Source organism: Centroberyx gerrardi, chromosome 14 (assembly GCF_048128805.1).
Source record: "Centroberyx gerrardi isolate f3 chromosome 14, fCenGer3.hap1.cur.20231027, whole genome shotgun sequence".
Classification (NCBI taxonomy): Eukaryota; Metazoa; Chordata; class Actinopteri; order Beryciformes; family Berycidae; genus Centroberyx; species Centroberyx gerrardi.
This window is the reverse complement of record NC_136010.1, coordinates 22,343,172-22,410,811: the sequence shown is the minus strand read 5'-3', so window position 1 is coordinate 22,410,811 and position 67,640 is coordinate 22,343,172. Positions and strand designations below refer to the sequence as shown.

The 67,640-nt window shown below is 40.8% G+C and overlaps 6 protein-coding genes across 8 annotated transcripts in view; 2 read left to right on the top strand and 4 right to left on the bottom strand.

Annotated features, from left to right (window-relative positions):
* Nucleotides 1–6,946: 6,946 nt before the first annotated feature.
* LOC139917517 (rhamnose-binding lectin-like) lies at nucleotides 6,947–27,781 on the top strand. The gene is made up of 17 exons (XM_078288103.1): nucleotides 6,947–7,015; nucleotides 7,402–7,434; nucleotides 7,533–7,604; nucleotides 9,276–9,411; nucleotides 13,655–13,764; nucleotides 13,860–13,904; nucleotides 14,596–14,728; nucleotides 14,921–15,113; nucleotides 23,122–23,194; nucleotides 23,541–23,573; nucleotides 23,672–23,743; nucleotides 24,472–24,607; nucleotides 25,102–25,211; nucleotides 25,307–25,351; nucleotides 26,949–27,081; nucleotides 27,274–27,377; nucleotides 27,684–27,781. Exons 1-17 carry the CDS (start codon nucleotides 6,985–6,987, stop codon nucleotides 27,713–27,715), a joined length of 1,491 nt encoding a protein of 496 aa, XP_078144229.1. The 5' UTR covers nucleotides 6,947–6,984; the 3' UTR covers nucleotides 27,716–27,781.
* A 914-nt stretch (nucleotides 27,782–28,695) lies between these two features.
* Nucleotides 28,696–35,105, bottom strand: atp6ap1a (ATPase H+ transporting accessory protein 1a). Its single transcript, XM_071926436.2, has 11 exons — nucleotides 34,976–35,105; nucleotides 34,262–34,388; nucleotides 33,634–33,708; nucleotides 33,115–33,308; nucleotides 32,646–32,686; nucleotides 32,198–32,283; nucleotides 31,878–32,027; nucleotides 31,567–31,724; nucleotides 30,951–31,001; nucleotides 30,497–30,734; nucleotides 28,696–29,999 (listed from the first exon to the last, which is right to left on the bottom strand). Exons 1-11 carry the CDS (start codon nucleotides 35,098–35,100, stop codon nucleotides 29,790–29,792), a joined length of 1,455 nt encoding a protein of 484 aa, XP_071782537.2. The 5' UTR covers nucleotides 35,101–35,105; the 3' UTR covers nucleotides 28,696–29,789.
* A 1,793-nt stretch (nucleotides 35,106–36,898) lies between these two features.
* On the bottom strand, nucleotides 36,899–49,339 carry tafazzin (tafazzin, phospholipid-lysophospholipid transacylase). The gene is made up of 11 exons (XM_078288316.1): nucleotides 49,305–49,339; nucleotides 47,807–47,953; nucleotides 47,520–47,648; nucleotides 47,392–47,437; nucleotides 47,192–47,277; nucleotides 46,879–46,959; nucleotides 38,957–38,998; nucleotides 38,518–38,580; nucleotides 37,833–37,885; nucleotides 37,418–37,495; nucleotides 36,899–37,271 (listed from the first exon to the last, which is right to left on the bottom strand). The coding sequence occupies exons 2-11, from the start codon at nucleotides 47,913–47,915 to the stop codon at nucleotides 37,170–37,172; spliced, it is 789 nt and encodes a 262-aa protein (XP_078144442.1). The 5' UTR covers nucleotides 47,916–47,953; nucleotides 49,305–49,339; the 3' UTR covers nucleotides 36,899–37,169.
* A 482-nt stretch (nucleotides 49,340–49,821) lies between these two features.
* LOC139924623 (mitochondrial carnitine/acylcarnitine carrier protein) lies at nucleotides 49,822–57,471 on the bottom strand. The gene is made up of 9 exons (XM_071915718.2): nucleotides 57,208–57,471; nucleotides 53,915–54,007; nucleotides 53,591–53,718; nucleotides 52,343–52,433; nucleotides 52,000–52,117; nucleotides 51,649–51,721; nucleotides 51,428–51,537; nucleotides 50,513–50,634; nucleotides 49,822–50,389 (listed from the first exon to the last, which is right to left on the bottom strand). Exons 1-9 carry the CDS (start codon nucleotides 57,319–57,321, stop codon nucleotides 50,327–50,329), a joined length of 912 nt encoding a protein of 303 aa, XP_071771819.1. The 5' UTR covers nucleotides 57,322–57,471; the 3' UTR covers nucleotides 49,822–50,326.
* Nucleotides 57,472–59,914: 2,443 nt separating this feature from the next.
* ndnl2 (necdin-like 2) lies at nucleotides 59,915–65,731 on the top strand. Of its 2 annotated transcripts, none has more exons than XM_071915719.2 (11): nucleotides 59,915–59,987; nucleotides 60,277–60,402; nucleotides 61,054–61,170; nucleotides 61,275–61,338; nucleotides 61,424–61,503; nucleotides 61,692–61,786; nucleotides 61,982–62,058; nucleotides 63,501–63,543; nucleotides 63,680–63,742; nucleotides 64,688–64,802; nucleotides 64,907–65,731. In XM_071915719.2, the coding sequence occupies exons 2-11, from the start codon at nucleotides 60,334–60,336 to the stop codon at nucleotides 65,009–65,011; spliced, it is 828 nt and encodes a 275-aa protein (XP_071771820.1). In that variant the 5' UTR covers nucleotides 59,915–59,987; nucleotides 60,277–60,333; the 3' UTR covers nucleotides 65,012–65,731. The 2 variants fall into 2 exon arrangements, with proteins under 2 accessions (XP_071771820.1, XP_071771821.1); XM_071915720.2 differs by having other exon boundaries at nucleotides 59,917–59,987; nucleotides 60,319–60,402.
* A 382-nt stretch (nucleotides 65,732–66,113) lies between these two features.
* LOC139924619 (6-phosphofructo-2-kinase/fructose-2,6-bisphosphatase) overlaps nucleotides 66,114–67,640 on the bottom strand; it is a 13,480-nt gene continuing 11,953 nt past the window's right edge. For both annotated transcript variants that reach the window (XM_071915713.2, XM_071915710.2), the window contains exon 14: nucleotides 66,114–67,640. This exon is cut by the window's right edge and continues 532 nt beyond it. The gene's annotated coding sequence lies outside the window, so the exon portion shown is untranslated.

Here is a 67,640-nt window from a genome sequence, read left to right as displayed (position 1 = left end):
AGGAGTTTAACTTTTAGATGGAAAATTAGCTTTTTTCAGATGGCATTAAATAGATAAATGGCATTTCAATCAGGAGAGACTAGGATGAATGCTCAAATGAAAAACTTTATTCATGACGTGGAACACGATGGAAACTTTGGCATAAGCTCCATAGAGGAACTCCTCCCATTCGGGAAGTTAAGAGTACATCCAGAATGGATGTAGGAATTAGGATGTCCCCCTGGGCAGTTCCTCTGGGGGTGGAGGACGGACGAAGCACAGCGACTGGAATGACAGCAGCATACAGCATAGATCTGAGAGAAGCACAAGCATAGTAGGTGACGTGTATATACTCCCGTCACTTAGACGATTGGCTCTCTGAAAAAGAGAGGGAAGTGACAGCTAACTCTGATTGGTTGCTTTTCCACCTATTTATGGGGTTTTCAGTTGAAAATGTTTTATAAGATATTACCTACAAGGAGAATGCTTAAGTTGTGGAAGATAATTGATGAAAGCTTTTGTAGATTTTGCTCTGATGAGGAGGATGCCATGCATTTATTTTGGTACTGTCCACTTGTTGCATCCTTTTGGCAGCAGGTGGCAGATTGGTTACTTTCACAAGCCATTTTCTTGCCTTTGTCCCCTCTCACAATTATGTGGGGAGTTCATGATGACCAAAATACTTTATTGAATACAATTGTATTGCTTGGCCAACTTTACATATTTAATACTCCAAATAAACAGTTATCATTGGCTTCATTTATTTCTTTCCTCAAACATCACTATTTGTTGGAAAGGTTAATTATGAGAGGGAAAGGTAAGGGACTTGCTTTTACTGGTAAATGGGAAAAACTATCAGTTATAAAGGCATGGGATTTTGAGCTTTGATATGTCCTGTTTTTGTATTCTTCTTTTCCTGTTTTTCAATTTTTTTTTTTTTTTTTTTGCCTTTTGTATTGGCTTTATTTATAAAAAACTGTAAATGGAGTGTATAATACTTTATTATGTTCTGTTCTTTTATGTAACTTTATACGTTTTATTTATGTATAAGCTTATATGACTATACCTGCATTTGTTTATATCAGTTAGACTTTCTCTACCTTTTTTCTTCATAACTGGGCTGTGATCTCCATTCTGTCTAGTTAATATACTTTGTTTTACATTTGTTATGTTTACGGTATTTTTCTTCTCTTTTCTGATGTCTCTACATGTTTACACAGTGTCATTTCTGTATTTTGTGTTGTATTGTTATTTTTGTTAAGTAAATAAAAAAACAAAAAAAATTGGTTCTCTGGAGAAAGAGGGAAAGTGTTCGCCAACTCTGATTGGGTGAAGAGAAAGCATGAATGAATGAATGTGATTTAGGTAGTCTTTCTTATTGAAATTGCGTAATACTTCACTAATTAGATGGAAAATTTGCTCCTCTGCCAAACTCAACTGTGGAGTACCACAAGGTTCAATTCTGGGTCCAATTCTCTTCTCTGTATATATGCTACCCTTAGGCCACATAATTAGCAGACATAATATTTCTTTTCACTTTTATGCTGATGACACACAATTATACCTTCCCGTAAACCCCAAAGATGCCAGTAACTTGGGCGTCTGAAAAACTGCCTTGAAGACATGAAGTGCTGGATGTCTCAAAACTTTCTCAAACTCAAAGAGGATAAGACTGAAGTTATTTTGTTTGGTGCTCCAAATATGACTCCAGTGCTTCAGGAGGGTCTTGACACCTTGGTAACTAATATCAAGCCCTCTGCCAAAAACCTGGGATTTATTTTTGACTCCAATTTGTCTTTTAACTCTCAAATACAATCAGTTAGTTTTAGTTAGTTAGTAGTTTTAATTAGTTAGTTTTTATCATTTAAGAAATATTTCTAAAAACAAGTCGTTTTTATCTCCCTCTAACCTGGAGAAAGTCATCCATGCTTTTATATCCTGACATCTCAACTGCAACTCCCTTTATTCTGCTCTCAGTAAAAAAGCATTAAATCGTCTGCAGCTGGTTCAGAATGCAGCAGCTAGGCTTTTAACTGGAACTAGGAGAAGAGACCACATCCCTCCATTGGCTTCCAATTTCCTTTAGAATTCATTTTAAATGGATTAGCTCCAACCTGCATTTCCGACCTACTCACCCCATATGTACAGGGACACTCACTAAGGTCATCAAAAAAGGCTCCGCTCCTAGTTCCAAGAGCTAAACTGGTAACTAAAGGAGAGAGGGCATTTGCCACCAGGGCACCTAAGTTGTGGAATGACCCTCTTTTAAACTTTGTACAGTCATCTGTCTTATTTCTTTTAAACGTCAACTAAAAACGCACCTTTTTAAACTTGCTTTTAACTGACTTTTATTATTTTATTATTTTATTTTATTCTTTTACTTATACATTGTATTTGTGTTTTATTATTTTCTCTTTATGTTCTTATGTTCTCATGTTTATTGATGCTCACATGTGAGTACTTATGTCATATTTTCTTTTGTTTTTATATTCTTTTGTTTTTATTTTATTGTTTTATTCTTTACATGATCCTTTTTACTTTGTCTAAGCACTTTGTAACAATTGTTAAGAAAAGTACTATATAAATAAAGTTATTATTATTATTATTATTATTATGTTCGGGTAAGGCAAACAGGAGAGAGCATTCTGACATAAAGGGAAATTTCTAACTTCTAATGCGGTTTCATTTGTTTTGTCAATGGGAATTCAAAATGTTCTGCATTGCCTTACCAAACATAAGATTAAATAGCCACAGTTTGTTCATCAAAATCTCCCTTTGATCAACAGTACTTAAGTAAGGTGCAACACCATTACAGACTGTAAAGTAAACACAGGATATGATTTATCAATCATCCCTAGAGCAAAATGTATTCCCTTAGCAGAATTAACATTTTTCTAGGTTGAAACTTCCCTGTGCCGTTGCACTTTTGATTTTCATAAGTTACTCAATTGATGTATTTTTGGCTGATTATGATATGTTCAAGACCCAAGAACTGTTGGTTACATTTTGTGCACTTGACTTGGTTCTGCTCTTGTATATGTTGTTTTGCTTTGTTTAATAGTAATAAAAAAAACACTTAACTACAAGTACTTCTAGTACAAGTAGAGACCGCTCTATGAGATGAAGAATGATGGAGGTCTCACTGTATTATAGTAACATAACACAACTGAGTGAACATATGTGTGCACCCATGAGAGGTAATAACACCTCATACAGGTGTGGAGTTCTCTATGTATTGACATAAGACCAACTAAATTACTGCATCACTAACTTAGCATGCCTTCCACCTGCACAGCCCACCATATAAGCCTATTCCAGGTAACAACACACCACTAGAGCTATTAATGATTTGCTACAGTTTACAGTGTAACAACCATACTAAAGGGTGAGGATGTTCCTAAGAAATTTGATGCCAGTAAGAATAACATATCCTCCACAGGCAGTGAAACAGTGACTTCGTGTGTCAATTCTGTGTATTTTAATAGGATTGTTGTGCATGAGGAGAAGTTTGAAAGAGCCACTGTGCCTCTTTCAGCCAAACCGTTTAACTTCCAAAAGGAATACCGACTCACAGAGCAGCAGGTAACCACACTATATTTGATGTGTGTGTGTGTGTGTGTGTGTGTGTGTGTGTGTGTGTGTGTGTGTGTGTGTGAGAGAGAGAGAAAAGCTGATTAAAATTGAAACGTATTAGCAGATTGAACAAAAACACAGTAAACAATTTTAAAAATACAATAAAGACCTGTAGTCACACCCGACGGACTAGTTTAAGCCAAATTCTATTCTATTCTATTCTATTCTATTCTATTCTATTCTATTCTAGTCTAGTCTGAGTATACTTGAGGCAAGTCCTCACAGCTGGAAGCATGCCTGGTGTTGTATGGGTGGATGTTGTCAGTAGTTTATTGTGTGGTGTTTCTGCTCAGGCGCTGGACGTCAGTGACCACTAGCCTCCTCCTCATCCTCCTCGCCTTTACATTCACCTGCAGCTGAGCAATCATGCTTGTGTGTGCGTGTTCGTGTGTGTGTGTGTGTGTGTGTGGTTGAGGGAGCTGTGGGACCTGAGTAAGAACTGTGCAAAAGGAGATCACATATATACTAAGCAAACCAGAGAAGTGAACCATGAAGATGTACTTTACCACCCACTGGCCCTCATTCATCAAGCTATCATATGATCAACACTGATCTTAAAGTGGGTGTACGCTCATTTCACCACAAAAGTCGGTATTTATCAATTCCATCTTTGTCACAGCCCTAAGATCAATCTCACGTCTGCTTGGAAAAAGTGCACGCTCATTTCAAAGAACTATATATTTGTGTTGCGCATGGAAAACTATTGGAACTAGAATTGCACTCGGAGAGCGCAGACCTCCGCCAAGTTTTGTGCTATTATTGCTTGTTCGTGAGTCGGATCCGGATCCACTCCAAAATGTAATGGGTTCTTCCTTGACCCGTGCTATACCCTTCCACAAAGTTTCATGAAAATCAGGCCAGTAATTTTTCGTAATCCTGCTAACAGACAAACAGACAGACAAACAAACAAACAAACGGCACCGAAAACATAACCTCCTTGGTGGAGGTAATTACAGGCATTATAGGCTGCCACAATGTTTTTGGTGTTAGGTTTAATATCAGACGATTTCTTTCTGTCCTGAAAATTAAGATAGCATGGTTAGGATAGGAAATTCTTTCTTTGTAGAATTATGCATTTTTAATTTTAGAGACAAACCTCCTGGAGTGTCCTTTTCTCAGTTGAAACACCGCTGACCGATAATGCAATTGCTTGCCAAATTTTGCTTTTATTACAGCCTTTTATCCCACTTTTAAGATTGCCAAATAAAACACTCCTGGTGGCAACCTCTGCAACCAAAACATCAACTTCTGCTTTGGTAAATTTCTGCTTCTCGGATCTTTTGCTATGTTCCAGTCTGTAGCTTGCATGTTTTCTGCACCAAGTCTTCCTTTTTGTAGGCCAAGAGTTGCCAAACTCACTTAATTTTGTGTGTCATATGTAAATGATCAATTCCATGGCTGCCTCTGATTTATCAATCTACGATGTACTTTGCTCTCATTTTGGTACCGTGACAAAGTTTCATGAATCATACGTGACCTGTTTTAGGATAATTTTCACAATAGATTCTATGCTCTTTTCCATGACAGCTTGATCAATGAGAGCCATTGTATTCAACACTGGTATGGACGTGTAAAGAAAACCTCTCAGCCCACGTTCTTTTGCTTCCTTGTCTGCCAAATGGTAACAATAGCTGTAGTAATAAGCCTACATGGACTCAGGGATGGAGTACACATACATTTGCCGCTTTTCCACCGCATGGTACCGGCTCAACTCGACTCGACTCTACTCGCCTTTTTTGGTTTTCCATTGGGCAAGTACCAGGTACCAGGTACCATATTACCTGGTACCTGGTACTTTTTTTGGTAGCACCTCCGTCGAGGTTCCAAGTGAGCTGAGGCGATACCAAAAGGTGACGTGAAAACACTGCAGACTACTGATTGGTCAGAGAGAATTGTCATCATTGCCAGCAGCGATAGCGGGGATTTTAAAGCAGGCTAAAAACTGTTGTAATTTTGGCTCTACGACTGTTAATATGTCACTTTATTAAGTTTTAATATTTTTTCAGGCGGGAAAGTAACCATGTAGATTCCCAATATGTGGTCAGTTTATCCAAATAACGCCTGTTTGTAAATCTGCTGCGACGTTTTCAGAGACCGTCTGCCTCGCAGTCCGCCATTCCGCAGTCTGAAGAGACGCAATGCGTTTTGGGGCGGTTGAGTATGTCCAGTAAACTCACACCGCATACTCAGAAATTCTTGCTAATCTAGTATACATCCACCCGGGCATTTCTCGCGTACACAAAATTCACATACTATGCAGTTGGAACGCACTACATACTCAATTTCACGTATGAATAGTACGTTAGTGTGCGTTGCTATGACGACCAGTTGGGGGGGGGGGGGGGGGAATTGTTGTGAACCAGTATAGCATCATGAGTCTCCAACATGTGGAGATAACCTGCCAAATATCAGATTCTGATAACACTCCATAGCAATGCCTCTCAAAGTTGGGTGCTTCAGGGTGTTCCAGGCAGTCCACAGAAAAATTAACAATAGTTCAAATTTACTATTATGTAATTTACCAGATAGAACAAGAATTTATCCACCTGTCTATCTGTTTGGGAATCCTTTTTTTTCAAGGTGATATATTTTATCTTGTATTGAAGAGGTTTAGGGCCATAAATGGAAAATGTTTTAGTTCTGAGATTAATTCAGAATTCTGAGAATAAAGTCAAAATTCTGAGTTTAGTCAGAATTCTGAGATTAAAGTAATTACTTAACTTTTAATTAAAGTAAAGACTTTATTCTCAGAATTCTGAGATTAATCGCAGAACTCAAATAAAATCTTCACGTGGCCCTAAGCCTCTTCTGCATCCTTGCCTTGTTATCACTATCACAAAATGGTGTTGCCTTATATACAAGCAATGAGTGATGCACTTTGTAAATACTGTTGATGGTTTAATGGAATAGTATATTTCAATGGAATACTGTTTTTAATAAATTTAGAAAGTGTCTTCTGACTTCCCTTTTGGCAGATTTTTATTTTTCGATTTTTAAAGGAGTGTCTCACCTGGTCCACAGTGCTGTTCCGCACTATGAGTCACCATTTGAGAAATATTCTTCCTGCTGATCATGACAAGCCATATTTCCTCTTTCCTCCTAATCTATTACAACTGATGAATAATATATTATATCCTGCTTTACCAATGGGCATTCATCAAACATATCATTATTATTATTATTATTATTATGCATTATTATTATCATCAATTATTATTGTGTGTCCATATTAGAGCCAGTTGGCTCAGAGCCAGTTGGCTCAGAGCCAGTTTGTGTTCAGTGTAAAAAGCAAAGACTGCCCTCACCCAGGTAAATAAATACTGAGTGTAGCTGTTCCAACAACCATTAGTCTGTTCAGTAACCACTGGCACCATGCTCTGCTTCAGACTCAGCTCTACACTGTGTGAGTATACAGCTGACTGAGGGCTGCAGGAAAAATACTATGGGTTTAAATTCATTTAGGAAGCTTTGATGTTGATTGACCTTTGACAAGGCACTGAAAATTGATTGATTTCAAGTTTTAAGATTATTTGTAAAATATATTGATTGTTCAAAGTTTTAAGATTATTTGTAGGCTATACTGATTGTTCAGAGGTTTAACTTGTTCATAAACGTTATGTTGCCTGTTGAAACAATGGTACGCTGTAAAAAATAATGACACATTTGTGCATTGTACATTGAGAAAACTGTTATGCTGGATTTACAGAGGCAAGAGAAAGAATCTTTTTGTTCTTGTATGAGGCTAAGCCAGTTTGACCTCCATTGAATGCAGTGATGTTTCTTTTTCAGTGCTGGCAGCAACTTGTTTGCTTATGAGTGCAGGTAAATATCTATGTGTGAGTGTGGTATGAGAATGCTTGCATGTATTTTTATGTATGTGCCTGTGTGTTTAGCTTACACTTCCATCTTTGGTCTTTTAGTTCTTTCCACAGAGAGAGTCATCACGTGTGACAACAGACGCGATGTCCTCCACCTGAGTTGTGACGCGACTGGTAACTTGCTCAAGCTTTCTGTAGGGGAGACCGGGTATAGTTGTAACACAGAATAGTTGTAACACGTTCAATTTCTCCAATCATGAGCAAGATACAAATCAGGTGATCACATGTGTAGATGCTCCATTTAGTCCCAGGCCCATGGAAAGAAAAGAAGTTCTGAAGAAAACTGCCAATTTTATAGACAAATTTATGATCAAAATAGTTTTTTGGATAGCACAGTGTGTTTTACTAACATAATTATCAAAATTAGCTTAAGATAATTAACAGATTTTGGAGGTTAAAACTATATAGTTAGCTTTTGCTAATATTACACCATGAGCCTACACTAGCTAGCTGTTTAATGGCTGCTAGGGTTGGGGATAGTTGTAACAAATAGGATTGGGGATGGTTGTAACAGAAAACGCACACACACACACATGGTTCTCTTCAAAGGGTCACACTCTGTGCTTAGTACATTTTTGTTAAACTCATGCACACATACAAAGACACAGTTCTGTCAAAAATGGCAGCTAATTTGAAAGGTTCATAAGTGTACAGCAAATGTATAACAACTGCTTGTTATTAATGTTAAAATCTGTTGTTAATGTTGTACTAAATAAATTTGCCGTTAATGTTAAACGTGCATGTGCACACACACACCCCCACTCACTAGCTCTCTCTCTCACACACACACATACACTGACACACACACACACACACACACACACACAGAGGTGAAACTGCTACCAACATCATCACACAACTGTAAGTTCATAGAAGATTGTGCCAAAAGGTCAGAGTATTCCTTTATTTATTCACCATGAATAAAACAATTTTTTTAGTTGAAATGGCGTGGTTTGGATTGAGTTTATAATTTTACTATAGGTGTTACATTTTACCCCAAGTGTTGTTACAACTAACCCAGGATGTGGGATAGAATGTAACATTTCTCTCCCTGTCTTTGAGACACTCTACGACTCAACTCTTTTTCTGTGTACCATGCAGATGTTGAAACTGCTCAGTTTTGTAACAGATGTAAAAAGTTTACACCAGATTTTGAAAAATATAGATATGGAGATATGGACAGAAATGTGAAAAGTGTTACAATCATCCCTGGTCTCCCCTACACAATATACGGTACATTTATTTTGGCAGCATTTTGTTTGTATTGTAGGAAAGGTTTCCTAAGAGAGATGGGTTGAGTTTCTACTTTTATCATCTGACTCAGCCAGTTTTGAGGCATGAGGAGCAAAAACAAGGCATGTGGTTTGAAATGGTCGATACAACAAGTAACACATGCAAGATGTTCAGACCAATACAAAGTACACTGGTATCTTTTTCTAGATTATTATTTGTATTATATGTATTTGTATTATATGTTATGACAGTTATCCAAGAAAACATGAACAGAAATGAGAAATGAACCCCAACAGAAATATGGCACAGGCCAATATTTCTTTTTAGCAAAACATTTACACCAAAGAGGCACCAGTAAGATCTGCTGAGCTTCTAGAAATTTCAGGCTACTAGCCCAGCTAAGTAATTACCAAAATCCCTCTGTTTTATTTCTGTTGACACATTAACAAATATATCTTGATATGATAAAATGATTGCTGCAAGCAGACAAAAACTATGTACAGTCTGACTCATTTATCCATTCCATCCATTCCCATATCCTGTGTGTAACAGACAGTGCAGTGATCAGTGTGCAGTCAGCACTGTATGGACGTGCGGACAGCAGCACCTGCAGTGCAGGCAGACCGCCACAACAGGTGGCCAATACAGAGTGCTCTCAGGAGGGCACTTTGGACACCCTCAAAAACAGGTACACGCATGGGCGCCTAACTTTGTGTAAATGTGGGGGGGGCAAAATCTGAACAGGGCGGGGGGTCTGAGGGACCTCCCCCAGAATTATTTTTTTTTGAATACACTATTTCCTGCAATTTTACATAAATATTTGTATATACAGTATTTGGTTTGTATACTGTGATGCTTGATTCTCAATGCTACATTAAAGAACCCAATTTATTTAAAGAGATGCTATAAACACAGGAGAGGTGTCTGCAAAGGCTTCATTTATTTTTTTGGAAAATAACATAATTCATAGGCTATACTTCACAAAATGACAAATAAGCCAGTTACAAGAAAATATTCATTCATTTTGAATATCATATTTCTTTTATATTCTTTAACAATCCCTTTGCTTTGGCATCCTACCTGTTGCTGTTGCTCTGTTGTGTTGACACTGCCAACAGTAGGCTATCATCTTAAATCTGTTGAAAACATCTCACTTTAGAGATGCTAGATAGCTTGCCAAATGTTAAACACAGTTTCAGAGAGAAAGAGAGACCTTCGGCGCACAGAACACGACATGGAACGTTAGCCAACCTAAACCTTCTCTCAAAAAAACAACAGTGGTTAGCTAGCTAGATAAATCAGAATCAGAATCAGAATCTGCTTTATTGGCCAAGTATGTACACATACAAGGAATTTGACTCCGGTTTTTCGTTGCTTTCAATATACTTACACAGAATAGATATACAGCTAAAAACAACGACAACAAGATGAACAGAGGTAAACCTAAACATTTAACATTTAACTACTATGTACAAATATCCTTTGTAAGCAAAGGACAATAGTGCAATGGTGCAGAGTGCAAAGATGCTGGAATAAATATGGAGTTGTTGGTGTAACAGGTTACATTATATACATGAGGTATTACACATTACATACATTGGGGGGGTAATTATATACATGAGGTAGGTGTTACAGGTTTATTGCACAGGGATAGTTTCTGTCACTGTATGACTGATTTAAGTGTTCATCGGGGTGATGGCCGTGTACAGTGTTCTGTAGCACCTGCCAGAGGGGAGGAGTTGGAACAGGTTGTGTCCAGGGTGTGATGGGTCTGCAGTGATCTTTCCTCCCTGTTTCCTGACTCTGGAGATGTATAAGTCCTGAATGGAGGGCAGGTTGGCACCAATGATTTTTCCTGCAGTCCTGACTGTCCTTTGTAGTCTGTTCCTGTCCTGTTTGGTGGCCGATCCAAACCAGACAGTGATGGATGTGCAGAGAACAGACTGGATTATTGCAGAGTACAACTGGATCAGCAGCTCCTGAGGCAGGTTGAACTTCCTGAGCTGGCGTAGGAAGTACATCCTCTGCTGGGACTTTTTGATGAGTGTGTCTATGTTGGACGCCCACTTTAGGTCCTGGGAGATTGTGGATCCCAGAAACCTGAAGTTTTCCACAGCAGACACGGTGCTGTTGAGTATGGTGAGGGGGGGCAGTACTGGGGGGCTCCTCCTGAAGTCCACTGTCATCTCCACAGTTTTGAGCTTGTTCAGCTCCAGGTTGTTATGACCACACCAGAGGGCCAGCTGTTCAACCTCCCGTCTGTATGCAGACTTGTCACCGTCTCGGATGAGGCCGATGACCGTTGTGTCGTCTGCAAACTTCAGGAGTTTAACAGATGGGTCTCCTGAGGTGCAGTCGTTTGTGTAGAGGGAGAAGAGCAGAGGGGAGAGCACACATCCCTGGGGGACGCCAGTGCTGATTGTCCGGGTGCTGGATGTGATTTTCCCCAGCCTCACCTGCTGCCTCCTGTCTGTCAGGAAGTCTGTGATCCACTGACAGGTGGAGGCTGGCACAGCGAGCTGGGTGAGTTTGGAGCGGAGGATTTCTGGGATGATGGTGTTGAACGCCGAGCTGAAGTCCACAAGCAGGATCCTTGCATATGTCCCTGGGGAGTCGAGGTGTTGCAGGATGTAGTGCAGTCCCATGTTGACTGCATCATCCACTGACCTGTTTGCCCGGTAGGCAAACTGCAGGGGGTCCAGCAGGCAGCCTGTGATGTCCTTCAGGTGGGCCAACACCAGTCTCTCGAAGGATTTCATGACCACAGACGTCAGGGCGACGGGCCTGTAGTAATTTAATCCTGTGATAGAGGGTTTCTTGGGGACCGGGATGATTGTGGAGCGTTTGAAGCAGGAGGGGACTTCACATAGCTCCAGTGATCTGTTGAAGATCTGTGTAAAGATGGGGGCTAGCTGGTCAGCACAGACTTTCAGGCAGGAGGGTGACACGCCTGGTGCCTTCCTGGTTTTCTGTCTCTGAAAGAGCTTACTCACATCCTCTTCACAGATCCTGAGTGCAGGTGGGGGGTCAGTGCGGAGGGGTGAGGGGGTGGCAGGGGGTGCAGATGGTTGTTTGATGTGGTCGGAGTGGGTGTGGGGTGTGAATGTGGGCCTATCAAACCTGCAGTAGAACACATTCAGATCGTCGGCCAGTTGAAGGTTCTCCCCAGTGTGGGGGGATGGTCTCCTGTAGTTGGTGATTTCCTGCAGGCCTCTCCACACTGATGCCGGGTCGTTGGCTGAAAACCTGCTTTTCAGCTTATCAGTGTAGCACCTCTTTGCTACTCTGACCTCCTTAGTCAGTGTGTTCCTTGGCCTGGTTGTACAGGATTCTGTCCCCACTTCCGTAGGCCTCCTCCTTGGCCTGGCGAACCTGCCTGAGTTTTGCAGTAAACCAGGGTTTGTTGTTATTGTATGTGCAGAAGGTTTTAGTCGGCACACACATGTCCTCACAAAAACTGATGTAAGATGTCACAGTGTCAGTGAGATCGTCCAGGTCTGTAGCAGCAGCCTCGAAAATGCTCCAATCAGTGCAGTCAAAGCAAGCCTGTAACTCCAGCTTTGCCTCGTTGGTCCATCTCCTCACAGTCTTGACCACAGGCTTAGCAGATTTTAGTTTCTGCCTGTAAGTCAGGAGAAGATGAACCAGACAGTGATCAGAGAGTCCCAAAGCTGCACGGGGGACAGAGCGATAGGCGTCCTTTAATACAGTATAGCAGTGGTCCAGTGTGTTTTTGTCCCTGGTGGGACACTTGATGTGCTGTCTGTATTTTGGTAGTTCGTGGCTGAGGTTTGCTCTGTCAAAGTCCCCAAGAACAATGAGCAGGAAGTCTGGATGTTTGTGCTCCATGTTAGATATCTGGTCAGCCAGGTGTTGTAATGCCTCACTAACACAGGCCTGAGGTGGGATGTAAATGTAGGTCACATAACTTTCTGTCTTTCACCTCTGGTCGTTACACAGTTACGGCCTTCAGAGAAAGAACTTTTTTTTGGCCACAAACTGTGCAATACTAGCTGTTGTTTCATGGTTCAAACAATTATGCTGCTGTCACTCCATTCACGATCGCATCGTCCCATCGTCTGTGGTAGTAGTGCAGGCTATTTTCAGCGCAGGTTGGACTATACCACTTGGGTTGGAAAGGGGGTGCAGCAATCCAAATGTAACTATAAATGCAGACAGAGCAGATATTTTACTTACTCTTTAATTAAATATTAGGTTGAAAAGATTGAGAGATTGAGAGATCGAAGATTAAATATTCGATTTTTACTCAATTTTGACTTTTAAAAGGGCTGAAAAGTGGAGGGGCAAAAAGACAATTTTGCCCCTCCTAATTTCCAAGTGGAGGGGCACCTGCCTAACTTGCCTAATGGTGTAGGCGCCAGTGGGTACACGTGTCCAATAAACTTAAAAAATATTTTTGAAAAAATGTAACATTTTACGTAATCTTCCATCACATTTTGGACCCCTTGACAGCTTTCGTTGTCCTTTGTAGTTGTAGCAGCTATTATGGATATGTGACTGAAGCTGGGTTTCACAAAAGAATAACTGCATTTAGATCATTTTTGTACTGTTGAATGGAGAAGGTGATCTTCAACTCAATTGTATTATCTTTTCACCTTACACAAATGCACCATGAGACCCAAAACGTTTTTCTTGCGGTCATTGCACATGCCAAACAAGAGTAGAACGAAAAACCACACAGATCAAGCAGGAGGAATACAAGGCTGAATAAGCAAAAAATGCAGTATTAAAATAGTAATATAAAGTCCCAGATGCATAGAATTTAAGTATTGCACTATCAACGTATCACATTTAATAAGTAGGTGGTACATAGTAAGGTTTCTGAAGCTGGCCCAAGTAACTACAGTAGTCTGGTTTAGTTTGATTTGGTACCATTTTGTGAGAAACATGGTCTTATGCTCTCCCTTCAGGTGTAATGGCAAGAGGGTGTGTGAACTAAACACAAATGTCTTCCATACTTCTGATCCCTGCGTTGGCACCTTCAAATACCTGGACATCACCTTCACCTGCCTCCCAGCAAGTGAGTCGTGTGTCTGCATGACACTAACAATGAAACTAAGCTGAAAATAAGTCAGATAAATGTGATGTCTAACCTGATTCACGTTACTTTGACAGTTTACCTTGTTGCATGTGAGGGCTCTGTGGCACACCTACATTGTGGTAAGATCACAGTTTCTCTTTTTTATATGTATGGTGCATTAACATGATAAACATAAGCGTAGTAATTAAACAAGCACAGATCCTTTACAGACCCACGGCGCGTGTTCAATTCTATGCACTGAAGCACTGCCACACGGTTAAATTTCCTAATTCCACTAACGTTACTTCAATACCACAAGATGACGTCACCTACCGTTAAAGTTTGTAGGGCAGCGAAGACGAGTTACTGTCTGCAAATCTCCGTTACTGACTGTGGAATGTTTTCAGTTTTGTTTTCACACCGGGAGACTCTGTGGATTGAGTTCAATGCTGCTGGTCTGCTGTCTGTACATCTCCAAATTACAGACATGACATGATGCGTACATCAGGTGCGTTAGAAATCGATTTAGATCCATTTCTGTACAGACCAACTTTTGATTTTGTGCCTCTGTATGGGAAACACTGCATCTCACATTCAAAAACGCCCTCTAGAGGCCATCTGACGAAGCGCATCATCTCACTAAGCCTGACTGCCTGACCTGAATTTTCCTCGTGATGCCCTCGGCTGCGCTGTGGGAAAAAACACATTTTCAATGAATTTTTGACACTTGAAACTACTACTTGCACCTTTGACCACCTGCATCTCAAACTAGGATTTACCACATTTTTCTTTCCTCTCTACCTTTCCAACTTTTCCTCCTCCTGTTCTCAGACCAAGGGCAGGTTATAAATGTCCACGGTGCTGATTATGGCCGCCACGACCGGACCACATGCTCTTACCAACGCCCTACCGCTCAGATCCAAAATGTCTACTGCTCAAGGGTCCCTAGCAGTGTTGGTGAAAGGTGCTGTTGCATATTCCTTTGTTATAACTTTAACTTCAGTTTGAGAATTATGGAAAAACAATCATGGTGTATATAGACGTTTTACAACTGAAGTACAATATTAGTTGCAGGTGGCACAGAGCACAGATTTGTTGAAATTTGATGACATGGAAGTAAGACAATGTATTCACTCATATCTCTCTGCATCCACAGCTGTAATGGGAAAAACACCTGCACTATCAATGTGAGCAACTCAGTGTTTCGGGACCCCTGCGTTGGCACTTACAAGTACCTGGAGTTGGCTTACACATGTGAATGTAAGTACCTGAAAGGCCTGTTTGGGCTGTTTCACTCTGCTGAAGGTAATATGGGGTTACACCACACGCGCACAGGAAAATACCTGGGGGTATAATATGGGGTGGGGAAGAAGGCATGATCTACTTCGATCACATTGGTTCTTGACTTCAAGTGGAATGAAAAATGATCTCAACACTAAGCTTTTGAGAAACTCATTAGTAAGTTTCTGAAACTGTGCTGACATCATGTACAATGCTGGTTTATGAAAAGCCAACCTGCAGTGACAGCACATTATCTGTCTAAAGTGAGGTTTTTGTCTGTTTTTTGCAGATCCTGTTTGATCCTGTTGCCTCAGCAGAGCAGCCTGTGTGAACATATTCCAATCACAATAATCAGAATATTAATCAATACATGCATATCCATTCATTCGTTGAATAAAATGCATACTAAATGAGCATCATAAATGTATCCTATCCATTTGTGATTTGGTGAGGTGGCTAGAGAAATGTAAGGAGTAACCAGGAAACCAATGAAACAGTTTTAATTGAAGTGATGTGGAATAGTGACATCTTCATTTACATGGAGGAAATGCCTCAAGAAAGAACAAATTAAACCAAAGACTGGGACAAAATAGAGTTTAAATGTATTAAGGGGCACTGTTAGAAGAAAGTGTTTTGAAACCCAAAAAGTGGTGGCAACTCTGCTGCCACCAATATAGTGGAGTTAAAACCTGTTTACACTGGTGTTTCAAGACAACATAGAGTGTTACAAAACACCCTCTGGTGACTGTTTTGAGATCCGAAAATGGTGCTTTGAAGCGCTCGGGTACTGTGTACTGTGAAGACTGCATGGTGTTTTGAGGTCTGTAAAACCTGAAACTCGAAACATGACGTGTTTCAAGAGCTTATTTTCCTCAACTCCAAACACCACTTAGGTGTCCGATCCGAAAATGGTGCTTTGAAGCACTCGGGTAACAGAGTTTTCAAACCTGATATGGAGCATGGATACACCAATGAGATAAGTGGTTTGAAACACATTTCAGAGATTCAAACTCCTTTTTTCTAGGACTGGAGACACCCCTGATTATAGAGATTTGAAAGACTGCACGGTGTTTCGAGGTCTGTAAAACCTGAAACTCGAAACATGACGTGTTTCAAGAGCTTATTTTCCTCAACTCCAAACACCACTTAGGTGTTTTGATACCTTACTTTCATAGACTGAAAACACCACTATGGTGTTTCAATAGCTGTCAGGGAATCCTAACACCACTATGGTGTTTCAATAGCTGTCAGGGAATCCTAACACCACTATGGTGTTTTTATTGATTCATTTATGGCACTCCAGACACCACTATAGTGTTTATCTTTGGCACTGGCAGTAACTGTGTTTTACATTGTTTCATGTCGATACCCCCTCATATGGTCTATCAGCCAACTATTTTACCTATTTGTCAAATATTGTTCAATGAGTTAAAATATCTTTACTACAAATGAGGACAGAAAAAGATAACTATTTCAGGCATTTTTATTTATGCTTCATTTATGATTCATGCAGTCACAAACAAATCTTAGTTTCATCAATAAACAATCAGCAGCATACAAGATATCGTATTGTACATATTGTAAGGCCATCCATTCCCACATGAAGCAATGAGATACATCATATGTCCCTAAGTTTCGTAAAAAGTAAAGTCAAAGATATTGTGTGACAAATATATTGTATACTGTACTAAAGACAATTACGCAATAATTAATAAACATTGGTTCAGTGGCATCCAAAATGTTGTGCGTGATGGATGAATAGATGGATGGACAGACGGATGAACGGACAGGGATTGATCCACAGTATCCATATATTATCTGTTAGGGTTAGGATTATTAAGTAGTTGTATCTGTATACATTTTGGGATACTGCTACCACAAAATGATGTAGGCCTACGAGAAAGCAAGGGCAGTGAGGGAATCAGAGAAGTTGTGCACAGCCACAGTTTTATTTGTGGCTACTATGTAAAATCTTTGTGCTGTAAGAATGGGCCAGTGGTTGAAATATAGGGAGTTACAGGGATGACTGAAGAATCTTGTGGGGTTGATGTTTCCTGGAGCATCATGCTGCTCTGACCTCCTCATTCAACAGTGTCGAGGTCTGTGGCTGAAGGAGGACAGATGATGGACACACTCACTCACACACACACACACACACACACACACACATGCACACCAGAGTTAGTTATGATTCCACTTATGTTCTTCTTGACATCTGCAAAGGCACATACATGATAACTATTACAGTAGAAGCTGAAACACTGAAGTTCTAACAGTAGCCTATGTATTTAGCTACTGACACAAGCCACTGTAGCATTAGCCTAATGTACAGACCCAACAGACGCTACATTTCGCAAACTACTATTTAGCTGGTAAACTACTATTTAGCTATTATTAGCAAAGCACAAACATGATAGAACAAAGCTAAGGTTAAATAGAGAACTGTTTTAAGATGTCAACAAGAGTTTACAAGCTTAGCTAGCAAATATCAGCTAGTTAGCTTTAGGCTAAATAGCTAACTAGCAAACTAAGGTGGCTATCTTAGATACTACAAAATGTAATAAAACGGTCTCCAGCAACATACTGTACCATTGCAACATGTCCAATCCAACGTTAGCTGTGGGTAAACTTAGCCTCTGTAGCAGCACAGCAGGAAGCAGAGAACAGAACAGTGACAGAACAACAAACACACCTCAAGCTAGCTCTGCCCACCTGAGATCTTCCATTTTCCAATTCACACAGACAAAGAAGATAAATGAGGGGTGTCCTGGTCAGCGTGTGCCATGTAAATGCGATGTCCTGGGTTTGAATCTGGTCCAATATGTTTGCTGCATGTCCTCCCAGTCTTTCCTGTCTCTCTCTACTTTGATCTGTCCAATAAATGCAAAAATGACTAATAACTCTTAAAAGAAGACAAATGAGTGTCAGAGCTGCAATATCCATTGGTGATACTCTGAAGGACAACAGAAAAGCTATACAACTGTTATTCATTTGAATAACAGTTGAAAAAAAAAAAAAAAAGAGATTGCCCACTAGGCACACAGACCAGCAACAAACAGTAAATGCTTATATGCTTAGTTCAAAAAGTAAACTATTTATAAAGGTTGCGCTATCTATCACAGTTAAAGGCAGAATCCTCAATACAAACCTAAATTCTAAACAAATGGATAGCCCCAGCGCCAAAAATGAAAAAATAGGAATGGGTGTATATAGAGTGCTATTTAAAGAAGCTCTCTTACAACTGACTTTCAAACTTTCAAAACACTCTTTGTGTGTCTACAGACTCATACATGTGTATTGATAACACTTAAAACTGGGTATAGCTCCGAAACCCTCACTTTAGTATTGATTTATCATGTTTTGTGTTTCAAAACCAAAATATTGTGTTTAAAGTGCTCCCAAACACTGATATTAGAGTTTCAACTTGAGCCCCACCTAAACACCAATTCCAGTGTTTCAATGGCTGCATTGCACTGCTTATGGTGTTTCAGCACCTGATAACTGCTGTCTCTTACTCCCTCTTCTAACAGTGAAGGAAAACCCCAATCCAGATTTTATTTGGTCATGTAAATCTTTGTAATATTCACAGATTCTTGAGGAGTTTAACTTTTAGATGGAAAATTTGCTTTTTTCAGATGACATTAAATAGATAAATGGCATTTCAATCAGGAGAGACTAGGATGAATGCTCAAATGAAAAACTTTATTCATGACGTGGAACACGATGGAAACTTTGGCATAAGCTCCATAGAGGAACTCCTCCCATTCAGGAAGTTAAGAGTACATCCAGAATGGATGTAGGAATTAGGATGTCCCCCTGGGCAGTTCCTCTGGGGGTGGAGGACGGACGAAGCACAGCGACTGGAATGACAGCAGCATACAGCATAGATCTGAGAGAAGCACAAGCATAGTAGGTGACGTGTATATACTCCCGTCACTTAGACGATTGGCTCTCTGAAAAAGAGAGGGAAGTGACGGCTAACTCTGATTGGTTGCTTTTCCACCTATTTATGGGGTTTTCAGTTGAAAATGTTTTATAAGATATTACCTACAAGGAGAATGCTTAAGTTGTGGAAGATAATTGATGAAAGCTTTTGTAGATTTTGCTCTGATGAGGAGGATGCCATGCATTTATTTTGGTACTGTCCACTTGTTGCATCCTTTTGGCAGCAGGTGGCAGATTGGTTACTTTCACAAGCCATTTTCTTGCCTTTGTCCCCTCTCACAATTATGTGGGGAGTTCATGATGACCAAAATACTTTATTGAATATAACTGTATTGCTTGGCAAACTTTACATATTTAATACTCCAAATAAACAGTTATCATTGGCTTCATTTATTTCCTTCCTCAAACATCACTATTTGTTGGAAAGGTTAATTATGAGAGGGAAAGGTAAGGGACTTGCTTTTACTGGTAAATGGGAAAAACTATCAGTTATAAAGGCATGGGATTTTGAGCTTTGATATGTCCTGTTTTTGTATTCTTCTTTTCCTGTTTTTCAATTTTTGGGGGTTTTTTTTTGCCTTTTGTATTGGCTTTATTTATAAAAAACTGTAAATGGAGTGTATAATACTTTATTATGTTCTGTTCTTTTATGTAACTTTATACGTTTTATTTATGTATAGGCTTATATGACTATACCTGCATTTGTTTATATCAGTTAGACTTTCTCTACCTTTTTTCTTCATAACTGGGCTGTGATCTCCATTCTGTCTAGTTAATATACTTTGTTTTACATTTGTTATGTTTACGGTATTTTTCTTCTCTTTTCTGATGTCTCTACATGTTTATGTCGGGTGTGACCTGTAGTCACACCCGACGGACTAGTTTAAGCCAAATTCTATTCTATTCTATTCTATTCTATTCTATTCTATTCTATTCTATTCTATTCTAGTCTAGTCTGAGTATACTTGAGGCAAGTCCTCACAGCTGGAAGCATGCCTGGTGTTGTATGGGTGGATGTTGTCAGTGGTTTATTGTGTGGTGTTTCTGCTCAGGCGCTGGACGTCAGTGACCACTAGCCTCCTCCTCATCCTCCTCGCCTTTACATTCACCTGCAGCTGAGCAATCATGCTTGTGTGTGCGTGTTCGTGTGTGTGTGTGTGTGTGTGTGTCTGTGGTTGAGGGAGCTGTGGGACCTGAGTAAGAACTGTGCAAAAGGAGATCACATATATACTAAGCAAACCAGAGAAGTGAACCATGAAGATGTACTTTACCACCCACTGGCCCTCATTCATCAAGCTATCATCTGATCAACACTGATCTTAAAGTGGGTGTACGCTCATTTCACCACAAAAGTCGGTATTTATCAATTCCATCTTTGTCACAGCCCTAAAATCAATCTCACGTCTGCTTGGAAAAAGTGCACGCTCATTTCAAAGAACTATATATTTGTGTTGTGCATGGAAAACTATTGGAACTAGAATTGCACTCGGAGAGCGCAGACCTCCGCCAAGTTTTGTGCTATTATTGCTTGTTCGTGAGTCGGATCCGGATCCACTCCAAAATGTAATGGGTTCTTCCTTGACCCGTGCTATACCCTTCCACAAAGTTTCATGAAAATCAGGCCAGTAATTTTTCGTAATCCTGCTAACAGACAAACAGACAGACAAACAAACAAACAAACAAACAAACAAACGGCACCGAAAACATAACCTCCTTGGTGGAGGTAATTACAGGCATTATAGGCTGCCACAATGTTTTTGGTGTTAGGTTTAATATCAGACGATTTCTTTCTGTCCTGAAAATTAAGATAGCATGGTTAGGATAGGAAATTCTTTCTTTGTAGAATTATGCATTTTTAATTTTAGAGACAAACCTCCTGGAGTGTCCTTTTCTCAGTTGAAACACCACTGACCGATAATGCAATTGCTTGCCAAATTTTGCTTTTATTACAGCCTTTTATCCCACTTTTAAGATTGCCAAATAAAACACTCCTGGTGGCAACCTCTGCAACCAAAACATCAACTTCTGCTTTGGTAAATTTCTGCTTCTCGGATCTTTTGCTATGTTCCAGTCTGTAGCTTGCATGTTTTCTGCACCAAGTCTTCCTTTTTGTAGGCCAAGAGTTGCCAAACTCACTTAATTTTGTGTGTCATATGTAAATGATCAATTCCATGGCTGCCTCTGATTTATCAATCTACGATGTACTTTGCTCTCATTTTGGTACCGTGACAAAGTTTCATGAATCATACGTGACCTGTTTTAGGATAATTTTCACAATAGATTCTATGCTCTTTTCCATGACAGCTTGATCAATGAGAGCCATTGTATTCAACACTGGTATGGACATGTAAAGAAAACCTCTCAGCCCACATTCTTTTGCTTCCTTGTCTGCCAAATGGTAACAATAGCTGTAGTAATAAGCCTACATGGACTCAGGGATGGAGTACAGCACATACATTGACCGTAATCTCAATCTCAGGACAGCATGCATGATGAATTGTTGTGAACCAGTATAGCATCATGAGTCTCCAACATGTGGAGATAACCTGCCAAATATCAGATTCTGATAACACTCCATAGCAATGCCTCTCAAAGTTGGGTGCTTCAGGGTGTTCCAGGCAGTCCACAGAAAAATTAACAATAGTTCAAATTTACTATTATGTAATTTACCAGATAGAACAAGAATTGATCCACCTGTCTATCCATTTGGAAATCCTCACCCGCCGCAAGGTGCTACAATTATTAAAAAAAAAAAAAAAAAAAGTATTTCAAGGTGGTATATTTTATATTGTACTGAAGGGGTTTGGAGCCACATCTGAAAAATGTATTTTAGTTTTGAGATTAATCTCAGAATTCTGAGATTCTGAGAATAAAGCAATATTCCACTTAGTTTTAACATGGGTGTTATTGGGCAATTGACCACCATGAAAACCATAATATAAACTACTCACCAAGATTGGATGCAGCCGGGACGAGTTTGTAGCGATTGTAGCATTTAAATTAGGCCACAAAAATATCCTGAAAACTTACATTTAACATGTTTGTGAACATTTGTGAACAGATTCACAACATATCCCGCTTTTAAGACAACAAGTAATTGGTATGTCGTCATTTTGTATTTCTATTCTTGGTTTACACTAAAATTTGTATTTGAAAATAAAAGTAGGCTAGATCCGGTCTCCCAAACATGAAGTATCTCTCCTAAATGGTATCCCTCGTCTATCAATAAAAATGCTATTTGGCGAAATTGCGTTCTAAAAAGTACGGCCAAACGTCAATTGAAAATCACAGTAGCAGGATCTGTTGTTGAATCTGTTCACTAACGTGTTAAAAGTAAGTTTTCGGGCTATTTTCGTGGCTTCATTCAAATGACGGGGAAGTAAAAATCCGAACACTACAAATTCGTCCAGCTGCATCCGATCTTGTTGAGTAGATTATATTATGGTTTTCATGGCAGTCAAAAGCCGAATAACCGCCATGTTAAAACTAAGTGGAATATTGCTTGAAAGTCAGAATTCTGAGATTAAAGTCAGAATTCTGAGAATAAAGTCAGAATTCTGTGAATAAAGTAATTCTGACTTTATTCTCAGAATTCTGAGATTAATCGCAGAACTCAAATAAAATCTTCACGTGGCCCTAAGCCTCTTCTGCATCCTTGCCTTGTTATCACTATCACAAAATGGTGTTGCCTTATATACAAGCAATGAGTGATGCACTTTGTAAATACTGTTGATGGTTTAATGGAATACTATATTTCAATGGAATACTGTTTTTAATAAATTTAGAAAGTGTCTTCTGACTTCCCTTTTGGCAATTTAAAAAAAAAAAGATTTTTAAAGGAGTGTCTCACCTGGTCCACATTGCTGTTCCGCACTATGAGTCACCATTTGAGAAATATTCTTCCTTCTGCCCATGACAAGCGAAGCCATATTTCCACAAAATCTTTATATTTCGTCTTTCCTCCTAATCTATTACAACTGCTAAATAATAGATGGGCATTCATCAATCGTATTATCAATATATCAATTATTATTGTGTGTCCATATTAGAGCCAGTTGGCTCAGAGCCAGTTTGTGTTCAGTGTAAAAAGCAAAGACTGCCCTCACCCAGGTAAATAAATACTGAGTGTAGCTGTTCCAACAACCATTAGTCTGTTCAGTAACCACTGGCACCATGCTCTGCTTCAGACTCAGCTCTACACTGTGTGAGTATACAGCTGACTGAGGGCTGCAGGAAAAATACTATGGGTTTAAATTCATTTAGGAAGCTTTGATGTTGATTGACCTTTGACAAGGCACTGAAAATTGATTACTTCAAATTTTAAGATTATTTGTAGGTTATACTGATTGTTCAGAGTTTTAACCTGTTCATATGCTTTATGTTGCCTGTTGAAACAATGGTGCTCGGTAAAAATAATGACACATTTGTGCATTGTACATTGAGAAAACTGTTATGCTGGATTTACAGAGGCAAGAGAAAGAATCCTTTTGTTCTTGTATGAGGCTAAGCCAGTTTGACCTCCATTGAATGCAGTGATGTTTCTTTTTCAGTGCTGGCAGCAACTTGTTTGCTTATGAGTGCAGGTAAATATCTATGTGTGAGTGTGGTATGAGAATGCTTGCATGTATTTTTATGTATGTGCCTGTGTGTTTAGCTTACACTTCCATATTTGGTCTTTTAGTTCTTTCCACAGAGAGAGTCATCACGTGTGACAACGAAGAAAATGTCCACCGCCTAAGTTGTGACGCGACTGGTAACTTGCTAAAGCTTTCTGTACACAGTATACGGTACATTTATTTTGGCAGCATTTTGTTTGGATTCTAGGAAAGGTTGCCTAAGAGAGATTCTGCTTTTATCATCTGACTCAGCCAGTTTCGAGGTATAAGGAGCAAAAACAAGGCATGTGGTTTGAAATGGTTGATACAAAAAATGACAAACACATGCAAGATGTTCAGACCAATATACAAAGTACCAAAGAGAGATCATACAAATATTTTTGGATGTTACACATTGGTATCTTTTTCTAGATTATTATTTATATGTATTTGTATTATATGTTATGACAGTTATCCAAGAAAACATGAACAGAAATGAGATGAACAGAAATATGGCACAGGCCAATATTTCTTTTTAGCAAAACATTTACACCAAAGAGGCACCAGTAAGATCTGCTGAGCTTCTAGAAATTTCAGGCTACTAGCCCAGCTAAGTAATTACCAAAATCCCTCTGTTTTATTTCTGTTGACACATTAACAAATATATCTTGATATGATAAAGTGATTGCTGCAAGCAGACAAAAACTATGTACAGTCTGACTGAGTTTCTACTATTCACTTAAGACAGAACTAATAATTCCGATCTATAGTGATTATAAAAGAACTATTATAAGCATTTATCCATTCCATCTGTGCTCTCCATCTCTATTTTACTTCTTTCTCTCTCCTCCTCATTCATAATTTCCCCATCTCCTGTGTGTAACAGACAGTGCAGTGATCAGTGTGCAGTCAGCACTGTATGGACGTGCGGACAGCAGCACCTGCAGTGCGGGCAGACCGCCACAACAGGTGGCCAATACAGAGTGCTCTCAGGAGGGCACTTTGGACATCCTCAAAAACAGGTACACGTGTCCAATAAACGTACAAACTCTGAAATAATATTTGACATTTCATGTAATCTTCAATCACATTTTGGACCCCTTGACAGCTTTCTCAGATGGTAATTTTACTGTGCTGGTTAAGATTATTCCTTTTTCACGTTGTCCTTTGTAGTTGTAGCAGCTATTATGGATATGTGACTGAAGCACAAATGCACCATGAGACCCAAAACTTTTTTCTTGCGGTCATTGCACATACCAAACAAGAGTAGAACGAAAAACCACACAGATCAAGCAGGAGGAATACAAGGCTGAATAAGCAAAAAATGCAGTATTAAAATAGTAATATAAAGTCCCAGATGCATAGAATTTAAGTATTGCACTATCAACGTATCACATTTAATAAGTAGGTGGTACATAGTAAGGTTTCTGAAGCTGGCCCAAGTAACTACAGTAGTCTGGTTTAGTTTGATTTGGTACCATTTTGTGAGAAACATGGTCTTATGCTCTCCCTTCAGGTGTAATGGCAAGAGGGTGTGTGAACTAAACACAAATGTCTTCCATACTTCTGATCCCTGCGTTGGCACCTTCAAATACCTGGACATCACCTTCACCTGCCTCCCAGCAAGTGAGTCGTGTGTCTGCATGACACTAACAATGAAACTAAGCTGAAAATAAGTCAGATAAATGTGATGTCTAACCTGATTCACGTTACTTTGACAGTTTACCTTGTTGCATGTGAGGGCTCTGTGGCACACCTACATTGTGGTAAGATCACAGTTTCTCTTTTTTATATGTATGGTGCATTAACATGATAAACACAAGCGTAGTAATTAAACAAGCACAGATCCTTTACAGACCCACGGCGCGTGTTCAATTCTATGCACTGAAGCACTGCCACACGGTTAAATTTCCTAATTCCACTAACGTTACTTCAATACCACAAGATGACGTCACCTACCGTTAAAGTTTGTAGGGCAGCGAAGACGAGTTACTGTCTGCAAATCTCCGTTACTGACTGTGGAATGTTTTCAGTTTTGTTTTCACACCGGGAGACTCTGTGGATTGAGTTCAATGCTGCTGGTCTGCTGTCTGTACATCTCCAAATTACAGACATGACATGATGCGTACATCAGGTGCGTTAGAAATCGATTTAGATCCATTTCTATACAGACCAACTTTTGATTTTGTGCCTCTGTATGGGAAACACTGCATCTCACGTTCAAAAACGCCCTCTAGAGGCCATCTGACGAAGCGCATCATCTCACCTGACTGACTGCCTGACCTGAATTTTCCTCATGCTGCCCTCGGCTGCGCTGTGGGAAAAAACACATTTTCAATGAATTTCTGACACTTGGCGCTCGACACCTTTGATAAGTGTCGCTCGACAGAAATGACGTATTTTCAACATAAAAAAGTGTCTCTCGACACTTTCCTTTCATGTCGCGCACCTGGAGTATTTTATGTCGCGGACACAGTCACATTTTGTCGCACAATGTGATTGGGTAGTCACATTGCGTCACACTAACGTCGCCATGGAGATTGTAGTTTTCACTGAACTGAACTGAACGTGCTTATTGATATTTTGGTCTGTAACTTTTTCGTCCTTGTTTAATTAGTTAATTAGTTTAGCTTAGCTCGTAGCAAATATGGAGGGTATAGATGAAAGACTGGCAGAACAAGTTAGACAGTATCGCCACCTGTATGATTCTTCAATGAAAGAATATAAAGATGCGCAGATGGCATTAACGTTGTGGAAAGCCTTAAAGTCGAGATGAAACGGCATTTCGAGAGTATCTAACTTCCGTATCGTGACGTATTTCCAAGTGAAACAGGAAAGACAGGCGGGACATAACGTTGGGAGGAATTTGATTTGAACGTTGAAAAGTGGGCGTGTCATAACACCCGAAGACACACCGAAGTACCATGCTGTTGCTAGCTAGCTAACTAATGAATCTTAGCCTCTTAGCTCTGTGCGCTAAAAGTTGAAGATTGATTGATGGGTGGATGTCATGATATTATTGGTTGAAATTAGTTACGGGCATGCTTACGTAAGCACACGGCATATTTTGTTTTACAGGAAGAAAACATGATTGAATTTTGATATAAGAATACAATGAAATTGATTTTTTTTTTTTTTTTTGGCATATATTGTTAAATAGGTGCACAGTATGACCGGGGATGTGATCTAAAAGGGTTAAAAAGGCATTTTTCATTTCATCTCGTCTTTAAGGCTTTGTCTAAAGTGAGCGCCCTACCATAAATCAGCCTTAATTGCCCATTTTGTCACCTGCATCTCAAACTAGAATTTACAACATTTTTCTTTCCTTTCTACCTTTCCAACTTTTCCTTCTCCTGTTCTCAGACCAAGGGCAGGTTATAAATGTCCACGGTGCTGATTATGGCCGCCGCGACCAGACCACATGCTCTTACCAACGCCCTACCGCTCAGATCCAAAATGTCTACTGCTCAAGGGTCCCTAGCAGTGTTGGTGAAAGGTGCTGTTGCATATTCCTTTGTTATAACTTTAACTTCAGTTTGAGAATTATGGAAAAACAATCATGGTGTATATAGACGTTTTACAACTGAAGTATAATGTTAGTTGCAGGTGGCACAGAGCACAGATTTGTTGAAATTTGATGACATGGAAGTAAGACAATGTATTCACTCATATCGCTCTGCATCCACAGCTGTAATGGGAAAAACAACTGCACTATCAATGTGAGCAACTCAGTGTTTGGGGACCCCTGCGTTGGCACTTACAAGTACCTGGAGTTGGCTTACACATGTGAATGTAAGTACCTGAAAGGCCTGTTTGGGCTGTTTCACTCTGCTGAAGGTAATATGGAGTTACACCACACGCGCACAGGAAAATACCTGGGGGTATAATATGGGGTGGGGAAGAAGGCATGATCTACTTCGATCACCTTTGTTCTTGACTTCAAGTGGAATGAAAAATGATCTCAACGCTAAGCTTTTGAGAAACTCATTAGTTTCTGAAACTGTGCTGACATCATGTACAATGCTGGTTTATGAAAAGCCAACCTGCAGTGACAGCACATTATCTGTCTAAAGTGAGGTTTTTGTCTGTTTTTTGCAGATCCTGTTGCCTCACCAGAGCAGACTGTGTGAACATATTCCAATCACAATAATCAGAATATTAATCAATGCATGCATATCCATTCATTCGTTGAATAAAATGCATTTTAAATCAGCATCTTAAATGTTTCATGTACACTGAGGAAATGCCTCAAATGAATTCTCCAAGGAAAAACCCCAACCCCTGGCATTAAATTAGATGGAAAATTAGCTCTTTTCCCCCCCAGGTGGCATCAAAGAGATGAATGCCATTAGATACATTAAATCACAGACTGCAATTGTCATGTATCCAATTCTGCTGATCCTCTACAGCACTGGTTGTAAAATTGCTATGATTTCATTTATCAGGCAGCACAATAAAATCTTTCCATCATTCAATCATTTTGGGAGTCCTTAGCATGAAAAAGTCATCTTTTCTCTATAAACGCACAGAGCCACTAGAAGTAACAACAGTTTGATGCAAAGAAAACATTGTACAGCCAGGATATGTAGATACACATGGACAGCCAGGACATTTAGTAGAAGAAAAGAGGACCTCAGTGACTGTAGTATTATAAACTTGAGGTCATTTGATTTTCAAGAGGAAAAATGACTTACATTTTTCTCTCCCAATTACAAAAATGCATGCGAGCTGAATCACTACTTCTGAGTAAAAATACACTTGACTTTATTTACATCACCCTCCACAGAGGATCATTTCTCTCTGTTGCAACTGCAGATTGCTGAATTTTCAAAATAAAAGCACTGTATAAATTGTCAACAAGTCAACATTTTCAGAACAAAATGGCACTTGACTACTCCAGCTCTCACTGTGAAGCACACAGACAGTTGAGCTTGTGATTTCACCGAGCTATGCTAGTGAGTATTTATTATGCCTAAGCAAGAGGGGGTGGCTAGAGAGGTGGAGCATGTCACATTCAGATTTGGCTTTTTTCTAAGTTATTTGAACTAAGATTATTTGTTGTATTGTATCTTACGAAACACGCATGACCAGAAAAAACCCAGAACCCTGCTCAATCTCCACAGATGTTTTATTGGGTTCACAGCAGCAGCACGACACAGGACCATATCCAGGGCCTCTCATCATTAACATTCACTATGACTCATCAAACCAAATAAATTAACAAACAACAGCAAAAAAAAAAAAAAAAAGATTAATTCACCTTTCACATTGAGTATAATCCAGTGCAGGTCAGTTGTGACAGTTTGAACATGAGTATTAAACACTGTAGTTAATTATGACTTACCAAAAACAAAAATTCCCCATTAGAAAATGGAAACTGACAGTGACTCCAGCTCATGTTCGGGTAAGGCAAACAGGAGAGAGCATTCTGACATAAAGGGAAATTTCTAACTTCTAATGCGGTTTAATTTGTTTTGTCAATGGGAATTCAAAATGTTCTACATTGCCTTACCAAACATAAGATTAAATAGCCACAGTTTGTTCATCAAAATCTCCCTTTGATCAACAGTACTTAAGTAAGGTGCAACACCATTAGAGACATAAAATGTAAAGTACACACAGGATATGATTTATCAATCATCCCTAGAGCAAAATTAATTCCCTTAGCAGAATTAACATTTTTCTAGCTTGTGCCATCCTTAGACATCTAAATTCCAAACATCTATTCATAGACACTAACACGACTGTAAACACAAACACAAAAATGGTCATGTCAAAAAACACAAATTAGATTCACCAATAAATAGCATTTTCATATTATTCATGTTATGTCATATATTTTTGTCCCTCTATGTACAATTGTATCCCTTTCATGTGGAAATTATTGATCCACTGCAGCCTGAAAACTAGATTCTTTAGTCTCAGGGTCTGCCTTTTACAATATAAACAGGATTGCTATGGTAATGTATGTAGTATGTAGTGTTGATTACCCCGTTACCAAGCCAACCTGAATAAACCCTTATTTTGACAACACCACTACTTTGTCAATATAATGCCTAATGGAAGAGTGGAATGTATGGAAGAGAGGAGTAGGAGGTGGGAGTGAAAGCATGGAAATACAGAAGCATTCAGGGGACAGAAAGAAAGGGAGATGGAAAGTGAAAAACGGGGACGGACTGCATCAGGTTGTATGTGTGCGGTGTGTTACTCTGTCTGGGGCACAGAGATAGCCGGGCCCTTGGGGTCGTCGAAACGGTCCATGGTGCGGAGCTGCATGATCATGTGCAGGCCGTAGGTGAGCACTAGGACCATGAGGAGGCTGGTCATCAGGCCCATCCAGATGCCCGGGGTGAAGAAGCCTGCACAGTCGCTGGCATAGGAGAAGTCACTGCCGGTCACATTGAAACCTTGGATCTGTGATTAGGTAAGAGAGTAGGTAGGCAAAAGGACAACATGAGTGGGGAGGAAAAACATCATCTCCTTTATTAATATCCATTTCTATCTCTCTACATTCGCATTCATCTCAGAATCCAAACAAAATCGCTTGTTTCACCTTTTACGTCCTTTTCTGTCAGGAGAGATTACAACACCTATGTAATCCTACAAACATATCACATTTTGTGTCCTCATATCCCCAGAAAATCAACTTTTCGAGAACTGAGGAAACCTAGCTAGTTTTCCCCATTGCCGCAGTGTTTTTTTTTAACACATTACACTGCACTAGAAATGGCTTGTTCCCAGGGTCAGGCAACATTTTCTAGTAGCAAACAAGGTCTACTTCAAATTACAGTGAGAAAAATGGCAAAACTGGAAACACAAGGTAATTGCTGGAAACACATGATTTGACAAAGTATGCATGAGACAGAGCAAAAATGTTGGGGGGGGGGGGGGGGGAGGATACACCAGCTTACCTGGAAGTCTTCGAAAGAGACCCTCCACTGATTGGCCGGGTCTTTGGATGAATGTGGGACGAGAACGGGCCAACGGAAGCTGGTGACAGACTCGCAGCGGTAGGAGTACTCTGCGGGCGCGTAAATGTTTCGGCTGCCATTAAATGTGGCTTTGGTCCCATCATACTCCAGCTCCACAGCATCTAGCGTGAACCAGCGGCGCGCAGACACCTTGTAGTGACGCTGGCTCATAGCAAAGCTAGGTACACACATACACAGAGAGATTAACAGGTTTTGGAGGTGTACAGGAGGAAATTGTGGTACTTTTTCAAGGCAAGAAGTTCTGTGGTCACCCATTTCCATAAGCATTACTAGAAGCGAATATATAGTGTTGCAAGTTTTAATCAAAGTAGTAGAATTAGAAAAAAAGCTGTAGGCATGTGTATGCGTGCGTATGTTTACTGCGTGCACTCACATCAGTTTGAAGCTGAGATGGCCAAGAACATCCTCATAATTAAGAACCAGCCTGACAGGAATGAAACAGGGAATGAGGGAAGGAAAAGAGGAAAATAGAAAACACATGTATGATACAATTTCAGCATGTCTGTCTGCAAGTTTCCTCACATTAAATTTAGGACTTTTGAGACCGTTTTAAATGCTGTAAGAATGAAATTTGAGACCAATTTTGTCAGTGAAATAAATGTGAATAAAACAAGTGTAGACTGATAACATCGGGTTTTGCACCTGCACAACTGAATTTAAGACTTAAAATGCTATATTTAACTATATTCAAGATGTTTTAACACCTCAAGTTAGTTTAGCAATACAAGACATTGACATTTTTTCAGAACCTGCAGATACCCTCAATTTCAATTGAACTATTCAGTTGTAGAGAATTCAGTTGGGAGAGAAGCTTTGTTTGCTGGGGGGACTTTTCACAGATATCGCTGTAGTGTGAATGCTTGATTAACAATGTATCGTTATAGTTTATAGTTATTGTTCTAGATGTGAATGAGCCTTAAGACGAATCACTGCGAATGAATTCCTAAGGAGCCCCTTTACTACTGAAGTGAACTATGGCCATCATCTACCTTGATTTGGTTTGGTCACAGCTCGAACCGTGGAGTTTGGGACTGACGCCCTCCCCGAAGGTGGACGGGGTTAGGTCATGGTCTTCCCAGCGACCGCTTCGCAGGATGCTCACTGACAGAGTTTTCGCCCACAGGAGGATACAAGTGTTGTCACCCTCCTGGAGAGAGAGACAAAGAGAGAAAGAGAGAAAATAGAGGAAGAGGAGGAAGGAGCGGCATGAGAAGTGAGGGAATTATGCGTGACTGCTAAGTGAATGTAAGGGAGACACTGATCTGGAAGTGAAATTCTTTTACTAACCACGTCACCCTACCTTAAACTCCACTGGAGGATAGACCCCTGCCTTCTCCTTGATCTTGCGCTGCCTCTCCCTCTCTCTCTCCCTATCCCTGTATCCACCCCTGGCCTGCAGCAGAGAGCGTCCTCCACCCAGACCTGCCTCCAGAGAGAGAGACGCCGCCTCCTACAGAGAGACAGAAAGACAGAGATATGGAAGAGACAGAAAATTAGATTCAAGAACTCCTCATTCGCTCCATGTAACTCCTACAGAAAATGTGTTATTATCACTAACCTCAAAGGGCAATCATATGATACAGTATGATCACAGACAAACACACACAGGCACAAGCTCACCCGTGAGGGCCGCAGGGCTGTGTAAATGGCCGTGTAAGGAACAGACTGGGTCTTCATGATGCTCAACACCTGACCAATCACCTCATCTGGAGAAAAGACCAAAAAAAAGGTATATTTAATGGCACAGTCACATAAGCAGGGAGCAGTGTGTGTGTGTATGAGGTGTGAGAGGAGATGACAGGCCTGACATAGTTACTAAATACACCCTCTCTCACAGCTATAGATCTTCATGAAAATGTAGGAAAACAATTTACCTGCCCACCATCACCCTTCTTAAAAACATTAACAAATTGCCCAATGCACAAAATTACACAATTTTAACATTACAAATACAATACATATATATATATGTTTATGAGCCAAGAATGAGTCTACAAGACTACAGACAACAGCAGTTTGTATAGGAAGCACATTTTCAATGTGTTTTTTATCTGATGGTTGGACTCACCGTTCCCACTGAGAATCTCCTTCGCAGACATCAGATCAGCTCTGCAAGAGACAGCCAGGCAAAGCAGCAATGAGATAAAAAAGGGAAGGAAGGAAAGAATCAAGGAGGGAGGAGGGGAGGAAAGGGAATGGAATGATGGAAAGGAGAGAAGGATTGAGTGAGTTAGACACAATTCATAATGGTCAAGAAAATAAATAACTATAAAAACAGACAGAACTAAAGGGGCAACTGAAGCATAAATTCCCAAGACCACTAAGAAAGATTTGCCTTCATCAGAGACAACTAACTAACTGAATGTGACAGGTCGCCGTATATACATAAAAGTGCATGTTACAGTTATTGAATTTGTTATTTGTATTTATATATTAGTGTATGTGTTTGTGTCTACCCAGCGTACAGTACAACAGCCTAAAACAGCCAGTTTAAATGCATGTGTATGTATGTGTGTGTCTACGCATTATGTACCTACCCGGTGCCGTAGGGCAACCTGAACACCAGCAGGGCAGGTGAGGAGGCGTTGAGTCTCAGCTGGCTGAGTGTCTCGGGGTCCATGTAAAGAGGGGAGGTTTCTAATTGGTCCTGCAGCTGGCCAATCACTGCATTGGAGGCGGGCCAGGACACAGCAGGTAACACCAGAGGGGAGGGAGAAGACATCAGAGCCCCCTATAGGACAGGACAGAGACATGAATTAACAGACATCAATGTTACCTGAAATCTGACAAAACATTGGGGCATAGGTAAGAATAATAACCTATAGCATGGTTATTGCAAGTGCACAAAATACTGCTATTGCTGCCTTCTAATTTTTTGAGTGAGAACTGCAACTTACAGCCTGATTTGTTCAATCATTCTTTTGCTTGGTGCAGGAACGTTAAACTCATAGCACCAAACAGGATACGTAGAAAATCAGAATATAAAATGTAAATTGACTTTAAAAATTAGTAGGAGTGTCTGCCTGATCTACACAGTGTGAATAACATTGTCTCACCTCAAGGTTGGGGAATACACTATCCTGCTTGTTTCCAAATGCTCCTCCATACATGGTGAAGTCCTCTATGCTCATCTGGTGTGGAGGCAAGGAGAGAGATATCGTCAAATGAGCAGAGCTCCAAAACACTGCAGTCTTACTCAAACACACACAAAGCAAATGTACAGCGAAAGATAAGATGACAAGGCTCAGCTACAGACCAGCACCACTGAACTGGCAGGGATTCAGTGTCTTGCTCAAGGACACTTCAGCAGGGTGGGTGCCTGCTAACCCGGGTCCTCCAGGTGAAGCAATGTGTCTCAACCACTAACCCACCCTGCCTCCCCACCCTGTTGCTCTGGTTCTCAGTTTCATATACAGAATACCATAATCCTCTCATTGGAAAAAAAAAAAAGTAATAAGTAATGTGTACAATGGGGTTATCAGCTATGCTAAGAGTCAAGCCCCTCTTCCACCCTTCTAAACGCATGCATTTTCTCTTCAGTGTATTTGTGTGTGTGTTGCAATTGTGCCTTGTGAGGATATTCACAAGGATAAATAATGAGGAAAATTTGTCTACAGCAATGCTTGCCGTGTGTGTGTGTGTGTGTGTGTGTGTGTGTGTGTGAGTGTGTGCGAGTGTGTGTACCTTGTCCTGCAGGAAGAGCAGTACATTTCGTGGGCCCACATTCAGAGCTTTCTCCAGGTAAGAGCCCAGCTGCTCCTGTCCAACGATGTGACCTGCTGTAGGAGGCGACTGGGACGGCAGAGAGATCCTGGTGGAGATCCAGTGAAACAAATTCGTACACAGCGTTACAGCTGGCTATGATGCAAGCTACGGCAGGGAAATGGATGACACTACAAACTGGCACCCTTTAGGTGTCCTATGCGAAATAGGGGCAGAGCAGGTGTAATATGGATGAATTTGGCCTTGAACTGACTGGAAGGCTAACTAAATTAACTATTCAACTGTGTGTTAACGAATATTACCTTGCAGACACATCAATAACAGTCAACACCTTAGCTTAGCTAGGTACACGGACAAGCGAGACGGCACCTGACATTTCTTGGGATGACTGGAAGTTCTAACATTATATAAATTTGTTAAACAAGCCCCTAAATTTACATAAACCAGTTTGCATTTTATTCATAATCTGGCAGAGCAGAGCAAATAACCATGACGAAAATACAACGGCCGAGGCCAGCTTACATCAACGTAACGTTATACTAGCCCGGAGCGCTAACCAGAGCTAATACCAGCTAGCGTCGGCTAAAAATGAATGATACCGTTAACCCAGTGTCAGCTACAAGATACCACCACTGATGCAAGGAAAGAAAAAATAAAATAAACATGAATGCTCACCCTTCGCTTGTCCACAACATCAACGGCACCTGTTCATCACATTTCCCTGTGTTTAATATGTTTAATAAAATGACTAAAACGGCCAAAGACGTCGAGATGCGGTTGAGTACCATTGCGGTCGCCATCTTGAGGGAATCTCTTGACAGGTGACGTCAAGTGAGATCACGTGACGGTTGTGCCTAGATGGATGAAGCAGCTCCTCTGCCTCCTTTTCCTCTGCAGTGGCTGCATGACCTGCTAGTCAGATGCAGATGGACATCCTTCTCCACAGATAGGGAAGCATCGAAAGAGAGCTCAATTAATATATGTATGTTGGAATTATTTCTTTCACCATCACTGTCACCAAGCAAGTGTTCCCCACACCCTGATGCATCTAAGCACAGCATCAGGGCCTCCTCTTGCTTGGGCCCCCTGACAGTATTCCCCCTCTTGCTTGGGCCCCCTGACAGTATTCCCCCTCTTGCTTGGGCCCCCTGACAGTATTCCCCCTTTCAGCCCACTTGCAGTGCCCTTGACTGTTACTGTGTGTGAATTGGGTGCATCTCAATGTATTGATAGGCGTCATGGTTAAGTGCAAGCTCCCACTTGAAGTTTTGTTGAAGATTTGTGAAGGATATCAGTCATGTTGCCATTACTGGTTTACATGTTTTGTATCATCATTTTGTGTCATATTTTGATCAATTTATCGGGGATGCGGGGGTTCTTACAAGAACCAGTACACAATCAACGGCAGCATTTCTATCAGACAGAACCAATACATATTTAAAATTTAGAAAAGTCAAATACTTTATTGGCATACACATAGCAAAGTATGGCATTCACAGTAAGGCAATTTATCAGTTAACCACAGATCATTCCACTGTGGCCTTTCTTTAATCCCTTATATCTGATTAAAAAAAAACAAAAAAAACATTGATTTCGGTGATAAAATACGCAATATACATCAATGTTGGGGTGGCATTCGGAGAATTAGAGGATCTACAGAAAACATTGCATTTCAAGACTTAAACATTTGAAAATACATCTACAGTAGTAAGAGATGATTTGCAAACTCTTCATTCAAATTCAAGATTTCCTGCATCATTGACAGACTGCAGAGGATTCATCAAGCCCAGCGACAGAGTGAAAAAGAGATTATAGCGAGAGGGGGCACACCATGACGTTGTGCACTATACGACAAAACAGTCATAATTAATTCCAAGCTGCCCAGACATACCAAAAACAAAGCATAATAGCACAATTATCATTACGGAAATAAAAGTCCTAACAGCACACATGAATCATTTAGTCTCCACGCATCTTCCCAATGTCAATGTTAAAAGGTCTTCATACAGTATAGTGCTGATTTCCCGCTTGTTTAAATGCAGATCAACTTCTTCACTAGATCACCTCATTATAAATCTTAAAGTTTACATGATACAATCAGGCTATATCACTCCATGTGTGATTGGACAGAGAAGCAGACTAAATACTAATATCTAGTATTCAGACAAACGGCAGCATTGTGTAAAATTCCCCTAAAAATGGGGTAACAGGTTGACAGTATACGTGGGGTAACAAGTGAACCACAGCTAAGCAGCTCCATGGACCAGTTTCTCCTAAAATGCAGTAACACCAAAAGATACCTCAAGTCAAGTCTGCTGTGGATCACTGGGGGGATTTCACTCTTCTGGACCAATTCAGTGACCGACTGCTCAGAGGTCACATCACTGATTGGTGTGAATTCAAGTAACTGAATCATGCATTTTCTAAATCAACTTTTACAAAATGAAGCCTGCTTTACAAGAGGCATATACATAAGTATACAGGACTGAATTAGGGCTCTGTTGCAGGGAAATGAACTCCAGTGCCCTCTGATGACCACCAATCTTTTCTCCAATATTGATCACGATACCCCCCCCCAGATAACGTTACCCAAAATGTAACTTGTCATTGCTTCAATGATTCCTGAGTGTGGGGGTGTGGATCTGGTTCGAGTGGTCACCATGGTGCAGTTAACCAGTGGTCCAAAAGAGGAAAGGCGAGTGGGGAGTGGCTACAAAAGTTCATTCCATCAGGGAGGCAGGCATGGTGTGTGTGTGTGTGTGTGCGGTCTCCCCACAGAGTCTTTATTCAGCTGCTACCCTGAGGTTAGGGTACACAACCAGTCTTGTCTGCCATGAGGAGTGTAGCAGGCCGAGGTGGAGCCTGGGACTCAGGATTTGGTCTGTATCTGTCCGTGGAGAGCCTCGGCCTGGGCCTTCAGGTTGCGAAACTCCCCCTGGATGAAATCGGTCAAGATCTTCCTCATTTCCATCTGAGAAGAAATTAAAAAGGCAGAATGAATAAATATGGCATGTTTTTTTTTTTTTTATTTGTTCCAAAAAAAAAAAAAAAACACATTCACGATGAGCTCATGTTCAAAATTGTGTGTGTCTGCATGTAATACATTTGTGTTCTCACCTGGCTCTTGTTTTCGGCTCGGAGGGACTCGACCACGTCTTTGACGCTGAACGGTTTCCCCACCAGGACTGTGATTTTCTGGGAGTAAACCGTCAGTTACAACCATGGTGAGTCACGATAAACTTGCATATTCATACCACACTGCGCACAATGTGCTTGGAAGGTGTAACGTATTTTAAGGATGGTTAAAGTACATTTTTACAATAACATGTCTATGTTTAATGAACGCTGCACCACGGCAATTTTGTCACACAATTTATCAAATTGCAATTTCTTTTATTGGAACCAAACACTGGATCGTTATATCGTGAAGTACAAGAACAATACTGTGACATGTTATTTTGGTTATAATCCCCCAGCCTTCTGAAAGCATTAGGCTCAAATGTTGGCCAGGAGCAGATGTTGGTGTTCCTACCTTGCCAGTCTGAGGAATGTAGGGCTTCACATTGGGCAGAACATCGCTCATTCCTGAGACAAAGGTAGGACACACAGAAGGAAAAGTATTTTGTTTTAGTATTAAGTATTTAGTGTTTCCCCTGTATTCATTCAGTACCTGCAGCCCCCAATGCTGAACTATGTTCCAAACTGACAGAAAGATTTACTACTATTGTTACCATTTCATTTGCGTTGGTTTTATTTATTTTATTCAGTTTTACTGTTTTTAATGTATTTATCTTTTATTTTCCTGACTTTACTGTGCAACTTTTGTTTGTTTTTTTATGATTGTTTTGGCATTATTCACAAGCAAAAATAAATCAATGGCAATGAAAATGAATCAACTGGCTTTATTAGTTACCCAAAGCAAACATCTATAGAAAATGCATGTAAATTGCAGTATGTCTGTCCATATATCACAATGTAAGTATCCAAAAAACACAGTGTAAGCATCCAAATAGGAGCTATTTTCCATGTATTCCATAATGCAGCAAGTGTTGAGATCTCCCATCGTTCCTGTCAGATTCTACTGTCTACTGTGAAGCAGAATCGCCATGAAAATAACCTTTTAAAAAAACTGGATGAAACAACAGAACCTGGGATAATATAATGACGTAATTTGGGGTGTGCGTTGTGTGTCTATGTGGTGGGAGGGGGTTACTCACCCACATGCCAGAGGGGAAGTATGATGGGGTTTAGGGAGCACTCTGCTATTAGCCGACCCACACCTACAACACACATCCATATTGTTTACCAAATCACTTTAATATTGACAACTTACAAAGTTTCACGGTACATGATAACATGCATTGTGCAACAGGGAATCAAAGAGTGCAAAGGGACTATACACAGACTACACAAATCACTCTAAATTAATCTTTCTAAAGCTTAACTGTTTACAACCCTTACAAAATTCAACATATGCTTACTATATGTATTGAACATGTTACGCAATGTTACACTTCATCTTAGCCCAAACCTTAACCCTGACACAAAAGACTGAGGAGAAACTTATTAGCGGCCTTTAAACATCAAGTTAAATTTAACAAAGTGGCACCAACACTTAAAAACATGCAGCATGTAGCACCAACACTACTCACTCACCCCATTTTAAACGTATGAACTCTTCAGTCATGTTGACTTTGCCTGTTAAATGAGAAGAGGAGGGGTTCTTTATTATTTTCATACAACTAAATCAGCTGAAGTTACAGAGAAGGAGGGTGTAGGAGCCTAAATGCAGTTTATTGATTTTTGTCTAATTAGTATGCAATCATTTAAGTTCATATGTAAGACAGCAGTAATTTACATGGTTCATTGATTTATAAGGAATTGGAAGGAATATTTACAGTATTTACAGGTTGATGTATTTACAGTTTATATTTGCAGTGATGCGATAGTTAATTGTTTGATTCCTTGCACTTAAAATGTGTGTGGATACTTTAAAATGCATAAAATCTCATTTATATTACATTTGTAATATTTGGAATAAGTGACTATGATTGTTGCTTCCTAGTAACTGCGCACCTTTAATTGTCTTTTGGTGCTCTCTCGAAAGCAGAGTTTGGGGGTGATTTGGTGGCAGTCAGGCAAACGGAGAGTGGAGCCACACGGTTTTTGACCTCTCCTTTTCTCTCTCTTTAACGATTCTCTATTGAGTTTGCTTCAGTAATTTGATAACATTGGAAATTGACAATTGTTCTGTAGCATTTATTTTTTGTGTCGAAGTAAACAGTTCAACTTTACCGAGTGGTCCTGTGGTATTTTTTTTTGATGTGGATAAGGACGAGGGGAATCGTTGGAGCGTCAAGCTAAGGCTTCATTCATTGGAAACCTACATTATTAGTCAAAAACCTTGCTCTGCACGGATGGAATTTGGAACAACCTGACTCGAAACGGAGGACAGAAGAAGGAAACTTTTCACGGACATCACGGTGGTTTTGGGAAGAGAAGACAAGAAACTGTAAGTCGTATCTTTCCTTGCTTTGCCTGGGATTGCTAATCGAAGCTAGCCTACGAGACGGCTGTGCAGTGGGTGTGTGTGGCGCGGTTGTATAGGAAAAAGGACGTTGTTCAGCTGAATGACGAAGTGGAACGCATTTTATGTGTAAAGCTCATTCTACGGTGCTTTGACATTTTTACTAATTAAGTGTGGAAAATTTTGCTTGCTATGGATAAACAAGACAGTGAAAAACGAACAGTAAAAATGACTGAAAAGGCTGTAGAAGAACACAAGGCTAGACAAGTCCAGGCACGCAGGTACAAGCTATCCCAGCTAACTAGCATGGTAAAGCAAACTGAGCAATTAATGGAAGACGATGCAAATGTCGACATTGTTAAAAATAAATTGCGTGTTGACTTTAGTTGTCTGCATCAAGAATTTTCCGACCTAAATTATGGTTTGCAACGATTCATGGCTGAGGACGAATTTTTGGATAATCAGAAGAATTGGTTTGATCCTAAAAATAAATCAATGAACGATTTCTTCTGGAAATGTGAGGAATGGATGAAAGAGGTCATGAAACGCTCTGAGCAGGCTGAAGAGTGTGATAGACAAGTAATGCACACAGATAGTAGGTCTACTTCATCAAAATCTACCACTAAACGCCCAAGTAGACCCGGATCACAATGTGGAAGCGTGTTGTCATCATCTTCCTCAGTCAGAATTAAGGCAGAAATGGAGCGCGCATCATTAAAGGCAAAGGCTGCAGCTTTAAGGGAGAAGTTGGCCATAGAAAAGGAAGAAGCAGAATGGCATGCAGAAAAAAGATGCAGGGAGGCTCAATTGCAAGCGGAAGAGAAACGGCGTGAGGCGGAGTTTGAGGCTGAGCAAAAAAGAATAGAAGCTGCAATAAACGCAAGAAAGGAAATGCATGCAATGCAGACTGCTCTTGCTGAGTCGGATGCAAAAATGGAAGTTTTGCAAAAATATGAATACAAACAAGCGAACACGTGCATCATTGAAGGTGATGAACAGGTTGGCGAAACAGAGGTGAAAACTACCTTTCAACCACCATCACAGCACGCCTCACTTACACCCAATGTTAAACACAATGTTCAGTCAGCAATGCCTCAAAAAGCCTTGCCTGCACCGAACATGGAATTCAATGACAGATCAGTGCTTGATAGTCTATGCAAGGCCATCTCTCAGCAAGCCAACGTCACAGAGTACCTTGTGAAGAATCATAAAGCATCATTACTTCCTGATCTCACCATTCCAACATTCAAGGGTGACCCGCTTGAATATAAATCATTTATCAGATCTATTGAACATGGAGTTGAATGCCGCACTGATGACAATCGTGATCGCCTACAATTTTTGCTGCAGTACACAAGTGGACAACCGCATGAATTGGTTAAGAGCTGCATCCACATGGAACCTTCAGCAGGTTATGCTAAAGCAAAACAAATGCTAAAAGAGTTTTTCGGCGATGACTACAAGATAGCAGAAGCCTACATAAAGGAGGCTTTGGATTGGCAGACAATCAAACCAGAAGATGGCGCTGCGCTACAGTCCTTCGCATTATTCCTCACAGGCTGCTCCAACAAAATGACAGATATTAGCTACATGGAAGACTTGGACAACACAGCTAACATAAAGGCACTGGCTAACAAGCTTCCATACAAACTCAAAGAAAATTGGAGAAAGTCTGCCTGCGACATACAAGAAAAAACAAAGAAAAGAGTGAAGTTCAAGGATTTTGTCGACTTTGTCAACAAGCAAGTTAGGTATATATTACACCCGCTCTATGGAAACATAAAAGAAACCACCACAAGCACGAGAGACCTAGTCCGACAGAAACCAAAACCACATTATGCAGAGACACTCAAACCAAAGAAAGTATTCACAACAGCCATTGTCTCCCCCAGAACCGAAAACAGAGTTGAGACGGAAAACGACAGACAAGCAACATTAAAAACACAAACTGTCTCAGTGGATGCAAACAGCAAGCCTTGTGTTTATTGCAAAGGAGAGCAACACAGCCTCACAGTCTGCAGAAAACTCAAGAGCAAGCCACACAAAGAAAAGATCGACTTCCTGAGAAGCAAAGGTCTGTGTTTTGCATGTTTGAAACACGGTCACATGAGTAGCAGCTGCAAAGAGAAAGTTCAATGTCAAGAATGCTCTCGACTGCATCCCACACTGCTGCACATGCACACTAAAGACTCACGAGAAGAAACAGCAAAAGAAAGTTGTGAACAGCAATCCGTATCAAGTGCCTTTGTACAAACAACGGAAACTTTTGGTGTCACTGGGGCCGGTAAGGAAGATTGTGTTCTTTCAATCGTTCCAGTGTGTGTCAAGGCACAAAAGGGAACCAAGGCAGTGACAACGTATGCATTTTTGGATCCCGGTAGCTCAGCTACTTTTGCTACAGAGTCACTGATAAACCAACTTAACATGAATGGACGCAATACAAGCATCTCGTTGCGAACAATGGGAAATGAATCTGTTGTAAACACCTGCTTTGTGACTTGACTGGACTGGAAGTCAGTAGCCTGGATGGCAACCAGTTTATCGAACTTTCAGAGGTGTTTTCACAAAAAAACATCCCTGTAACCAAAGATAATATCCCCCGCCAAGAGGATGTTAGCCTCACCTAGAGGAGGTGAAACTTCCCACTATCCAAGCAGAGGTTGGATTACTCATAGGAGCAAATGTTCCCAAGGCGATGGAGCCACTACAAGTGGTCAACAGCGTGGACGATGGACCATACGCCGTGAGAACAATATTAGGCTGGACGGTAAATGGACCACTCAGAGGGGGAAGCGATATCATGGAGATAAACAAATTGACAGAAGTCATTGCAAACAGAATCTCAGTAGCCAAGCTAGAAGAGCTCTGGCAACTGCAGTTCAAGCAGGACTTTCCTGATGCTGGACAAAACGAAGACATCGAAATGTCCAAGGATGATCACCAGTTCATTAACATGGTGTCTCAATTCTCAAAACTTGCGGATGGTCATTACAGTGTTTGCCTTCCGGTGAGGAACAAGTCAATGTGCATGCCAAACAACAGATCAGTCGCGAAGCAACGTGCGTTAAACTTACGGAAAAGATTCTCTAGAGATGGCAAGTTTTATGCAGAATATGTTGCATTCATGGACGACATCCTCAAGAAGGGCTACGCGGTGAAACTCGACAGCGCTCAACGCAAGCCAACTGAGGGGCAAACATGGTATCTGCCTCACCACGGAGTCAGACATCCAGTCAAGCAAAAACTGCGTGTTGTCTTTGACTGCGGAGCAAGCTTTCGAGGAACATCGCTGAACCAACAGCTCCTGCAGGGACCGGACCTAACAAGCTCGCTAGTGGGGGTCCTCATGAGGTTCGACAAGAGACCGTGGCGGTTATGGCCGATGTGGAGGCCATGTTCCACCAGGTCAGAGTCAGCAACGAAGACACGGATCTCCTCAGGTTTCTCTGGTGGCCTGATGGGAACTACAAACAGGAGAATTTGGTCAAGAAACTGTTAAAACAGTCAAGAAGAATTTTTATGTAGACGACTGTCTTAAGTCAACTACTGATGAAGACACAGCAATCACCCTTTGCACTGACTTGAGGAGCATGTTGGCGAAAGGTGGATTTCGACTAACAAAATGGTCGAGCAACAGCCGGAAGTTGCTCAACTCAATTCCTGAAGAGGAAAGAGCACAAGGGTTTCAAGATCTGGACTTGGATGAAGACAACTTGCCGATGGAGAGAGCATTGGGAATCCAGTGGTGTGCCGAATCAGATCAGTTCAAGTTCAAGATCAACCTCAAAGATCGACCACACACTAGGAGAGGCCTGCTTTCCCTCGTCAGTTCCATCTTTGATCCGTTGGGCTTTCTCGCTCCAATAGTACTGCCCGCCAAAAGAATCCTGCAAGATTTATGCCGGCAGAAGTATAGCTGGGATGAAGACCTGCCAGACAACGTCGTTAAGAGCTGGAAAAAGTGGATTTCAGGTCTGCAACAGCTTGAGAATTTTGGAGTTGACAGATGCATCAAGACAAAGCAGTTTGGTGCACCAGTCTTCGCACAGCTACATCACTTCGCTGACGCGAGCGAAGATGCCTACAGAACAACAAGCTACCTACTGCTGCGCACTGTAACTGGTGAAGCTCAATCTACCCTGATGATGGCAAAGGCAAGGGTCGCGCCCTTGAAGTCTCCAACCATACCAAGAATGGAACTGACTGCGGCCACAGTTGCAATCAAGATGGATAAGCTTCTGAAGAAAGAGCTTGAACTGGAACTTCGCGACTCAATCTTTTGGACGGATAGCACGGCTGTGCTAAAGTACTTGAACAGTGAAAGCACAAGGTTCAAGACTTTTGTTGCGAACAGAATCTCCGCAATCCTGGAGCACTCTCAGACTTCACAGTGGAGATACGTCAATACCACTTTGAATCCCGCTGATCATGTCTCAAGAGGACAGACTGTCGAAAAATTCTTGAAAAACGAAAGCTGGCTTTCAGGACCAAGTTTCTTGCTCTGTGCTCAAGACCAGTGGCCCAAGAATCCAGATCCTGGAATGCTGGACATCGACGACCCAGAGGTCAAAAGAGATGCTCTAATGAATGTCATTCAGGCGCAAGAGCCCAAAGATACAATGGACCAGTGGATGATCCACTATTCATCTTGGACAAAGCTAAAACGTGCTGTTGCCTGGTTTCTGAAATTGAAAGATTTGCTTAAGGAACTGAAAGCAAAGAGAAAGGAACCAAACATGTTAAGTGGAGAAATCAGAATGAATCAGTTCAAGAAAGCTTTCAAAGGAACACACTTAACCTGTGAAGGGTTGACCGAAGCAGAAACAGAAATTGTGAAGTACTGTCAAAAACGAAGATTCGAAGAAGACTTGGCAATGCTAAAGGAACATCAAAGGGTGAAGAAAAGTAGCTCACTCTATAAGTTGAATCCAGTACTTCAAGACGGAGTCATTAGAGTTGGAGGAAGGTTGAGCCGAGCGGCTATGCCAGATGATTCCAAGCATCAAGCCATCTTGCCAAAAGATTCGCACATCACAAAGCTTGTGCTGAGACACATTCATGATGTTACAGTTCACGCCGGAAGGAATCATATGTTGGCTCAACTGCGTCAAAGATTCTGGATCCCTGGAGCGAACGGAGCCATCAGAAAGTTCTTGTCCAAGTGCGTCACCTGTAAAAAACAACACGGAACTGCTGGCAAGCAACTCATGGCGGATCTACCAAAATGCAGGGTCCTGCCCGACGATCCTCCATTCACAAGAGTTGGTGTCGACTACTTCGGCCCATTCCTGGTGAAAAGAGGAAGAGGGCAAGCGAAGAGATACGGTGTCATCTTTACGTGTCTCACCATACGAGCCGTACATTTAGAAGTCGCCTCTTCACTTGACACTGATGCGTGCCTCAACGCAATTAGAAGATTCCTTGCCAGAAGAGGACAAGTCAAAGAGATGTACTCAGATAATGGAACCAACTTCCGGTCGGCTGACAGTGAGTTGAAGAAATCGATCAAAGAATGGAACACCAGCAAGATCGCAAAAAACTTGCAACACAGGGGTGTCCAATGGCACTTCAATCCTCCAGCAGGTTCTCACCATGGAGGAAGCTGGGAGCGGTTGATCCGCTCAGTGAGAAAAATTCTGAACATCACAGTGAAGGAACAACTTTTGGATGAAGAAGGTCTCCATACTTTGCTGTGTGAAGCTGAGTCCGTCATAAACAGCAGGCCCATCACAAAGGCATCTTCAGACCTCAATGATTTAGAGGCCTTAACGCCCAACCACCTTTTGTTACTCAAGGTCAAGCCCGAGTTACCACCAGGAGTATTCAACAAGGACGACCAGTACGCTAACCGCAGATGGAGACAAATCCAGTACCTCTCGGACGTCTTCTGGAAACGCTGGTGCAAAGAATACCTCATGCAGCTCCAAGAACGTCAACGATGGTTCACGCCTGAAAGAAACTTCCGTGTCGGTGATGTGGTGCTGATTGTGGACGACACGTCACCCAGAAATTCATGGCCGCTTGGAAGAATTGTGGAGACTTTTCCTGACAAGAAAGGCCTTGTTCGTCAGGTGAAAGTCAAAACCAAGACCAACGAGCTTTGTCGCCCAATAACAAAGCTATGTCTTCTTCAAGAATCTGAGGATAATTGATGAACTGTTCTGATCATTTGGGATGAGGAGAAGATAATGATGGACTAAATCCGGAGGCCAGTACCGTTTCGGACGGGGTGAAGAATGAGAAGAAGATTTCTTTAGATAGTTTAACTTTAACTAAGTAACATAGCATGTAGGCTCCTTTAATTTAAGTTAAACATTTTGAGGTAATTGTTTCAAGGACATTGATAACAATTAGGGGCCGGTAATGTAGGAGCCTAAATGCAGTTTATTGATTTTTGTCTAATTAGTATGCAATCATTTAAGTTCATATGTAAGACAGCAGTAATTTACATGGTTCATTGATTTATAAGGAATTGGAAGGAATATTTACAGTATTTACAGGTTGATGTATTTACAGTTTATATTTGCAGTGATGCGATAGTTAATTGTTTGATTCCTTGCACTTAAAATGTGTGTGGATACTTTAAAATGCATAAAATCTCATTTATATTACATTTGTAATATTTGGAATAAGTGACTATGATTGTTGCTTCCTAGTAACTGCGCACCTTTAATTGTCTTTTGGTGCTCTCTCGAAAGCAGAGTTTGGGGGTGATTTGGTGGCAGTCAGGCAAACGGAGAGTGGAGCCACACGGTTTTTGACCTCTCCTTTTCTCTCTCTTTAACGATTCTCTATTGAGTTTGCTTCAGTAATTTGATAACGTTGGAAATTGACAATTGTTCTGTAGCATTTATTTTTTGTGTCGAAGTAAACAGTTCAACTTTACCGAGTGGTCCTGTGGTATTTTTTTTTTGATGTGGATAAGGACGAGGGGAATCGTTGGAGCGTCAAGCTAAGGCTTCATTCATTGGAAACCTACAGAGGGCAAGAAGACAGTAAGGTAAAAATGAAAAAGAGGCAGAGTGAGAGAGAAGGGAGAAGGTTAGCGTACCCTCTGGAAAAATGTGCACCCATTCTCCTCCATTCAGCTTCTCCAGAATGAAGTCCATGCCTTTCTGGTAAACACCATCGCCTAAAGAAAACACACCGCCATCATTGTGAGCTGAGAAAGACACAGACTGCTGGCCTACTACTACTTTTTATATAGGGGAAGTGCATGCTCTCACACATACTGTACACAGACAAATTTAGTATGAGCTGAGAAAGAAACTAAATGGGAGGTTAAACTAAAGTTAACTAAAGGAATTCATAGGCAACAGACAGTAAGAGAAAGGTGCAAGATATACAGCCTAACACACACTCACCTCTGCAGACGGGAACACACTTTCCACGGCTGAAAAATCTGGAGTGGAACTCTCTGGTGAAACAGATGTCAGATGCTGCCGGGGTCCTGCCCAATCACAGACACGTGTGATCACACATTACCGAGAAAATAAAATGAAGAATAGGCTAACTGACATCCATCGAAGTGACTTGAATGGCATCTGGAAACAGTTTAACTCACCACCGCATCTTGTTGAAGTTCCATAAATGTCTGAACCTCAGGACCCCTGTCACAAAGACACTTGATTATCTCACTATTTTCTGTCCATAATTTCTGTGTATTTTCAAATCGTGTGTATCTGTCCTTACCCCAGATATGCGGGTCGTCCATACAGGACTGGTGATTGGACAGAGTGATAAGGGGCGTGTTGGAGGGACGCTGGTCAACCAGGTTCAATAGAACCTCGTGGTTATGAACCGTCAGGTAGTTCATGTACTCTGTGGACGGAGAAGATGAAAAAAAGACAGTAAAAGTGAGAAATAGAGGAGTGAACTGAGAAAAAGGCTGAAAACCTGTGTGTAAATGAACAAGCAGCGAGGGAGCGTATCCTCATTGGTTTTTGAGAGAGTGTGTATGTATGTGTGTGCCAACTTACTGGTCCAGAAGTAGGAGTAGGAGCCCACCATGCCCATGACCAGTGAGCTGGAGATCCTCCAAGCCAGAGGAGGGCATTGTGGGAACGGCCATCTCACCTCCAGGGGCATCACAGCACGCCACAGACACTACATCCACACACCTCAACCTGGCACGGCCCACACAGAACAAGGAGCAGGTCACACACACAGTTCCCCCGCGAAATACAGAGAAAACACGTCTCGCACAACTGAAATCCATAGGAACACCTGCCATGCAAGGTTATTATCGTAAACTAACACTAAAACTAAGACAAAAACTAGGTGTTAAACAACTGTCATAAACTGAAATAAAAACAAAAACGAGACTTTGTGAAATAAACTAAATTTTAACTAAAACTAGTGTACTTGTAAAACTAACTAAAAGAAATTAAAAATATACATGAAATGTGTCTTTTTGTTTATGTGCAGGGTAAAAAAGAGAATGAATTTTGGGCAAACAATTTTTGGCTATTTGTACTGAATGCTAATTGATTAATAATAATACATAATACATTCTACAAAGAATTTCTGATTTATTGTTGGTACTACACAATAAAAAAAAACATACCACCCCTACTAAAAGCACTAAAACTATAACTGAAACTAAAAACAATCTAAACCATAACTAAACACTTGCAAAACTAAACTAAAACTATCAAACCCACAGTGACAACTAACTAAAACTACACTGAATTTGAAGTAAAGAGAGGCAAATGAGAGGCAAATGAGAGCCAACCAGCTAGGCCATATATTCCACTGGAGAGTAAAACATTTAATGGTGTCACACAGCCAACAGGCCAGTTTGATTCAGTGGTCCAGGCAGGAAATAAACCCTGGACGAAGCCACACATCCCATGATATAAACTCGATATGAACTTTGCTAAATCCATACTGAGGCATTCAGTCTCTTCTTATGTGTTGTTTCCACGTTTGGTGGAATATGAGGCTTGCGCATTACTTTTTGTCCAAATAAATCAATCAGTCACTCCTCATATTCCCAATAACGACCTCTGCTTTTGCTGGCATTACATGGCATTATATGGCAACACGTGCAACGTTGGCATTCGCTTCAGAAATCACAACAAACCATCCATGCAGCCTCAACCCGGTTAGCTATCTAACGTTAGCCAGCTCGCTACTAGCCAAAGTTTACTGCCGCAGAAGCAGGGATATACCGCCCTGCAAATACCAAATACATCAACTATTAATCAAGGGTGAATTGCCCATATAATAATAAAGTAGATATAGCAGTTACCATACACGGGCATTACATTTTGCTAACGCTATCGTGCCTATGTATGTTCTGCAGCATGACTTTTATACTCAAATTAGCCAACAAACGGTCTTACTGTCGTTTATCTAAAATATTTTTCCAGACAGCTACATCAGTCTCATCAAATGTATTTCAACACGTTACTCATACTGTAACTTGGGAAGTACAGACAACATCACAAGATCAAAGAGTGATATCCACCTCACCTTTCTACAGCTGACAGTCGGTGGTCATCGGCCTCGGAACGGAAAGTCGCGCACTGAATTGTGGGCATTGTAGTTTTTAGGATTAGGACCTCTAACGTTACTATTTGCACAAGAGGCTGCTTGCAGTGAACGCGCTTTTCCTTTCCACATTAATTTCTCAGATCCAGGGTTCATAAATAGCTGTAATGGACGTCAGGTTTCGTCAAGTCGCTGTTTATCTGGCGCACAGCCCGCTTCCGTGTTGAAACATTGATCTATGGGTAATGGATGCTTTAAGTGTGCCAAAGGTGAAGTAGGCTTAAATAGTAGGCTACCTGGACCTGTCATGATAGAGTAACTTGGGTTTATTGGGTTTGTGTTATTGCCACTCTATCAAACGGTAGTACTATATACTATTCTACTAAGTTATTTATTCTTAGAAAGAGTGTTGACCTGGCCTATTTATTAATCCTGCAAATTAGTGAACTGAGACAGCATTACATTGGTAAGTATTGGACACTTACACCATTTATTTGGCAAATAACACTTTATTCAGCAACGCTTAGCTTATAAAATCCCCCCATACCTTTACACAGGCCAAGGATACCTATTCACTTCAAGATACATCCTCAGTATTTTCTGAGGCTTGTCAGAGGTTGTAGGTTAAAAAAAAAAAATCTTTAATCTTCATTAAACACTACTATTTCTTATCTGTCAGTTAACAAGCATTACGAAAATCTCACAAACACTTTAAAAGTGTTAACAGGCTCAGCACCAGAAACAATAATTCATAAACATATGTCACAATGATACATTCATAAGTGTGCGTTTATACTTCTCTTCAAAAAAAGCTAGTATAAAAATCTTGATTAAAAGGATTAAAATTTACATCTCTTCCCACAAAATCTTTGAAAAAAAAAAATACAATTTTTATACACATTCATTGGTGACAAAGATGAAATACTGTGACAGAGGAGGGCATTCAACTGCACCAAAATCAGTCAGGGCTTCGTTGTTTCCTGAATAGTTGGTCTGGTCTGATTTCACCAGCTGGGTGCGAGCCAGTTCAATCCCTTTAACGCCACCTCGAACCCCAGGAAACAGGCCTGAGAGAGACAGCGGGTAAACCAGAAGATATCTGCTTTATTACACAAAATCCAACTCAAATGGAAAATCCAATCAAAGATGGATTATAGTTATCATACTGTAAGATTCATGTAAAATATTACCGCATTGGCAGGGAAGGCTCGTAGAAAGACAGCATTGAATCCCTTATAGAGTGCTTTAGGTCCTTCCTCACGAAGCAGCGTTCTTAGGACGTCTACCAGACCTCTGTACTTTCCATCTGCAGCTATACACACACACACACACACACACACACACACACAACCATACCCATGCAGAAGGAGAGACAGGTTAAGAAGAGAAAGAGAAAAAAAACATATTGAATGACTATCTTCCTCTTTGTGCTCTTTGTGTGTGATATGGTGATACAAGTTTTCATCACTAGAGCACAGCAGTGAGCTACTTTCTTCCTTTGTTCCAATGACTTCTCCAATATTTTTCCTAGCAATGGTGGATGGGGGTAATTTTGATTTTGGTTCCACCTCTATCTGTCCAGTTCGGTCCCAGACTCCCAGTTTTATTCTTGCAGCACTAAACTGTTCTTAATCAGACACTTATCTTCAAATAAAAATAGTAATTCTTCACACTGACCACAAATTTTAAGGGAAGTTTGGCTGCTATATATTATATTTTGCTGCCAATGTTAGTCTCAGCATTTTTTAATTTTACCACTGTAAAAAGAAAAAAAAATATTCATCTTTAGGATAACATTCACTCAAAATGCTATAAAATGTGTTAACATAAAGGAGTTTAAAATGAGCTACTAACATGCACCAGCTCACTATTCATGCATACAATTCTTGCTGAATATTTAAATCATGAGGTTGTTTTCTACCTTCTTTTCCCCCACTGATTTTTGTGATTAACACAAGACACCTGGGCTTAGTAATTGCATCACAGAGAGTACGGTTCAAAGCAGTATGCATCTCTTTTTCCTGCCTATCCTTTACATATTGTTTTCTCTCCCTCGCCCTTGCACCTGGCCCTTCATGGAGCGTTATGTCGGCCTCAGCTCTGACCTGTCTGGAAGTTGGATTTGAGGACATCAGGGGGAAGAGCGATCGTCCAGTTCAAGATCCCCGCTATGCCGCCCGCGAGGAGGATCTTGGGAGTGCTGAGCTGAGAAACACTAACACATAAAGACACACGGAGATAGATAAAGAGGTGGGATTCATAGGATCTAGCAGATCTCAATACTTCATAGGCTTTACACTTTGTCATCGCGACCATGGTGACTGACCTTTGCCCCTCAGGCGTTAGGAAGTTCTTGAGGGATTCATATGTCAGGAAATACAGGCCGTTAGAAGGCACATCTGAGAGGGAGAGACAGAGAGGGGAGTGTGAGCATGTGAGTCTATACATCCATATTGCCCTTTGGATTCAATAACTGATAACAATCACCTTCAAACAAATAAAAGTTAAAAATTAGTCTCCTTGCCTCTTCTGCTACATGACATGTTGCATAGTTCTTTCAGAAATCAAGAAAGACTCTATTTTTGTCTTGCTCCCTTGAGTGCACACGCGCACACACACACACACACACACACACACACACACACACACACACACACACTACGGTTAAGTCTATTACCTCTGATAAGAGTGAGTACAGTCCCTTTGTAGACACTACGGATCCCCTGCTCCTTATAGAGCCTTATGGCACAGTCAAGAGGACCTGCATACTTCGACTGGCCACTGCTGGCCTGCACCTAGAAAACACACACACACACACACACACACATTCAGTGTGAATGAGAGAAACTAGCAAGTTGAAAACCGGTGCAGACATCTTGTAGTTAGTAAACCATGCATACCTGCATGCACAGTGATTTTTGGATGGCACAATGAAACAGTGGACAGTGGACACCTCACTGGACACACACACACACACACACACACACACACACACACACACACACACACACACTCCTTACCTGCAATAAGCATTTGATCCTCTCTCCTGGAGCCACTATCACTGTGGTGAAGACCCCTGCCAGACAGCCAGACAGGAATATTTGAGTGTGCCTGAATAGAATAGAATAGAATACAATACAATACAATACAATACAATACAATACAATACATGGCAAATTAGGCAAATTTCAATAAATTGAATTGACTTTTGCTCACTCTGGTATATTCTTTTTTCTTTTAAAGATATTACATGTAGCACTTCGATAAATCATTACCACATTAATTTTGAGACATTTGTATAATTACCACAAACAAGACCATTGCCGAGAAGATTGGCAGCCTTTACTGGCCTCTGCACTGCATTTTACATTATGTGCTACCAGGTTGGATTTTGTGGGAAATCTGTTGGATTGCTTTACAGTACAAAACATTAGAGTTTCTCACAATGGCAGATAGTAGAACAAGAGAAAGGCCGATGGAAAAATCACTTCCAACATGTTTATCCTCTTCAGTAAAGCCAAAGAGAAAACCTTTGACTGTAGAAGCAACAATCTCTTTGCAACTGGAAGCAACAGGGTTTATAGGAAATGTGGTTTTAATTTTGAGAAACACAAGCACTAACCATAGCACTGGTGTGAAATAGAGGCTACCAACTGTCTCAATCATAGTCTTGATTGATTTACAGTAATTATACCAAGGTATCACAATTAATCTGACAACAATGTATTGCTGTTTAAAAATGCTACATGTGGCACCTTTAAGAGGGGAAGCAGAGAGGGTCAAAACTGGGAGGAGTTGACAACAGGGGTGCAGGGTAATACACAGTAGGGAGGGGGGTGTAGAAGGGGTGTGCTGCTTTAAATAAGGGGTGGGGAGGACATAAGCCAATGATAGCAGAGGGGAGGATGACAGAGAGACGATTATATATAGCAGTCATGGAAGCTATTCCAAACACATTGTACAGAAACGCTTACACTCACAAACACACAGACGCCAACGATACACTGTCCACAGGCATTATTTACAGCGATGACAGCTGAAACAGTACAAACAAGTAAACACATGGGCATCTGTGTATGTGTGTGAGAGAGAGACAGAGAGAGAATGAGAGGCAGAAATAGAGCGAGAGAGATTTTGATAGACATGTGTAGATGTCGAAGAGAAAAGAGAGAAAGTGTGTGTGTGTGTGTGTGTGTGTGTGTGTGTGTGTGTGTGTGTGTGTGTGTAAGTGTGTGCGTGTGTGTGTGTGTATGCATGGTTTTACTGACGTGAGAGGTTTGCCATGGTCTGCCTGTTGGAGCTGTTTTCCCAGACTGAAGCCAAAGAAACTGATGGCCATCATAGGAGCCACGCCCGCCAGGGGAGCCCCCATACCTTTATACAGGCCCAGGATACCCTGGCATAACACACACACACACACACACACACACACACACACACACACACACAAATTATATTAACATTGGAAATGTGAGCGCAGGATTTACCAGTTATTTTTAGGTTTTTTTTCATGCAAGACTTGGTATACTGTAACTGTATAAGTACTGTAACAAGATGTGTGTGTTTGTGTGTGTGTGTGTGTGTGTGTTCACCTCTTTGGAGACAGTCTTGCGGATGCAGTCATATGTTCCTGTGTAGAGCACATATTGGCTACAGGAGGCTTTAGGCTGCGTCTGTAACCTCACCTGGAATACAGGGTTCAAAACTCATTAGCAAGTTGGCACACACACACACACACACACACATATAGCTCAAACTAGCATGCACAGATCTCTGACCAGGAGTGTGCATGCATGCATGTGTGAGCATACACATATGCTTTTAGGAGGGGAGGAATGCTGAAACAGTGTTATATGATAACAAGGGAAACACCCATTAATGTCTGTTGCTCTGTGTTACTGATAAAGAACAGGGACGGTTGTTCTCACTGCTGGGTGGTGAACTCAAGGTTTTGTGAGCATCAGGTGGGTTAAGGAGGTCTGCTAGTAGCTGAAGGGTTGCTAGTTCAATCCCTACTACAGACCATGCCCAATACTGCTGAAGTGCCCCTGAGCAAGAGCACCTAACCTTCCTGAATGTATATAGTGCTGGTGCTGAAAACTAGCTATTAGCTTGATTCTGTATGATGTACATACAACACAACAGATTGCTTGCAGTATTCCATTGTGGTTATATTCATCCTTGTAAATAAAAATAACAAACCTATACACACTCTGATACTGGCTGTAAACATAATGCTGCTTCATGTGTTCAGGCCCTGATGCACAGGTAGCATTTTGAGGCAAAGGAGATGGTAATTTGCCATTTGCTGTGAAGCGTCTTTGATTACCTTGAAAAGTGCTATACAAATAAAATGTATTATTATTATTGTTATTATTAAATGGATTTGAGCCACTTAGTCCTATGTGCCATGGTATGGCACCTTGCCCTTGCTGCTCAGTGTAGGCCTGCTGAGAGAAGCAGACAGCAGCTACTGTATAGGCTACTATGCTGGGAATGGCATGGAAAGTTTGGCTATAAATAGAAATCCTGTCATAATGAACCCCCTTAACTCCCACTTTTCAAGAGCTGTACAACTACTGTCTTTACCCCCCTATCTCCCCCTTCTCTCCACTTCTGTCATTTTCCTTGTCCTCATTTTCCTCTCTGTCGCTCTTAAAATATTAAGCTTGGCTGTCAACAAAAGATGGTGATTAGTTCATATTTAACAAGGTCAGGAGGTATATTATATATTATATTATATATATATATATATATATTGTATATATCTCTGTCACACATTCCCTAAGATTGTGCCTATACATAGTTACCAAGATGGCAGTGTGCAGTGCTAAGAATCACAGTCTCATAAAGGTTTAGGCTAGAAAAAAACAATATCTGTGACAACTTCAGTGTTTTAGGTGCTTCAGAATGAAAACTCACATTTGGTGAAGAGGTTTTAAAAAGGAAACATTTCAGCCTTGATAAAGTTTATTATACCTGAAACACATTGGTTTGAATAGTATTAAATTGTTTCCCTTTTATTACTCGTTCACCAAATGTAGCTGAGTTTTTCCATCTATTAACTACTATAAACAATACAACACAGTGGAGTGCCGGCCCACGAGGACTTCAGCATGTCACCGGACACTGAGGCACACTGGCACACATCCTCCAAGCCCCCCCCCCCCCCCCCCCCCCCCCCTTCCCCTTCTAGGAAAGTCCTCCCCCTTCTCTGCCCTCTGCCCTCTCCCCTCCACCCTCTCTCTCTCTCCCAGACGTTTTTAGCGGGCTATTTCTCTCTGTCAAGAACGTTGATACTCCTGGGATAGAGAGTGCAGGTGAAATGCAGACAGGACAGTGTTATTGGCTACACATTATAATGATTAAATAATGATATATGATACATTATGAGGGATGCAAACTCATGGAGAGTGAAAAAGGTGACAGATACCAGGGCAGACACTAAACCACTCAGAAATCATTCATTTAAGTGCCCTATTTTGGGAACCAAACGGTGACTGTCACATAAAGGTGACTAGTTTGCATCCCTGGTTATTGATTCCTGTAGGCAAATTATCTTTTCAGATAGAAGGATATTAAGCTCATTAAAGAGCTGGGAGGGATTCAGTGCCTTTGTCAAAGATACTCCAGCAGGGTAGATGTTTGCCAAAATGGAACTTGAACTGGTGTCATTCGGCTGAAGGACGGTTTCTTTGGCCTATAGGCCAAACAGGCTGGCTGACACGTTTTTCCAGCACCGACTATGGCAGTACAGAAAAAAGGGGGGTGATGCTGAAACAAAACTCAAGGAGAGGTGAGACCTATCTAACAGATGAGATAGAGTTAGGAAACAAAAATTTGATTTACAGTGTGTAAACTTAAATGTGATGCTCTGTTAAAGTGTCATCAGCGTCCCAAAGGAAGGTATTGTCCAAAGAATAACAAGTAGTACCAGAAATCTTGAATGAGAGCAAATCAACCAAAATAGATTGATCTGACCAGATTGATTTAGTTCAGTTCATGTGGTAACGTCAACCAATGAGTTAAAGGAATCAGGTCATGTTAAAAAAAATAGGAATAAAAAGGAGGAACAAGCTTCAAATGTCCCCAACTCTAAAAATCTTTTCTTCTAGACTTACAAGGTGCTGGATATACTTGTGCAAAGTTTTTATTTGTTTTCCCTTTCTCTTTACTGCAGACACACAAAAGTCCTATCCAGCTATCTTATCTCTTAGCAGCCTGACCTACAGATGATAGTCTATGGGTGAAACATGCACTTCCGATTTAAAGCTGATTTCACACTAATCCCTTCAACAGCTAGAGCTAATCCCAGTCTCAACTCACAGCGTTCACATCGACTTTTGACCTAAAAAAAAAAATAAAAAAAAAAATACAGCACTACAGTGATGTTTTTTTAACTTTTGGATCAAAACTTTCTGTTTTTAAAACAATATTTCTGAGTGAAAGAGAGAGCGGTGGGGGGGGGGGGGGGGGGGAAGCCAATGGTGATTCTATAATATATTATAGAAGAATACTATACAACTATCACAGCAAAACTATAAGACTCTATACGAATATTAGGAATAGTATAGTGATACCATAGGAAATAAAAATACCACTAAGTATGATAAGGTTACTATAAAGTCAGTATTGGGCACCACAGACTTTCTATAAGTCCCTATGGGAATAATATATTGATTTTTCGTTAAGGAAAGAAAGAGCGAGATGGAGCACAAAACAACATCAAAACAGGCAGCATCACTGAGGGAAATGAAGATGGCAGGACGTTGTAGCCTACTTCCTACTTAAAGTTGCACCTAGCCCGAAGTCTGCGGAGTAAGCATTGGGGCAGTGAGGTCCACACTGACACTTCAAACAGATCCTAAACCATCCATGAAGTCACCTTGATGGTGTCCAGCGGGTGTCCGGCCAGCAGCAGGCAGGCTCCGGCGACTCCTCCGGCCACGAAGTTCTTGAGCGGAGAAACTCTTTGACTGGCGAGCTCCCCGTCTCCCATCCTCTCCTCTCTGTCTCTCTGCCCTGCCCGACCAGCCAGCCAGCCGGCCACACTCCCCTTCACACCGACCTGACAGTCCGCAAACACCCGCTACTCCTCTGATAGGAGCGGTTAGACACGTGTTGTGCTGTCTGTCTGTCTGTCTGTCTGTCTGTCTGTCTAGCTGCCTGTCTGTCTGTCTGTCTGTCTACCTGCCTGTCTGTCTGTCTGTCTGTCTAGCTGCCTGTCTGTCGCCACGTCACTGGACTTTGCCTTCACTGAACCGAAAGCGTCTCTCCCGAACGAAAAATTCATTAGAATACCTATATAATGTTCCTACCGTGTCTGTGGTTCTCTATAGTGAGTTTATAGGGACCTTGTACCTTATAGGCTACCTTACTTAACGGTATTTTTTCGTCTCCTGTGGTATCACTATAGCATTCCTATAATATTACTATAGGGGCTAGGCGCGTGCCTGGTACTCAATAGTGAGTTTACAGTGACCTTATAGTATGTTATAGTATTTTATCTTCTATAGCACTACTATAATATTCCTATAACATTAACATTCCCACAGGGACTTAACTAGTGAGTTAAGCGTTGCTGTGTTTTTTGTATTTCTATGGTATCCTTCTAAATGTTAGGATTACTATAGTTTTTTTTCGTGAATGATCAGTCAAACGTCTCTCTCTCTCTCTCTCTCTCTCTCTCTCTCTCTCTCTCTCTCTCTCTCTCTCTCTCTCTCTCTCTCTCTCTCAAATACAGCAACAACGACCTCTGGCTGTGGCGACCGTACACTAAATTTAACTTGCTCCACACAGGCTTAAAGACTGCCTTGAAGTAGGCTTGCTTGTTTTACAGATGGTAAAGTGAGCAGCAGGGGTCCATGCAGTCCATCGCTTCCTTTGGCTACTGATGTAGCAGTAAATTGGAAATGTCGCTGTCCGCGGTGCTGAAACTCCCCGTCTCTCTCTCTCTGCACACCTGGACTGTCTTGCTCCCATGCTGCATTCCCCTCTTATGGGAATAATCCTTACGGAAAATTATTATAGTAATTCCTTGATAAACTCTACAAAGAAAAACCCCTATAAACTCAAAACTCCCTCTAGGAATATTTTAGTAATATTATAGCCTAGTGATGCCATAGGAGACTAAAAATACCACAAATTATGATAAGGTCATTGCAAATCACAGCAAAATCACAGCAAGTAGGCTTTGTCCTACCATTTATAGTTTATAGCCTATATTTATAGTGTTTCTGTTATAGTGACCTTATCGTAGCCTACGTTTACTTCCTATGGCATCTCTGTGATATTCATATATCTGTGCTTATTATTACTTGTGCTTTTGCAGTGATGTTTGTATATTTTCCCTCAAAAAAGTATTCTACGATGTAGTTCTTTTTCGTTCGGGTGTGATCATACAATTAGATTAGACAAAACTTCAATAATCCCCATGGGGAAATTGGGCTAAATGATTTATGTGATCATTCCCTAGAGCTGACCACAGATATTTATTTGTTGGTGACATCCTTCATGAAATTTACAACGACTCTAAAATATGATTAATAGTCTAAATCTTATCACTCAGGTAGCCTGTATGACGGGGATTTGAAAAAGATTTTAAGATTTTAAAAATATAAATTCCATGGCAACACAAATCCGTAATAATGTTAAAAGACCAGCAGACCACATATCGTTTATTCTATGACCTTATATCTTAATGCAAAATTGGATTCGATGCGAAATTATTATACTAGCATCATTCTTACCAGACAATATCAAATTTGTCACATTTATAAAAAAGTGAAATTCCTGAAATTTAATTTAACTTGAAATACACTATACATTGTAAATGTATTAAAACTCCACCACTGTTGACAAGTTTTAAAAAGGTAGTAGGCTATACATCTTTCTTTGGGGAAACCTAGAAATTGATGAAGAATAAAACTTTATGCATTATTAACCCAATGTGACCCATACCATATTTATTTTATTTTTATAGATTTTATAGGTATATATTTTTATCATGCATTGTTATTTTAATGAGGTTGTTTCTGTTGAAAAATCGATTTAATGATTAATAATAATAATTCATTATTAATAATAAATATTATAAATTCATATATATGTTGATTCTGAAACTGTTGTATGCCTTCCACTCTCTAAACACACACACGGACACACACACACACACACACACACACACACACACACACACACACACACACACACGCACACACACGCACACAGTCTTACTTAAGTAACTTTTGGGGTATTTACATAGACTTACATTCATTTCCTGGAGACTTACCCTAACCCTTAACCTAACCCTAACCCTAACCCTAACCCTAACCTTAACCTAACCCTAACCTTAACCACTGACCCAAAAATCAGCTTTTTACCAATTGGGGACACAGCTTTTGTCCCCAATTGCACAAGCCATCCCCAATCAACTGGTCTTAAGTCTGGTGTGTGTCCCTGAAAGTGACTAAAGTCATACCCACACACACACACACACACACACACACACACACGCACACACACGCACACACACACACACACACACACACACCAACAAATCGGCCGCGGATATACGTCATCAACGTGCGCCTCACACAAACCAGACTAGCGGGAATTTGTCAGTTGAGGAACAAAATCAGAGAAGTTTGCATTTAGGCAAAGAGAGTGAGTACTTTCAGTGAGGGCGGTCGCTTCCTACTCAGGTTGTGAATTTGTACTGTGGTCTGCTCCGACTCAAGTTGGGATAGCATGTTTATTTAGTCTGTTTTGTGTTAGGTAGTCTTTGTTTTGGGACAGCTAACGGTAGCTTTCACGTTAGCTAGCTAGTTTACGGTTATCTGTGTCACTTCCGTGTCTTCTAGCCCGGGTTAAATCTGTTCTTGTAGACAAAATTCGTCGTAAAGCCATATGCAGAACATTGAATTGACTGTGTTTGTGTTTTTTAATGTCACAGGTAGCAATAATTGACTGTGGTTGTTTTTTATTCGTCGCCCAGACAAAGTGTGTCACCATGACGCAGAGAAAGAGACTGTCCAACACACAGAACTCTTCTCAGAGCAAAGCAGCGTCGTTACCGCGGGTAAGAGATATGCAGTGTTGACAAATCTGTTCAGACACATGTTAGCTCTCCTGGATAGTATGTCACCTCAGATCAGCAAAATGAGGAATAGCTGAACTTCTCTAGAATTAAAATCACTTGAAATTATCCCAGATAGAAAATGTATAATCAATTTAACGTTACCCATCTTCCCTGGGACCCCTCAAATGGGGTTTCATCTGTACTTTGGGAATCCATGACATTAAGTTTAGAAACCCCTTTCATTTGTCTATCATCCTGTTCTGTAGCTCTACTCCCTGTCACTGCTAGTAACATACTCCATCCCTGTGACTTGAGTTACACCGGGATACCCACAGAAAAGTTAGCCTGATGGGGACCCAATAGTAAATTTATGGCAGCATGATGTCAGAATCATTAAATATTTTTCAGGGCCATACATTAATGCAATGCTAAATTCTGAAAAGGCATATGAAGATGTCATTTTCATAGTGATTGACATAGAGGTAACTCAAAACATATTAGTAATTTCAGTATGGAATTAACCTAGGTGGCCCATCTGGGTGACAACACACTGTGGGGAAACCCTGGTCATATTTTCTGATAATGGTTATGATAATGGGGTAGCGATAACACATTAATAAAGGTTTCTGAGTGTGTGTTTACATGTTTCAGCGCTCTGACACCTTGCAGGGTGAGGAAGAGGACGATGACATAACATTTACTCAGCCGAGTACATCACAGGTCCAGAGAGGACTGGAGAGGCTCACACCTGCACAGGTCGACCAAAAGGTAACACACACACACACACGTACTGTAGCATCGTTCAAATGAAAAAACTCATCTTGGTCTTTTATTTAATGCTTTATCACACACTTTGTCTGTCTGTCCTGTAGACAGCAGAGGTGGTGCAGTACTTTCTAGTGAGGGACCAAAAGAAGATTCCCATCCGCCGAGCAGGTATGAGCCACACACACACACACATAAAGATTGATCATGTGTATATTTTAATCTAATCCATTCCTCCTCTTTCTCTATCCTCTAGACATTGTGAAACATGTGGTGAAAGAGTACAGAAACATCTACCCTGAGATCATGAAGAGAGCAGCACGTACCTTTGAGCAGGTGTGTACAGACTGAGAGGATCAGGGGCAACCTTAGCATCTGCTAAAAAATGTCAGATTTAAAAGAAAAATCCTTCTCAACCACTCTCCCTCCCATCTTTGGCAGTCTTTTTGAATTCTCTCTTACGCCTAACACAATATCCCCCTATCTCTTTCTTTGTCTTTTTTCTTTTCCACTCTTTCGGGCAGGTATTCGGTCTTAAACTGGTTGAAATTGACACTAAAAATCATGTGTACATACTGATCAATAAGATGGAGACAGTTGAAGGAGCCCCACTGAGCAAGTGAGTATCTGTTTGGATCCATAACTATATGTGACTTTAAGTATCTGTTCTTAACGTTATTGCATTCATTTTGATGAATCATATCAAATGCTTGAAATGTTCAATTGAAGTGTATATCTTTTAGTGTCAGCACGATCTTCTGTGCATATTTGTCGGTATATTAATTAATCTTCTTGTTTTCCTGGTGTGTAAAAGCCCTAGCAATCCAAAGATGGGTCTGCTCTTTGTGATCCTGAGCATCGTTTTCATGAAAGGAGGCACTGTCAAAGAAAGTGAGTGATATGCCTTTCTGGATTACTCAAGCATCCATTCATCTGTCCATGTACGCATGTATTAACAGGGTGGCCGCGGGTCCTTAAAAAGTCTTAAAATGTCTTAAATAGACATTTACTAATAAAAGGCCTTAAAAAGTATTAAATTGTCTTAAATTCAGATTGGATGGGTCTTAAATATTTTTTAGTCACGTTGTCACCGCGAGAATTTCCGGTATGCGCGCAATGCCTGTTTTTTTTTGGATGTAGAGACAACGATAAAACATTTTCAGCCAATCAAACTAAAGTTCTACAAAGGATGGGGTGGGAGAATTCGGTAGTTCACTGATTCACTGCAGTGATGGCGTGTTGCTTGCTGAGGAACTGATTACAGAAGTCCAGAGGAACCCGGCGCTATTTGACAAAGACCATCGCCTCTAAAAATGTTGAAAAGAAACTTGACAAACCGGTCGGGAGCGGAAGAGTTTGGGATTAGCGGTAAGGCTGTTTACTGACTTGGAAGTTAGTTAAATCGATAACTTCTGGCATTATGGCATCATGTCTTGGCCAACCTGACCGCAAATGCGCTATTATCCCATGTTCAATATGACCGGGAGGTAACAACAGAGCCCTCCAGTAGCCTGTTGAAACCCGTTCAGCCACGGTGAAGTTACAGGTGTTTCTCTCAGCATGGGCTACAGGAGACTTTACTCTTTGATCCACAGTAGATGTGGTGTGCAGAGTCACCTACTGGTAAAGAAATGAATAGCTTCACTTGGTGGCCATTAGCTCTCAAATAAACAAAGCACAATAATGTAATGAAAGCGCCATAAAAGAGCATTATTATCTGCCATCTCCTCTCTCTTTTGCGGCAATTCATGAACCCAAATCGGCGGTGTCATTTACTTTAGAGAGCGAGTAAAATAAAAGCACGTCGGTAAAGTAATCATGCTCCATTTTTTCTCTGAATATTCTGCACCGACATCGTTATAGTGTGAACATTTGAGCAACAGCATATCGTTATAGTTATCTTTATAGTTGTCGCTCTAGGTGTGAATGGGCCTTAAATGTTCTGAGAATACTGTAATAATAAATATCATTTAGGACAACGATGATATTTTTTCTTTTCACATTAATAAACACATTTGGACAATGTTCTTAAACTCAACCAATTATTGTCATTTTACCTTAGTGTTCATTTTGAACTGATATCAATGTGTTTACTTGGAAAGAGTATATTTTCACTTTTGGTGTGTATTTCCATCGCAAGTTTGGTCTTAAATTTAATTTAAAGTGGTATTAAAAAGGTCTTAAAAAGTCTTAAATTTAACTTGTTTATACCTGTAGACACCCTGATTAATCCACCCATTCACTGAATCTTCATGTTGTCCTGATAATGAGGCTAAATTGCACATGTTAAGTACACCATGTGAAAAAATGTCTGGTCATGTCTTGTGCTTCAGACCTCATCTGGAATACGCTCAAGAAACTACGCGTTGACCCCGGGTAAGGCAGGAGTTTTTTGTATATTATGTGTGTATGTATGTAGTTTGCCCCAGATCATAAATGACTTGACATATTGGTCATATTTTTTATTTGTTCATATTGCCTGATGATGAGTTATTGTTGTGCTGTTCTCCAGAGAGAAACATGAAGAGTTTGGTGATGTTAAGCGGGTGGTCACAGACGAGTTTGTGCGTCAAAGGTGAGAACCCGTCTCAATTGTTTTTAAGTAGCTTCCTTTTCTTTTTCCCTCTCCCAGTTCCTTGCAAAGCAGATGGGTTGTTGGGTTGGTTAAATGGAGAAAACGTTCACTTTGTTGTGCACCCCTCCCCAACATCCTACTTTCTCCTCTCCCCTCCCCCAAGTCTGAAAGTGTGAATGTCTGGGCTATCCTGGCCCGTTCTCACAGCTTTCAACCCGATGGCTCAGTGTTCTAATGCAGCAGGTCTGTAATCAGAAGGTCCCAGGTTCAAGCCTTGCTGGGATCAATGTGTATAGTCGCTATGTAATACAAGTACTGTACTGGTGTGTTCAGAGCCAGTGTCTGTCAGACCATAGACTCTGGTTTATACCACACCACAGAGCAGCAGGACAGTGGAAGAGACCCAGACCACTACAGCAGAGTGGCTGGACCAGCACTGACTCCATACATTATTATTGTTATTTGCCTCTTTATGCTAACTTAGGTTATATATCGTCTGTGTCCTGCAGAGGCCTCATATCTCCACAGTCAATTCAGAATTGTGAAACACTGGCTAAGTTTTCAGTAGAGACCTATGCATTTTTGACATTTTACAATGGACTTTCTGTGGTTTGGTTTAGTCCCAGGGTCATAAAACATTTTCTACAGATGGGACACAATGACTGCTGTCAATTACAGTTAAGAAAATAGCAAGATTGGAGATACAAGGTTTCTGCAAGATATCAGTAGTATTATATTTCTACCATATAATGATGTAGCTAGTTGTATAGGATATTTTAGGCACTATATCTAAACATACAAGAACATGTATGCTGTATCTAGTGTAATGTTTGCCTCTTTTGAGGAGAACTCTCTTGTCAAAGGGTTTTCTGAAGAATGCTCCATACCGGATGACACGCTTCGTTTTCTACCTTATTGTGTGTGTGTGTGTGTGTGTGTGTCCAGATACCTGGAGTATGTGCGAATCCCCCACACAGAGCCGATTGAGTATGAATTCCGCTGGGGTCAACGCGCCGAATTGGAAGTGTCAAAAGTCAAAATCCTGGAGTTCATGGGTCAGGTAAGATCCACCCACCCACCTCAGTAGTGTGTGAACACACAGTATGCCTGCCTGCCAGTGTAAGTAATGGTGATTTGGTGTTTCTGTTATTTTCTCTGTCTCAGCTCCATGACCGGGACCCTCAGAGCTGGAGCCAGCAGTACAAAGAAGCCACCAACCCCAACTCCAACCCCAACTCCACCCAGGCCAGCACTAGTAGTCAGAGATAACCCCATGTTTACACGTTACATGCATGTTTTTTTGTTGTTGTTCTTTTTCCTTTCTTAATTTTATTTATTTATTTTGGGATGATGCTTGGAGGAAAGGAGAGAAGCCATCAACTCTGCTTTAACTATTTTTTTATTTTTTTTTAAGTGTGTTTTTGTGTCAGAGATGGAGGGGGTTTACTTCCCAGTTTAAGCCAACATATATATTTTCCTCTTTTTGGCAGTAAGTGAAGGAGTCATAGTCTACCGGATTTGCAGTTGTTAGTACCAAAACTAAAAAGGAATCAACTCAGAGTTGATTCCTTATATATTGATATGTCCCAGAGGGGATTAATTCATTAATTTGTTACAGAGATGGATATATTGTTGTATTCAAAAAGCACTGTAGCTTTGTTTGCCAGATGTGTCTGAATCAGGCCTGGGTCAATCAGTATTTGAGGAGCTGATTGCAGTGTCCAACCAGATCTGGAGCACCCGGGCCCAGTGCTCTACAGGATATGAAAGTCCCAGCTTCCGGCAGGTCTCTCTCTCTTCCCTGCCAGCGCCTGCACCCTTTTGTTTTGCTTAGCCTTTGTTTTATTTTTACTCCACAACACCCTACGCTACACTATCCACACACATCCACATGAACACTACTGATGTCATTGACTAACACACCTCATATCCGAAGTTACCCTGCAGTTTATTTTCTTTATTACAATAAATAATTTGTATTAATTGGCATTTGGTGTCTTTTCCCGTTTTTGTCATGGCCTAATGGGCCAGGTTATGACATTACTGTGTCAGGACAATATAGATGGTGTCACAGAAAATATAACAGTCTTTCAAATACGTTACTGTGGTGGAATCTTTCCAGTATTTATTGCATTGTCCTATGTGGCAAACTCCACCCATCAGTTACTCCAAGTAGATTACAACAGTCATTAAAAATTTGCAAAGATTGCCTGACTAAGGTCTGGTTTGTATGTTTTTATAATGTAAATAAAGTTGTTGACACTTTCCAGACTGTATGTTAGTGCTTGACCTCAGTTGAGCCTCATAAATTATTCATTCATCGTTTCTGTGCAGAGTTTAATAACAGTTAATTTCACACACAAACACAATGTCAGTTATGTTTTTTACTTTTATTGCCTGGACTTTAAGGTGACACAGTGTTATATTTTTTCAAGTTCAGAAAATAAAACCCTTTTATATAGATTTAAAAACATGAATGATTGCCTTTGTATTTTCCTTTGTTATTATTTCTCTCTCTCACTCTCATCGCTCTGTTAGACAGTCCTGAATAAGTGGCTGCACACTACAAAGCTGAAGACAGGCACAACCACACAGCAGCGTTACAACAGCAGTATGAGTCTGATGGCACACATGTTAAACCTGGATACAGTTTGAATTGATCACATGCAGAAACACAAGTTTATATCTGACTTGACACTGCAGACTACCACTGATAGTAAGAATTGAACGTGTGACATTAAAGGGATGGTTTGATATTGTGAATGTTGGTTTGCTAATTGTCAGGTGATGGTCACATAGTGGGGAATAAAGTACACTTACACATTCCTTTATGAAAATAATGTGATGTGTAATTGATCCCTCTGGGGAAATAGTCTTTTCTGTTGCTCCCTTCCACAGTGAGGTCAAAGGTCAGGGTCAGATACAGAGCAGCGCCCCTGGAGCTGGTAGGGATTCAGTGTATTGCTCAAACACTTAAGCAGGGCGGATGCTTGCTCACACTGGGCCTTGAACCTCGGTCCTGTGGGTGCAGGGTGCACTCCCTCCTCACTATGCCACCCTGCTGTCCCCCCAAAAGAATGATGGGTACTGAGGTACGCATTAGCTTCAGTGAGGAACGCTAACAGGCCATTTTTCAGCAAAATGGGGAAGCACACATAATGTAATAAGTGCCAGGTGAAGCAAACTAGCAGTACAGTTTTCAAATCGACCCTTTTAAGGAGCACCCATGACATCCAGACTGAAGGGCAGGCAAGGTGAACCTGATCAGAAGACAGCCGCACTGGATAGAGGTCCACAAACACCTTGTCAATATTATACACAATTAGCCAGTTAGCTTTGAAATATGAAGAGATATCATCTTCTAATATTTCCCAAAAAATGCTGACACATTGCACCACAAGACAACTATTAGTATTGCAACAGATTCCCTTTAGTTTGCCATTAAAATGACCCACATGAGGTAAGAACATGATGCTACATTGCACATACATGGCCTATATCTTCCTTGTGTGTAAGTGTGTGTATGTGTATAGGGTGCATAGAGTTATCATTATGTACATTTGTAATAACAGAGGCACGTGATGGTATTGGGCAGTTAGGGTGCCGACTTGTCCCTTGTAGTTTTACCCCAAAGGATTGTGGGTTCTGTAGTTTGCAAAGTCCAAATAGAGCTCTTTCTCTCATAAGTCTCACTCTGATTGGTTGACCACGTCAAAGCATTGCTACACATGAACTCCAGGTTGTCTCTCCTCATTGGTTTGTATCGCTGTGACAAATACTGTACAACACCCACCCAAAAACCTTCTCACCAGAGTCTAACCTTTGGATACTCTTATAATGCCCTTTGGTGAGTGAAGAAATAACTGATCAGACGTAACATTACATGACACAAAGTGAC

Excerpts from the sequence above, each read along its gene's own strand:
- LOC139917517 (XM_078288103.1), top strand. The coding sequence starts at position 6,985 with ATGCTCTGCTTCAGACTCAGCTCTACACTGT. Across the intron at positions 7,435-7,532 it reads TTGTTTGCTTATGAGTGCAG|TTCTTTCCACAGAGAGAGTC; the intron begins GTAAATATCTAT and ends TTGGTCTTTTAG. Across the intron at positions 25,352-26,948 it reads TGTGGCACACCTACATTGTG|ACCAAGGGCAGGTTATAAAT; the intron begins GTAAGATCACAG and ends TCCTGTTCTCAG.
- atp6ap1a (XM_071926436.2), bottom strand. The coding sequence starts at position 35,100 with ATGGCGACCGCAATGGTACTCAACCGCATCTCGACGTCTTTGGCCGTT. Across the intron at positions 33,709-34,261 it reads TGCTCTTCCTGCAGGACAAG|ATGAGCATAGAGGACTTCAC; the intron begins GTACACACACTC and ends CCTCCACACCAG. Across the intron at positions 32,687-33,114 it reads AGGTTGCCCTACGGCACCGG|AGCTGATCTGATGTCTGCGA; the intron begins GTAGGTACATAA and ends TGTCTCTTGCAG.
- tafazzin (XM_078288316.1), bottom strand. The coding sequence starts at position 47,915 with ATGCCCCTGGAGGTGAGATGGCCGTTCCCACAATGCCCTCCTCTGGCT. Across the intron at positions 47,438-47,519 it reads GGACGACCCGCATATCTGGG|GGGTCCTGAGGTTCAGACAT; the intron begins GTAAGGACAGAT and ends TCTTTGTGACAG. Across the intron at positions 37,496-37,832 it reads ACATTCCTCAGACTGGCAAG|AAAATCACAGTCCTGGTGGG; the intron begins GTAGGAACACCA and ends GTTTACTCCCAG.
- LOC139924623 (XM_071915718.2), bottom strand. The coding sequence starts at position 57,321 with ATGGGAGACGGGGAGCTCGCCAGTCAAAGAGTTTCTCCGCTCAAGAAC. Across the intron at positions 51,722-51,999 it reads TGTACTCACTCTTATCAGAG|ATGTGCCTTCTAACGGCCTG; the intron begins GTAATAGACTTA and ends TCTCCCTCTCAG. Across the intron at positions 50,635-51,427 it reads CAAATCCAACTTCCAGACAG|CTGCAGATGGAAAGTACAGA; the intron begins GTCAGAGCTGAG and ends GTGTGTGTATAG.
- ndnl2 (XM_071915719.2), top strand. The coding sequence starts at position 60,334 with ATGACGCAGAGAAAGAGACTGTCCAACACACAGAACTCTTCTCAGAGC. Across the intron at positions 61,339-61,423 it reads GATTCCCATCCGCCGAGCAG|ACATTGTGAAACATGTGGTG; the intron begins GTATGAGCCACA and ends TCTATCCTCTAG. Across the intron at positions 61,504-61,691 it reads CAGCACGTACCTTTGAGCAG|GTATTCGGTCTTAAACTGGT; the intron begins GTGTGTACAGAC and ends TCTTTCGGGCAG.